Genomic DNA, 51,553 nt, shown 5'->3' with positions numbered 1-51,553 from the left:
TTTGAATTTCCAAATTCTAGTCGGCAATTTGAAGATAACATCCCCCCCATGATTTTTCATGTCAGTATAATATGTAACGCGTAAGTCGATTTTCACTTATTGTTTTCCTCAGATATGTTTTCAAACACTAAGTGTCGAAAATGATCTTACACTAGTTGCAGTAGTAACTGGTAAATAAGCTAACATAATTAAAAGTGTATATTGAAGAATATAATATGTTTTGAATTGTTTTTATAGCAAGTTTGAACATTTTTTATGGGTTTGGTTTTTATTTGTTCTTTCCATAATGAAAATCTCCCCATTCCCCAAAGTAGAATAGTCATCACTCATCAGCTACATAGTTTTCAAAAGTGCTTTGAAACATTCATCACTATGATCTTTATCTTTTATTCGTTGACTTCTAAAACTGCACACTTGCGATAAAATACAGGACAAAACCGCATACAAATTTAAAATTGTTGTATCCAAAAACAGCATACTTATGATTTTGACTCCAAAAAGGTCTTTTCAATAGTACTTTATAATGTATAATATGTACAATATTATACAAACAAGATTTAAACAAGTGCTCCTAAAAATAAATATAATTTAATTAAAAATCAAAAATATTACTATTATGTATTTACTAATTTTGTTTTTTGTTTTAAAACGTGTAAGCATGATTATTGTATAGTATCTTATTATCTTATCCGTTATTTAGCACACAAAATAGGGTGTGATCTTAACCCACTATAACTTATAAGTTTAGTTATACCCTTATACCACGACCGATACGTTGTGCGGTTTTTGTCTATCGACCTTTTTAAATTATGTAGTCGAAATCAAAAGTGTGTGGTTTTTGTATGCAACCCTTTTATTAAACAAAGTAAATTACTCAAAATTGATTTGTGCGCTATTTGTCTGTCATTCAATTGTTGATTAAAACTATCCAAAAAAGGAATAAATAAAGGGTCTCTATAGTATGATTTAGCCTAGTCTGTTATCGCATTTGTTCTATGCTCTTGTTTGTTGGCTAACTATAGGGATTTTTATATTGATATCAAATTTTTCAGATTTTTTTAATAACTCATTATATAGGTATATTTTTAGATCGTTTTTCTGATAACCTTTAGTAAATTTTGTTACAATTAGCCAAGGTGGGTGGTGTTTTAACACCCAAAACATCCCCCCATGGCTACGCCAATGAATAAAACGTTTATTTAATGAAATTATTTAATTATGTAAAAATATTATACATTACGGGATCATAACATTTTCATTCGAAAAGTTTTTATTAACGAATTGATTTTGTGTCTGAAGCAAATTTAAAAACTATTTTATTGATATATATATTTTATAAAGTGTAGAAACTTGTCGATCAATCTTATTTAAATAAGAGCGAGCATTTTTATGGTTGGAATGGCATACAAGTTGTTCAACAGCTGGATATCTAAAAGTTCTTTTTAAAAAAAAAAAATTATAATTTAGGTACATGCTATTAATATAATTTAAATGTATTCTATTTATTAATTATTAACGATTTTTAAACTTTTTTTATAGGTAATAAAGATTTTGCTAAATGCGTAACACAATATCCATTATCGAGTGCATCTATATTATACTTACACAATGACGAAGAATTCTCTAAACCTGTTACCACAAAGACATTTTTTTAAACTTTACTTTGATTACCTTGGCATTTTCATTCTAATAATAGCGTAGTATACTGATATACATATCATTATAAACGTCTCTATACTATACTGTTAAACCGAGACAAACCACATACCTTATTGTGAGTCAGGGTGATCCAACCTTTGTAGTTGGCGGGCCAATTTACACTTTCACTTTTGTTAAGTACACAAAAAACACCGGTGGAAGCCAAAAGAAAAAAATTATATTATTATTTATATTTTATTCTATTACTTACATATTATATTAAAATGCACAAATTATTAAATTATAGATTAATATTAACAAATAATTATGACGGATATGTTACTTATATTTAGAATTTAGATACCTAATTAATGTGATAATCGGCATTGATTTTTAGAAACCAAGTTTTCTTTGAACATCCTGATGCACAATTTTAAAGAAGAGTTGTGAATACGGTTTCTTGATTTTGACTTTATTAATAGATTCTATTATCTGATTAGTGTTTCTAATCAAGCGCCAAAAACTTAATTCATTTTGATAATTAATTTAAGTGACATTTTGTCGATATTTGTATCGTATTAATACGATAATGTTACCGTATTTATACGGTTGGTAGCGTGGTATGATGGTTTTTTGTCGAGTGGCATCTTGTCGAATTATGATTATGGTGTTATTTTGTCGAGTGGCTCTTTGACGATTCATTAGTGTACGATTTTCATTCGCAAATTTACGGTTGGTAGTGTGGTACGATGGTTTTTGTCGGGTGGCATTTTGTCGGATTTTGGTGATGGTGTTTTGTCGAATGGTTTTTTGTCGTTATCACGTGGCCTTATGTCGGGTGGCTTTTTGGCGTGCTTCCATTATAACTTAACTATCTAAATAAACAGATAAACAAAATTGACGTCCTACGACAACTTGCACCGTCCTACCCACAAGTCACAACCGATAGTGAATAATGAATATCACAGTAAACTGTTGTAGATTTATCTACGACCGTGGACCGTGGTGAATATGTACTATTATCTATGATATTAACCGTGCTTTCCACAATTATTCTACCCAACTACGTTGTAGCACGCATTATTTAGCCATGGTAGCACGATTAAAGATATAATGGTCGCCCAACGAGCATGGAATAGTCACAGATATATACAATAACTATTCTGTGGGAATAGTTGTCTTTAATACATAGATATATAAATTATATATCTATGCTTTAATATTACTCTCATGATAAGAACAATTCTGCAGCGCTCTTGACAGCAGTGGAATATTTATGTACTATTATACTATATTGATATAATAATATTATCTCATATTAGTATTATAGAGAGCGCACTAAGTTAGTTCAACAGCTGATTCTGAAAGTAATTTCAATTGCCATGAGATATTGCTTGTGACCACGATTAAAGATAGTACTATCTATAGCCGTGCTTGTGACATAGTCCGTCGGGTAACTATTATATTATCTTTAATCGTGGTTGTAGTCGTTGTCCTACTGATTAGAGGCGGCCCGTCGTCGCAGTGCCGGTGGACATGCGCGCACGGGATTCCCCCCGATCACCTCACCGTGGTTGGCGACGCTGTGAGCCGTCACGATCTATTCGAGTGGAGACCCGCTAAAAACGGATGAGAATTGAATTTTCCGGTTCACATCACGCGCGCGGTCCGCCGACACGTCCGAGTTCATCACCGTTCCCCGGCCGCCGACTCTGAAGTCTGCACGGTCTCGCTGGCCTCAGTCTCGCGCCGCACGCGTTTTCCAGTCGTCGCACGTTTCCTCTCACGTTGATTATGATATTTTTCCAGTGCACTGACAATTGGTTCGTCAGCTTCCTATGCTTGTGCGGTTGTCTGCAGTGACAATATTCGTCAATTATAATATAATTAATATACATCTCCACTATCATCGTTCTAACTTTACACGGGCACAGCCAACTGGCCTGCGACGCTCGCAACTAACGAATTAAGCGGTTGATATTATATATTTTTCCACGGAGCTTATGTCCTTGTTGCAGCTAACAAACCGTGGATTATATATACCTACACCAGGTGAGTTTTAAATTCCAATTGTCTCAATTAAAACTATTAATGAAGAGTAGTACCTACCTAGTAAATTATTAATACAGTACTTTTGTACTTACTGAACAAAATTTATGATTTGACTATCAAAAGATTCATGTAGAAAAATAAGAACTTACATATACTTACATCTATTAATAAAAATGGTCAACCTTTATAAAAAAAATTATGTGGATCTGGTTTTTTGTTTGTACAACGGTACATCTGCATTGTTAAGAAATTTTAAATTGTTCCAAAAAATAAAGTAACGTAGGTATTTAAAATTGTTTTTTAAAATTAAATTGTACGTAATATATATACGTTACTAATTATACGTAATATAATTATAAACAAACTATATGTGTGCAATGACTTAAATAGATACACTCTGCAGTCTGCATATATATATCACCTATTTTCAATTTAAGCTATTGAATACGTACCGATGTCAGATATTACGCAAATAACATTTTGTCAAAAACTATATTATTTATTTTATTTTTTTTTACAAAGAACGAAAGATGTCTGTTTAAAAAATTAAAATCGTCGGTTGTCGAGTGTCGAGTGAACACTACCATTTGGCTAAGCCAATATAGCTTATAAGTTATAAATGTATTATATTATTGACTATTGTATAATGCATAGTAATATAGTATATATTATTTTTAATTTATAATTATGTAGCCTATAATATAATATATTATACTCGTATATTCTATATTGTATAAATGGGTATTTCAGCACAGTAGTGGATCCAGAAGATCCCCAGGGGGGGAGGCGATCGCCTCATCGCTTTCCTTTGTATCCGCCATTGTTTTAGCAGGGTTTTATACATATTTTATATAGGTATACAATTATTGTCCTGACAAGAATACGTATAGTTATTATTATGAAATGTATATTGTTAAATATACAATTTAAATTTCTAGAAAAATTATAATTTTTTGGTTCGACGATGCCATTTGTAGTATTAAAAAACATTATTGTATTGGCAACTATATATAATTATGATTATTATAATATGTGTATTGTTATTCAACCATAAATATTGTTGAATTGACAATTTGTCTCATTGGTATTACACATTTAGTAGACTGTTATCTTCAACAATAAGGTTTATCAATTTCACTATAAAACTTTGTTGGCTCTATATTGACAATATTACTATCAAATGTACGTACATTATTATTAATATGATTCCAGTTTTTCTTCCAGTACATTGTACACCCAATACCCGGGGCTCATAGCTACATCGTTTATCTTGTCAAGTTCACAAGTTGAGCTCGGCCCAACTCAGGGAATTTCTCGGTGGTTCATGGTTAGTGAATAATACTATGGTTACAACGATTAATCAGAACGAGAGTACAATTTAAAGCTAAAAGGTACACGACACGATAAACGACGTATAGATGTGAACCCAGCTTTACATTGAAATTTGAAATCGTTGGGTAGATGACGGATGTGTATTATGATTATTTAATATTTATAGTATATTTTGAATAAATTCAGTAGCTTAACTATAAGAGGGATCAGAGGTTCGCACCCGGACCCCTTCGCATAGAGACCAGAAGTAGTATAATTTATTTTTCATTTATTATAAATGATAAAATGTTTTAAGTTTTGAGTCTTATATTTATTTGAATTGTTATTTATTATAACTATAACTATTTAGGTACTGATTTTTTGTATGTACCTACGTAATATTAAGTACCTATTACATTAATAATAATAATATGTACATTTAATAAAACATGCAATTATATTTTTTTTAAATGTATAAAATAATTTTACTAAGGTGAATGCACCCATTCAGATCTTCTTATATACCTGGCCCCGTTAAATATTTCGCTATCAAGCCCAAATTTTGAAGTTACGCCACCATTATTTATTAATAGTACCATTATTTACTATTTATTAATAGTACCTATTATTGTTTGTAAATGTTTATTTATTTTGGATTTATAATATTATATACATTTATAGGTATACTTACTATCTTGTCAATATTCAAAACTAACAATACAATTTTGCTTTTTAGAGTAATTTAAGGGTAGTTTTTTAGTTACAGTCAAAACTATACATTACACTATGTATTTAAAAAAACTATTGGTTATATCCTAATTTATAAGTTATAACACTATAGAAGTATCATTCGGTAATAATATAAAAAATGCATGGTCTTATATTTAACCATGTAGGTATTATTATTATTCTTTAAAAAAAATGAAAATACCTTGGACGATTTAAATGTTTAAACTTATTATATTTATAATAATACATATCTACTATATTTGTTGTTATTTACTAGATTTTTCAACCTGAACAACTAACCTTAACCTAAAAAAAACACAAAGTAAAAATCTTATAATAAAATGTTTTTTGGTAAAATTATAATTTATCTAAGATTATTTTTTAAACATAGATATTAACATGTTATCATTTCAATCATTTAATTAATTACTACAAAACAATATTAGTTTAAAAGTAACCATTAAGGCGATCAGTGCCAATTTAATTGTGGTCGAAATGTACATATAACAGTTTTCTACTTTTTAGTATATTAATTTTAAAAAAGTCTTTAAATGTATTATAGTGCATGAGGATTTTTAATAACTATTTGTTATTAACAGTTATTCCAGATAAAACTAAAAACTAAAATTCAGAGTTCTATGTGACTGTATAAAACAATATATATACTTTATAAATTAAAATAAATATTACGAGTAAGAATCGTTAGTTGTTATATTTAATGTAAATAATTTTCCTTATATAGCTAAAAATTTCACCGGACCTCAATATACGATATACCCAAATAATAACTATATTTACCATAGTATGATGTTATTTATTTATAAAAAAGAACGTATAAATCCATTTTTTATATTACAATTAATAGGTATAGTTTACCCACTATAATTAATAATATACCTATCAGTTATCAAAATTCGAATATCTCAAATAATAAAAAAATAAATATTCGAATAATCGAATAACACATTTACATTTTAATTTTTAAATATATTAAAAATAAGACACAACTCACTGCACAAGTACCTATATAAAATAAATGTATCTAGTTTAATATAGTTACTATTTAATGTTCTGGAAATAAAATTTTAAATTTGACATGCCCTGTAAACTATAATATATATTATATTATACGGCTATACGCATAAGTTATGATAATAGTGTCCATACATTGAACCAGGATGAGGATATATAAACATGAGCCGGTGTGACCCACAGACCGTGAATGGTCAGCGTTTCCACTTGGTTGAGTTCATCTGCCCAGTATATATTATACCCACAGTATAGGCTCTGAAAAACGTTAATGATTTTCCACTTAAAGCACCCACGTATATGTTCAAGAAAGAAAACTAAACCGGGTTACTGTTACGTCGGAACAACGAACGCCAATTTAGGCACCTGCATATTTTCAATAAACTTTTATTATTTTACCTGTGCCACGGTCAGATGGAGTGTAATTAATATATTGCGGTATGTTTCCGAAACAGCTATTTCTAAGAAAAAATATATACTGAACGCGTTCAGTAAATATTTTTTCTTAATCACAAGAGGTAATTAAAAATAGATTCCGTTAGATCAATTCGTCACATCCATAAAATTGGATAGGTGACATCGCGTATAATATTATAACATATTTCATTTTTAAACAATGACTAGCGTATTATACAATACTTAAAAATAATAAATTATTTTTAAAACACTTTTTTTACATACGTTTTACAGTTAAAATATTAAAATGTCTATATACAAATATAATGTTATCACGATTAATTTTGGATTCTGATTTGACATTCCACTGTTACGTCTAATGTTTCTACGTTCTACCTATAGACAATTCAAATTTCAAAATATTTATGCTTTTTTTTATTACCTATATAAAAACTTTTTACAATCTATACAAGAAGCATAATAAGTACCTAAATTTAAATAGATAAAATAGGTACATAAATACACTTTTTTATCAATTATATGGGCTTAAGTCATGGATTAAATATACTAGGATATTGCATTAATACCCCCACTATATCATTTTATCACATTAAGGAATTAAAATGGCAGCGTTAGGGGACAACCTATATACTGGCTACACTATGATATATACTAAGAAATGGACTGTACCCTTACGCTGTCATTTTATTTTTGTTTGATATCAATATTCGCTATTTGTGCACAATAATCTTGTATATTAAGCCATGGACTTAAGTGAGGAAACCGTTTATTTACCGCAGGACCTCCTATTATTTAGTTAAGTTGTGTTTTTTTCATTTACATTTACATTTTTTTACATTATTATTCAAAAGCGGCTCATGGTCAATTTCTTTAAAGTCACTGCTGGATTTTTAGGGATGTTGATTGATAACATATGATAGATCAGGGGATTTTGGTTAGAGTGATGGGTTGAAAATAAATTTTGTGTAATCTGAGTTGCTGATTCATAACCTGTAGGTATTTGTATCTACTGTACTAATACACTATAATTACAGGTTATACCTATACGGCTATTTAATACCACGTGAATCCAGTTATTTATCAAAATACATATAGGTGTCATATGATTGGCTTGACCCCAAATTTGAATCCCGCGTAATACCAAAAAGTGGTTGCTTTATATATTAAAATATCGTATTTTAAATTCACTAAATGGGACAAGTCAAGTGGATGGTCTAGTAGGTGGAGGAAATGTAACGACGTATGTTAGATATTTTTTTTTGTTTTTTGAGTGTGTGCTCCTAAGCAAGCCTTTGTATAGGTAGATTCCTAAGAGTATTTATAGTTTTATATTGATATGATATATACTTTATGTTTATATATAGGTAATAAACGCTAAGCTATTTACACTTTGATTTTTGAACCTATATTTACACCACTATTTGAGTTAAAAAAATACTAATTCGGTACAATAAAAGATTATACAATATAAATATATTATATTATATAACATAAACTGTCTTTATAGAAAAATATACACTGAACCACCCTCGCTTCATTGCTCAGAATCATTTTTCGTATAGGTATAATGATAAATGAATTATCATTGAATTCTGTAGTTGAACACATCCATTACCTACAGTGACATACCAGTTACGAGTGATACCTATAGGTAGGTACTCTCGAAATCTATTACATACAGCAAAGGATTTTCTTTGGTTTTAATGTTTTATTTCACCATTGGTGTAAGACAAACTCAGCCATTAAATAAAAATATTTATTTATTTTTACAAACAATCAACGGGTAAAATCCATATTAAGGTATCTATACATTTGACCTTAAAAATAAATTCAAAACAACCGTATTTAATATAGTTTTCTTTACCTATAGGTATATTACCAATAGGTGCATTCAAATTACAATAAATATATTCTATAAGATACAAGATAAAAAATAATATTACATTCTTGTTATTAATTATCTAATATCTATGTACCTATAACAACTTATAAGCTATAACCTTCAAATATGATTTTTTGAAAAATTTAAATAATAATATCGATTTCAAAAGAAAATTATAAAAATCATAAAATATATGATGTAGGTTGCTAATTCACTTACTTTGATTATCTTTGATTTTTATATAATACGTGTGAAGTATGAATAATTTTATAGATTCAAATTATTTTAATTGTTAGGTACTTACCTATATAATATATGATAAAACGGTAAATACATCTACAACTTATTATTTTGCGATCTCATAATATATATACACCTAGGTTGAGCGTCATGCGATTTGGAAAATTACGTTTTTACCCACATAATAAAAGTAATGTGTTTGGCAAGTATGATACAATATAAAAGATACAATTTTATATTTGTTAAGATTAAGATAAAAGTAATATATAAAACCTATAGGAAATTTTATATCAAGCTAAATATGGCACATAATTTCAATTTTTAATTACACGCACTTACATTTAACTAACAAATTATTTTAATTTTAATAATATTTTAACTTGATTTTTATTCATACTCGTGGAATTTATGAACAACCCAAGTCTGTAAAAATGAATTGATAAAATACAACATCCCAAGATATTAAAGAAGATCGTCCAAACGCAAAACGCCCATATAGGTTGTTACAAATGTCGACATAAGATCTTATTGTAAATAGTGATAACATATTTACATCAAGAGATATTTATTCCATATATTTATCGATTCAATTTTATAAAAAAACATTTTAATTAAATATTTACATCAATAAGTTAGGTAATGCAATATGCCAATATGTATAATAATAATTAGTATACCTACTATAATTATTAATTATAGTATAGTTATAATAGTTTTTAAAATATACAACCACAATGACACAAAATACACCATGCATATTTTGATATAATAAAATCTATATTAATTATAGTTTATACATATTATATCCATTTATACATTCAATAAAATACACTACACACCAAATTTTACTGCTGTAAGACAGTAAGTAACTATTTAAAAATAAAAGCTGCAATGACTGTGTGTCGAAATCGATTTACTCGAATTTCGTATGGACTAAATCATTTTAAGATTGGCGTATTCATATTTTAATTTCTTTATTCTTACCATTATATTATTGTTACTTTTATTGAAAAGAAAATAAATCTATTCGTGATTACAAAAAATAAAAAATTGAAGAAACGTACTCTGGTGGTGTTAATCCGTTACACACGTTTTCGTTAAACATTCCTAACTATTTGTAGTCAGCGCTGAACAATTAACATTTTTCTTTCGGAAATAATATTCTGCCTGTTCTGCTAAATAAGGAAACGTTTTTCGCCATGTGACCAAAAGATTTGCAACATATATTTATTAACTGCCTATTATTAGTTTTTTTTTATATACCTATATCTATAAATTATTTACCCAATGGTATTGTGATAGGTATTTATATGTGGCTTATACGGACCACAATAATTTTCCGGCTCAAAGAAACTTTTTTTTTTCATTTTGGTTTTACACCTACGTGATTAATAAATATTATTATACATTCGTACCTATGTCTTTTACTTTCACGATAATCGATCATTTACACATCTTATTATTCCAATTGAGCAATATAAAGTGGGATGATTAACTTGCAATATTTGTTATATGCCTCGTATAGTTCTGGGAGAAAAAAATGAATCGTTCAATCGTCTATTGATAAAACTGTTGATGTAGGTATGTATCGTTTACGTGCGCTCTGCTTTCCAAAAATCAGCCGGCTGTAAACGTTGGTAAAAGAAGTAGAGAAGAACATTGTGATTAATTATAAACCGTATCCTTTTCCGGACGCGAGTCTACTATTATAGCACTTCATTTATAAGTTCAAATTTTCTTCTTGGTTATTTATGACTCCCTTCAATTTTTGTTATTTTAATTTTATAATTAACGTTGTAGGTTTAATTTTAATAGTTTTATTAATTTGAAATTACTGATTTTTGACGATCCTAAAGTGAACTCCGAAAACGGGCCTTTGCGATTTCTGATTTATAATATTATGTAGTCGTGTAGAAAGGACATAGGTAACTCTATAAAGGTGGTTACTATACAATTAATTATTATTGCATATTTCGTATTTCACGTTTTTGTCATAAATTCGTGTGTAAGAGATGTTCACGAGTTCTTTCTTTCGTGAAAACAGTTTCATGATGTTTCGCGTCCGTAGCGATTGACTTACGAAATCAAAGTGCACGAAAAGAGTAGAAATAATAATTGCGTTCAAATTCGTGCGATTTCGGGATATTTAATTTACTTGTGCGTTCAATTGTATATTTCCCTTATTAGAAACATCAACTCCAAAAAAATATGTTTAAATACGTATATTTTTGGATAAACTAAAATAATAATATGTAGTATAAAATTATACCAGTATAATAGTATGTGGCGAGGACGCCAGGTAGGTCTATATTGTAGACTGTAGTCTTTTAAGTTTAAGGTGTATTTAAATATTATGGATAGGTACTTCACGTTTAACAACAAAACAAACTTTTGTTTTCATACAGAGTACATTATCAAGCTGAATTTGAATGTGATCATTATACTATAAACGCGCTAGTATTGCATGTAACTGCATGATGAACGCGAACTAGATCATAAGCGCAGTTGATGATCATGAAGGCAGTTCATTCCAAAATTTGCCCCTGAATGCGATATAGCGTGTGTCTGCATATACGATTTTCGTAAAATAACTAGGCATTATCATTGATTATATTATATTTATAATCAACGGTATTACCTATACTACGTATTACTTTTGACTTTGAAACTTTCATAACAATATAACAATATATAAATCTGACGTGAAGAGAACCTATTAAAATACGTATTAAAGAGTATTAATTGCTGACAGCGAAATGATGTAGGTACACGTTCTTTTGAAACTCATCAAGTCAACTCATTTATTGCAGTCCATAATATAATATATTTATGTGTGTGTGTATAATATATTATGTACTATTTAAAGTGTTTAAAATTTAAAATTTGAGCGCGTAAAATAATGACGTGTATAATAATAGCCGTACCAAGACGAACACGAATAGCGTGATCCACGACAGCGTCGATTGCCCTTTATACAATAATATTGTACCCAAGGTGGATATGTAATATAATATATATATTATATATATACACCTTGATTGTACCGTATATTATTATATTAGGCATAGTTAATTTCACGAGATACGTCCTATATATTGGACATCGAATTGAATATGTTATATCAGGCGAATGTACATCACTTAAATATTGTATATTATACATGTATAAATTATGTTGTACTGATTTGGAGACTAGAGAGTATGAAGACACTTGACTTCGACTGGAACACAATCGATTCGTCATCGTACCGGGTTAAGGGAAAGGAGGGAGTTATGGAATGGGTCTTTCCTAGTAAAACGTATGTACATATATAGATTATATATAATATATAAAATATATTAAAACGTGATACTATTGTTATCATAATAATATTATACACGTCATATAAATGATATTCCATTTGCTATTTCGCCAATGCTTTTTGTGTTTTACTATAATATTATCTCGCTAGAACGTTGGGTTTTTATGGTTGGTGGCCCAAACGGAACGACGAGTGGCTAGGAGATGATCTTCTATTTTGTTGCCCGCGGTGTGTACAAGGTCGTTCGTGTTTCGGGAAGAAAAAAGAGTGTTACGCTCCGACCACGGATTTTTCGCGTGACGGTCCCGGCGGCTGATCCTCCGTCTGAACAAAAACTCCTGACGAGCGTCGGCGGACCGAGCAGGTGGAGCTGTATAAGATAGACGGAGAGAGGATATCATATAGAGAGTGTTTACTGTTTACGAGCCTCGACCAAGTGTATGTGTGTGAGTGTGTGTTGGGTCCGAACACGACTGGACTACGATGATCGGTATAGGTAAAACGTTATAGGTAGCTCATAAATACATACGACTCCGTGACCTATATACACAACCAGAGCATGGGAAGTATTTGTAAAAGAAATCGTTTTTGGCAGCATGCACGCAAAATGTTATTCCAAGTGTGGTGAGAAGTGAGAATATAGTCTAAGGACCCCCTTAAGACACATTATATAGTACCTAATACTAGATACTACCTTTGATTATAAAATATAAATACATATTATAAATGTAGGTATATTGTATTTGTGTTGAAGTTTGTAACAAAATTGCTAAGCCCCTTTCACATCTGTGCTTTGGATCCGTGCCTGGACTCCTACCTTACGCCAAACGCATTATATATTAGAATTAGGGCTAGAAATTAAATGCTCCGAAGATGTACTAATATATAATAATATGCATGAAACAGTGGCGTAGTCAGGAGGGGCTGAGGGGGCTGCAGCCCCCCCCCCCGAAATGTTAAGAAAATTTAAATATTAATTTAATGGTCTATGATAGTCGCTCAAAAAGTCTTAAACTGTATTTAAAATATTTAAAAATGTACTACCTATACCTAACCGTATGAAATTAGGAATATTGATAATAATCAGGTGGAGGATATTTTAAGAATTATGATTACCTATAATACTGTTTGTCTATGACTGAGTGAGTTATAGGGTTAGGTAAACCCATTAATTGAGATGGACAACCAAAAAAGTGTGTACCTATTGTGATGTACTTATTGGAGTATAGTTGGCAGTTTGTTAAAGTTTGGTAGTGCTTCGATTTATTGAAAATTGTAAGAGTACTGCCCAGTTTTGTTGGACTTTAGTTGGTAAAACTTTCATTTTATGTATTTGGTCAATAACAACATTGACCGGTGAATAACGTTATTTTCTGTTTCACGTCGTTTACCGTAACATATATATTATGTTTTGCGCATATCACTCCATATTTCTATCATTCAACTGTGTGGGTAGTTTATGGTGCCTAGAAAATTGGATCTAATTTACTTTGGGTAGTAAAAAGTAAAATATTAATAAAGAAAAAATCCGGAATAGGGGGAAGCAAAACTTATATAGGTACCTACCTGTGTTTACGTGTGATCCAAATATACAATAATAATAAGTTATTTTAAAAGCTCGTACCCTGTCAGTCATAGTTGTTGTAACCGTGAACAACTTTTAAACCCTTTTTTTGGGGAAAACGGGAATTTTCACGCAAACCTCGTTATTTTAGGTGCACTCCTACCATACACCTACCATACAACAGAGCAACTACTCTGGTTTTCTAATTTTTAAATGTTTGTGTTTTTACGATTAAAATTATAGTACCTAGGTAGGTAGGTACCTAAGATTATTTTATATTATATAACATATATTAGTGTAATTCTTCACTGCTTCATATATAACCAATTTTCAATAGATATATACTATAAAATAATTAATAAATATACTAATTTCAAAGCTATTAGATATTGGTGAATAAACTATAATAATATTAAACATGATATTAATCATCTAATATACATCATACATTCCGAATAACCAAACATTTTATAAAAATTTCATTTGTAAAGTCGTGAAACTGAAATTAATTTAGCTTATCTGTAACAGTAAATTTAATATGAAAAACAATTTACTATCATAATATCATAGTGTGAGACAACTATGACATATGTTTGTTTTCCCTGTGCTCTACTTACATCTCATTATATACATGGGATAGACAAACGTATATATTAAAATAATATACACTTGGATCGCTGTGTACAACATAGTGTACCCACTGCTGTATTATTATTTTTATTGTAAATGATTCGCCAAATTATAGTATTTGACATGCCGCGCAAATCGGTATTTTCACCGATTTTCTTGCCTGGGTAATAACTAACAGTGGGTACTGGGTATAATAATATAATACCATAACCACCGTAAAATGCAAACGTTTAAATAAGGTGCGCACGTTTCAGCGGGCTTTCGCGAGATATATGGATAAACATGGGTATATAATATGTATAGTATCTTCGACTATTTCCACGACGAATCGTTAATATTATTATTAAATATTATGCCGTCGGACAATGTACGCATTATATTTGTGTACGGGAATAATAGCAACGGCAACGGTATACCTACCATTGATTACCAATGATTATTATTTATTATACACGCGCACTTCGATTGCATTGTCCATCTTCGAAAGACCGGCTCTGCTCACAGTATTATATATTATCTAGAATATTCATAAACCTCACCTCTGATCGCCTACACTATAATATAAATATAATATAACCTAATTTCGGACGAGTTTTGAATGCGTACAGTCATTATAATGGTAATAAATAATAACTAATAACTAATAATATGTATAATATGGTCGGAAGTAAACGGATGGGCAACATTTTATATTCATTAATAAAAAGAAATAACAAAAACAAAAGAATACCGTTTATAATAATAATAATTTCATGTGCTCCTTAAAAAATTCCAAATGGCCCATAAGAGTATAAGACCACAATGTCGACACGAACAGCTAGGTATATATTATATTTACAGTATTATATACAGGTGTAACATATTATAGGTAAGTATCGATAGGTAAAGCCAATAATTATATTATAATAAATATTTGATTCTGCAATTTGATATCCCAACGACCCATCACATCCATCATGTATGAATTTGGTATTTTAATATTAAATATTTCTACATAATATTTACAATTTTGTTGCACAAGCCGAAGCAAATTATTATCAAAAATACTTCGCAGTTTGCACGTCTTAAACAGATAGCATAGATATATTAATTATTGTTTCCGCTGCTACAACCTATACATCTAGTATTGTCACATTATTTTTGTCGTTACATTTTTGTATTATTTAAATATTATATTATAATAATATTGAAGTATATTATAACTAAACTACCTATAGTAGGTTGTCAATAGATACCGACAAATCAATAAAGTGTCTTAAGGCTTAAATATTGTATTTGTATATATTAAAATTACTTCCAAAAATGTTTTGAAGTAGATATATATATATATAGTCGTATAATTTAGGTACTTTCAATTAGAATTGTGTCATATTATAAATACTGCAGTATGTCAAGCGTACTAACGAAATGGCAAAACGCTTTACGTAAAATTTTATGAGGTCATAAATCATAATACATACATGACAATATACTCCATAGATCTATCACCCATATACAGCTAAAAAATATACATAAATATAGGTAAGATCCCAATCAGAAGAAAAAATGTGAAGAATCGACCGCTACGGGATGTCGGGAGAGGCATAGGATTATAAGTAAATTCTGTATATTATCAAATATATATTTAGGTATTCAATTTTAAAACGTACCAAGTCTGATATTTGATAAATTATATGGAATGTACCTAGGTCAATTTGTCGCTTATGTGAAAAAAACTTCCAGATGGGTCTCGTCGTGTTCCATATATAAGATCAATTTATTTGGCAACTTTTTTAGTCATTAAATTATACAGTTTGCACACCGAATTTTTGCACGATATAACTTTGCAGCATTCATTGCTACTAGTTGAGTGTTATACCTTATTCGGAAATTGTGGCGCACGTTTTAAGGTTCACCATATTATTACAACTATAACGTAGGTCCTCGGCACTTGAGTTTAGGTTTTCTGAATCCGAACGGCTGCAGTACCTACAGCAACGTCCGTGTTTGCGTTGATCGCAATGGAAATAATATATCTTACGTCACATTCTGAAAATGTAGAACTGACATTTACTATTGCGTTTACTATGGAAAAGTCATGTTGCTGAGGTTTGGAAGGATTTATTTGAAAACGAAAAACTCGCGGAGCTATAGCTCATAACTTGTAAATTAATTGGTAATTTTCTCTTTAAATTGTGGTAAAACAGTAGAACGTCCCAAAATGTATGAATGAATTGTACGAATAACCCGTTTTAGATATCATATATCACAAAACCAATAATATAGTATTTAAATAAATCGAAAACTATATAATATAATATAATATAATATATTATTATATTCTCATATATACTTACATAGATATATAGATAGGTGCCTACTAGATATTATAATAAAATATACTTTCTCGTGTGTACACACTTAACCACATAATATATAATTGATAAAATGCCACAATATTACGTATTATATACCACTTACAAAATTATTGTCCTAACTTTATTTTCACTTTTATATTGATCTTAATAGATATGTAATGTATAACACTATAACCATTGAATTACTTGATTCATTTTTAATATCAAAATGAAAATAGGTTCAGAGAAACGCATAAATATGTAAATTTATTATTATATTATATCTTACTCTAGGTACATAAATAATAGACACATATATTTGATAGTTTCATTAAACCACTAAAACTAATAACAAAAAGGTGGGTAAGTGGATGTCGCTCTGCTGTACAGTAGGCTACAAGTGGGTCATTGTAATGGATGGTGTTAAATTTGAATTCAATCATATAATTTTGTATAAGAAAAACGATTCTGAGCGAAAACAGTCAGTCAGCCTTTGGTATTACTAAGTATATTTGATGATATTATTGTGAATAAAGTAATTTATATATTAAATTATTCAAGTACGTGGAACCTTGTTTTGAATTTTCAATCCTTAGCTACAAAAGTTGAACATTTCATCAATTTTTAGCTACAAAATAATTATTAAATTTTAAATTTGATAAATTTTGTCAAAATTTGAACTTTAAATGCTTATAAAAAAAAAATTGTGTCTACGTATTTTTAATATTTTTCAACTGCTGTTGTAACAATATATCAGGAGCCTTTCATTACATTTTCACGCTGTTTTACCCAACAAATAAAATTTGATTGATATTTATAGAAAAAATACTAAAAAAATTGAAAACTGAATATATCTGTAAACAGTTCAAAACAAGTCAAAATATTTTCAAAATTGTATGGTGTATATAAAATAAAAATATTAACATTCTGTAAAATTTTCTTGTATTTACAGTTATTCGTTTTTAAATAACAACAAAATAAGGAAATCGCTACATGAGAAATCGAGTGAATATCCAATATTGTAAATGTAAATACTTGTAAATACATGTAAATACTCAAAATAATTTTCTAATTTTCATGATTTATCCGTATTTTGTCAAGATTTGAACTTTGTAGGCTTATAAATAAAAACTGTGACTAAGGATTTTAATATTTTTCAAATGTCATTGTAACAATATACTAGCAGGAGCCTTGTATTAAATTTTCAAACCTTTTTACCCACAAATAAAGTTTTATTGACATTCATAAAAAAAGACTACCTAATAAAATTGGAAACAGAAAATGTTCCTAAACAGTTTAAAACAAATCAAAATATTTTGAAAATTTTATCGTGTACCTATAGAAAATGCAAATATAAACGACTAGTGAAAATTTCATGTATATGCGTTCATTTATTTTAGAGTTACGCCAAAAACCAATTTTGCATAAAAATTCCCGTTTTTCCTTAATTTCCCGGCGCTTTTGAATACTATTGGGAATTTTAAAATTTGACCTCCCGAATGCACCAACTATATTCACTTTCCCATCGAACAAGATACTGTTGAAGAAAATCGAAGCAGTTTTACTGCCCCAAACCGTAAAGACAGACACAAAAATAAAAAAAATAAAAAAACACACGCATCATTGTAAAATCAGTACATTCATTGTTCCACTCAGAATCCAAAATAATAATACCTATGTTAAAACTATAATAGCTGGTATAACTTATTTTTCATTAGGTTTCAAAACCATATTTTTTTATTTCAGTTTATTATTAACGTTTATTGTATTAAATTATAGGTGACATTATTATATAGTTTTGTTTTGTCCGAATATGTTAATGCCATCTACTACGTTATAAATTATAATAATATTGTATTATATAGTAGCCTATAGGCATAAATTCTGCGGGATTAGATACATATTTTATTATTAAGTCCTACAAATCGATGGCAATAACACGAACATATTTTACTCATCGATTATGTCAGCGAATTTATTCGAGAGAAACGCGGCCACCACGACAACTACGAAAATAACTATATTGCTAATCGTCCCGCACGCGTTTCTCAACCGATCGCGGTTCGTCTGTGATGTGCTGCAATATTGTTATGATAATAATATTATTAACATGTTGCATGTCGTTGTATATTATTGTTATGGGATTCGCGCGGTCGATCCGAGAGATCCGCACGATCTGATCCGCGTGATACGATGGGTCTGCACGCGGTGTGCCGGATGGCCGCGGGTCGATGAGCCGGAGAAACCATATTATGTTGTATACATTATATTATTTTGTATATCATGTGTTGTGTATACGGACCGGTGTCGATCTACAGGCATGAATCCTTCACCTGCAGTCGTGCACAACTATTATCTATTATAGATATTCATAAGATTAGGTACTGTACAATATTACGTTTAAATGTATTATGTCGTATAAGTTTATACCAATATTTATATTCAAGTCTATTTTTCCAATTTTCTGGAGAAATGAAGAATTAATTTCATAAATTGTATAACCTTTTAATGTTAACATTTTCTTATCTTTTTATTTTGTTTAAAAGCTAGTATACTGTTCTAAGTACTTTATTCAGTTGTAATATTGAACTGAAAAAAATGGGTTCTGTAACCTATAAACCCTTAAAATATTGATAACCGTAACCTAACCTAACTGGAACCAAATTTAAATATTCTCATATGAACAGAACTTATATTTTTAAACGAAAAATATCTGGTTTTATACTACATATGATTATTAAGTTATTTTTACCTTCGTGATATTTTTTTCCGCGGAACCTATATGGGTGTTTTGATAAACTTATTTTTTTGTTTAGAGTAGTTTATTTCTCGGGAAATCTATTAATTTAAATGACTATTTATATTATTTACATTTTATATATTATGATATAAATTATTATTTTATTTATGTATACTGTATAAGTACACAATTAAGAGAATGTCAGCGCACTATTCGTTTTCTCTCTCTGGCCCACACGCAACATAGAAAAAACGCATTTACGCAAAATCATTTTTTCTATGCGTTTAAGTAAACTTAGAGTAAAGTCACCTATTACAAAAAAGATAGAGAATACTTTCAAATACTTTTGATGGAATGTGACATATCGATTTGTCTAAATATTGTCTCAAATAAATTTAAACATCATTTAAATTTACATCATTTTTTTATTTATTTTGAAAGTGGAATACAAAGTAAAATAATAATAAAATATAAAATCGATAAGTCATTCCCTAAAAAATATTATTCTCTATCTTTTTTGTAATAGGTGCCTTTACTCTAAGATTACTTAAACGCATAGAAAAAATGATTTTGCGTAAACGCGTTTTGTCTATGTTGCGCGTGGGCCAGAGAGAGAAAACGAATAGTGCGTTATTGACATCCTCTTAAACAGAATATACCGAAGTATACATTTAAAAATTAAAAGTTTAGAACCATATTTAAATACTAATTTTAACCGGAACTCTAACTTTAACCCTTGATTTATATTTGTTTAAACTGGAACCGGCACAAGAACATTTTAACGGAATAATTGAACCAAAACCGAGAATGAAAAAAACAAAAGTTACCATGGTAACACTGCAGTCTCTGTTGTTTGTCTTGACTGTCTTTATTATTATTAAGTAAACTTGGATTGTTAAGTATTTTTCTAGATAGTATACTAGGTACAGCTATAATGTCAAAAAAAAATCAGGATGGCTGATTGATAATATATTTTTTTAAAGATAATAAACAATAATAATCATGCGACACGTACTTACGCTTGCTGCAGGCCAATTATTATTACGACTGTCTTCCAATCTCTGTATCTATATAACATTCGGAAGTGATACATACGATTAGATGATACATATTATGCATTATATAATATGTATTATTGCTCTATAATATTTATTATTATTATATAATAAAATTATAAATTATATTTTTTGCGTAGATAAGACTTATCAAATTTTTTTTGGAGCCTGTGTATCTCGGGAATAGTATAGGAAGATTGAAGAATTTGTTTAAACGGTTGCTTATACTGTGTGTTTGTATATGAATTACTTTATGATTTTTCCTCGTTCTATTCTCAGAAACTATAAAAAAAATCGGAAAAGTACCTCTGCTTTGTAGTACCTATCTGACTATCTGACTACCTATATACGACTGGTGTCCGGTTTCCAATCCATCGTCTAAAATTCGTGTGTGCTTTGAAATTGATATCCGAATATCCACCAAAGTCACCGCTATTTAATATGTTTAGGTACACCGTCAATTCCCTTCATCGTCGTATCGCAAAGCAACTATATTATAATAAAAATAACATAATAATGTATCCGCTTAATGCACATGCCGTGTTGCGGCGATTAGGTTCACTGGACAAACTAAACGCCAAAGCCAGTGTTTCGTAACCGTCGGAACGTCGCGCGTCGTCGTGCAGATATCAACTATATTATTATTGTCATATATTTTTTTTTATGTTTGCGTCTCGAGCAAAATAAAATAATGTAAATACCACGAGATGATTGTGTGGTAATTATGTAATGTACAATTATTATATATTATATATTATTGACTGCAGTCTGCTGCAGCAGTGGGTCCCCAACATCAGTGAGTAGTGGATACAAGGCGGGGAGGGGCGAAGTGGCGTTCGCCCGGCCCTTGTGCTGTTTTTTTTGCGTCATTTTTTATTATAATATTTGGCTAAAAAAAAGTGATTTAATTTTGAAAATTCCTCTTTGTAAATTTCACCCTTGGGTAACTTCTGGATCCGCTACTGGCATAAGTACCAGTAGAAAGCAGTAGGACTTATCGAAAAATATTTCGGGTGGTCTCCGTAGTTATAGTTCAAAATCAAAACTCGTGCCGGAAATCGGAACGGGTTATACGATTTATATGTGTACAGAGAGTAAACAAGAAGAAACTTCGTGACATAGTACATATTATATGTAAAATCTATAGGTACCTATATAAACTAGTCTGGATTGGACTAAACATTCGACCAAAAGCACGTTTACGATAGCCTAAAGATTACTTGCCTATAAATTTTGTTTTAAGCTATCTGAGTCCGAGTCTCAGTCTTTGTTTTTATTTTCACCTCGACGCGTCACCGAATGATCTGCATATCTAATGACTAATGATGGAGTAAATAAAAAAGTGTTGTGATAAACATTCAAATTTAGTACTATATACAATGTACTATATATGATGATTTTCTAACGTATTACATCTCATACTTACACAATTATGACTTGAAATTATGGAAAAAAAATATGTTCCAAAATGGTAATAATTTTTTAAATTATCAATGTATTATTTCATTAAAAAATCATCCTGTATTCTTACTTTACGAAGTTCTATTATACGTCTGTTTTTATTTTATAAATGTTATAATGTTGTATTTGTATATTATATATATATATAAATAATATGGTGTTAGATACGCTTTATGATCAGTGATTCGCGGAACGATGACTTATTATATTATAAGAACAATAAGATTTGTACGTATTATAATTCATTACTAATAAGTAATACAATTTAAATACTAATAATTCAATGATCCGTGAATTATGATATTATCGTATTCTATGGTGAATGTATTGGAACGATGGAAGTTTTTAAATTATAATAAGTTGAGAAATACAAATCATTCTTACATAAAAACATTTTTTACTGGTATATGTTAACTTAATGATACACATATATTATAATATTTTTAAATTTTTTTTATTGAATAGTTTGTTGCTCTTAATTTTAATTTGTTAGTGAAATATGTTCTGTAAATTATAAAAACAAGAAACCAATAGTTATCATAGAAACATAGAATATTATACAATAAGACGTATTTTGTTGCTTTGCAATTATACTATATAATATATGATACATATTATACTATCGTAAACACGATAAACGATTTTCGAAAGTGATGATGCAGAGCAAGGTAAACTGTGTGCTAAATCACAAGATATTTTGCTCTCCTACGTCGTCGCGGTATTGCAGTCGTGTCGCCAACCGGTCATCAGACTCGATGAACCAAAACTTTGTTTTTCATGCGTTGAATGGTGCGCTGTACCGAAATTGGAAACCCGTTATTCTCGGTGCTAACAAATTATCAAGTCTGTATATCAGAGAAATGAAAAAATAATTTTAAAAAAACATTTTTTTCTCACTATACACTGCTGCGAGTATTATAAATATAGTATAATATACTCGCATGTATACTACACACATGTATACGCACTATACTGATGTATACATATATTATATACTTATAAATACTTTCGCCGGACAAACTACGCGTTTCGAACACGACACCGCGCGATGAGTATTTTTGCTTGTTTTTTTTTCTTCGCTTCGCCTTCATAAAACGTCCGCGTCCTATGGATAGCACAATAACGTGCGCCTGAAATCGGGGTTAAGTTTGGACGAGTGACGGCCCTCACAACCGCCAACAATATAATAATAATCATAATAACCCCGGCTGCGAAGCGTGTGCGAGAATCGCGTGGCGTGACCGGCCGTCTACGAGTGTTTCTATATAGGTAAATAAAATAAATAAATATATATATATTATAATATAAAGGAACGGAAGAAAAAAATTATAATATAATAAAATTACATAAAAGAGACGGCGTGTTCCGCTTTGGCGTAGGAGGAAGAGCGACGGACACGGACTGCAGCGGCAATGCTACCACCGACAGCAACAGCAATGGCGACAGCAACAGCAACAACAATAATAATTATCGAAAGCCCCGATGCGTGCTCGCACGTTATATTATGACACACTGACTGTTGCGGCGTGTATATACCTGCAGCCCACCTATATAATACGGTCGACGGACGAGCGTGACTTAGGACCGACGAGCATCGAGCGTTCCGTGTTATTTGGTGGATATCGCACTCGCACAATATCGTAACCTTATAAATTCTGAACGAATCCGATGGATATAATATACACTACATTATATGTGTATATAGTTTTGACGTAACAATATGATCACATCATGTCTGCCCGATTTTGGTCATACATCGATTTTCTCACGGTATTTTAATTGCCTAAATAGGTCGATCCCGTGGCGATTGGTCTTTCTTTCTGCCTTGTGGACCCTCTCATCCAGAGTAGTCATCCTATACTCCTTAGCCCTAGCCACCCAGGGTTGTACGTATTGTATTTCTATATCGATTCGTTTGACCGATAATATAAATAATTCCGAGACGTACAGTCGCCTCGTGCATGCATGAAAAACATAATTCCTATTATTGTATGATAAACGATGATAGTTATAATTCTATGCGGTGTGATGTTATAATATCGTGGTGCTGCTGAAACTGAAGAGTCGACATCTCCGAAAAGAAAGCGAGAGACAAGATAGAGTTTGAGAAAGACTAGATAGTCGTGTAACACTTTGAAAGCCCCGGCGGTGGTTTAGTTACTTATTGATTTCTTTATTTTTGGACATTAAATCTGTATGAGTGTATAATACTTAATATCTGAAAATATGTAATAGTTACGCGATATATGATAATAATATTATTATATAATATATATGCGAGCTGGTCCATGAAAAAAAATCAAATAAATCGATATCAGAACGATCACAATTCCAAATACATTCTCAATATAACCCACTCACCTCCTCGCGGTAGGTACTTACCTCATATACATGCCTGTACAGACGTTCAGTGTATTATACTTTTATAGTTATATGTATAATATAGTATACTATATATTGCTCAAACGATTACACGGCCGCGGAGTATTGTTCGATTAATTGGATAAGCCAATAAGTGAAAAGCGATATAGTCATGAGACAATAATACTGTAAATAATAACAGGCTCCTGACGTAGGCTATATAGTATATATATAGTAGATATATTGTGTTAAAATCTATTGTACCTAATAGATTGCACGTGAACGTCGTAAACGACAACACTATGCACCCAATGTAGGTACATCATAATGAATGTATGGAACTCCGCGTACAAAATAATATATAGGTACGCATACTCAATGCGCAAGAGTTAAAAAAATAAACCACCACGATGTCCTTATACCTCGTTAATTATACGAAAATTTTTACCTATGGTTATAACAATTATAATAATGATGCTATATTGCGGAATATAATAATATAATATACACTATTGTTGGTAATAGATTGAAAAACGATTTATTTTCATACAAAATTATCTCAATTGTTACATTTGATGATAAATGTATAAATCGAAATTGAAATTAAAGATTGTTTAAAACATTGAAGTCGGTGACATTCAATAGAAAAGTGAAAAAAAAATGAAAAGCTAGTTCTGATTTTTTGAAGTAGATATATTTATAGCGTTTTATTTCGTGATTATAATTTATATTATTCAACTACAGTCTTCACTTTGATGACTGTTACAAATTACAATTTAATATAGTACCTATATATACCTCCTATATATCATACAGCCTTATTATAGCATATTCAATTATTTATTCTATCTACGTCGAAAATTGTCTTTGACACTAAATGTTACTTTTCTATGGTTTGGTTGGATTTTGGATCTCTTATTAATTATTATTGATTAGTCTTACCATAATATGCCCTTAGTAAAAATAGTTCTTATTTCTTATCAATGATTACGATACCGTCAAAAAAAAAAATAGGATCAAAAAGTTTGACTCAATAGATCTATGTAAGTTGTGGTAGTAGCCAATAGGTAGGTAATCTACGTAAAATATAATACATATGATAAATCACCAAGCATATTCACCCCCAAATATAGAAATACTTAGATTTTTTTATACCATTTAAATAGTGTACTGTGACGATACAAACTTATTTTTTTCAAATGAAAATCTTCTTTTTTTATTCTAAAGCAAATTATATTTTTGAAAATTTTAATACTGTATTAAATAAAAATGATAACGAGTAGTCTCTGAGTTATTAAAATACATTTTCTAAGGATAATAGTTCTTAAAAATAGTTTTGAAAAAATATAAAATAGACATAGTATAGATCTAGTACTTATTACCTCAAACAGTTCTTAGTAATTATAAAATGTAAATAGATAAATATTAATGACTATAACTTGATTATCTTCTGAACTTATCATCATAGATCTAAATAGAAACTGAAAAAAAAAGTTGGGTAAATTATATTTGCTCAGCACCTCAGTTGTAGGAATGTCAATCGTAGTTATATAATAAACGTCAATACTATATATATATATCATTATATGCTATTTTTTGAATGATGTTGATAAGCCATTGATTATAATATAACGAAGTGAGGTTTCGTTTTATTATTAGACAATGTCGCTAATATAAAGCTTTTATGTAGGTTATATTAGTATAATCATCAATCTTACGGTTTGACATTAGATTAATTATAATTGTTCTTTTTAGAACATGAACGTTCGTAATTTTTATCATTTATATAATACCTACAAAAGTTAACGATATTATTTTGGCAATATTAAAATTAACTTAACCAATATATTAATTTGTACATAAATGCCTTCTAGAAAGTAGAATGGATTGCATTTAAGTTAAAATTTTAAATTATACTTACTCAAAACAGTATAGGTAACTAGAGTTAATTAAATTATTAAAAATAAATTATTTTATTCATGTGCAATATATCTTTGTATATATAATTAATATTATGTCCAATTAATTATGTCTTAAAAATATAGTTAACGGTACTTAAATGATATATTTGTTAAATTTATTAAATTGGATAAAACTGTTCTTTTTTTTATTTTTTACTTAACACGCTTTCATATTAAAGAGTAATACATATAGGTCAAATTATTTATCATAATATTTTTAGTTTGAATCATTATATTAAACCTTACCTAAGAGATAAAATGTATATCATCGATTTGTCATGGCGGCATATTATTTTCTTATTTCGTAAATCTTATAAGAAGATATTGTTGTTATTATATCCTTGCATCGTGTTCGTGATGCACGGCGCTTAGATTCATATATAGTTGAATAGTTCATAGTTAGCGGATTGCCTTAGTTTTCTATAATATTACGAAACAATACAACCCCACCCCCAATAAGGTATCTCTTACGTTTGTGAAAAAAATAATAACGGAACAAGATAAATATCGATTATAAACGTTCATGTGACTTACGCAAGATCAATTGAATGTATAGGTTTATGAAAAAAATGACCGGATGAAAGTAGGCACACACACATAATATAATATATTATGATGTTGACTTATACGAAAATAATTGAATCGAAAATTGTAAAATTATATTATTTTATTATTTACGATTTACGATTTTTTAACGATTGTGAATCACACATTAGGCCATAGCGTATCAACTATCAATGTATTGGTTAAGTAAGGTTATAATGTATTTAATAATATTAATGTAGGTACATCCTATATTATGACATACCAAAAAAAAGTATTCCGATGATGTGGGTATAGCCACTATAGTGGATGATTATAAAACAGGAGTTTTAATTCTTCAATTACGAAAATCAAGACTAATTTATTATAAGAGTACATCAAATCGTTTAAATAAGCTACTTCTATATATTCAATATTAATTACTAGATAAACCACGAAATCTTACGTAGTTACAGAATTACAGATTACACATAGAAAATATTTTTAATTTTCTCAGTGATGTGAGTCTTAGTCTTAGTGATACTTAGAAACTTTTTTTTTTATGAAAATGAGTTTCGAGTTTTTATATCATATAATATGCAATAATTGTATTATGTAATAGAATCAAACTAGTTGCTCATAGTTCTCGTTCTTTCTACATAAATAAATTATTTCCAGAATAGGCAAATAAAAACAAGTAATTACTCGTGTGTATTTTGTATTTTTGTATAATTATAAAATAATCATTGGAGTATTTTAGACTTAACTAATAACGCAATAGAACCACTAAGTTCTATATAAAAGTGTTATCGAACAAAATAATTTATTCAAACGTGTTAATAAAAATGTCGATTATTATTTCTAAATAATAATAATACGATGAGATGTCAAGTTTTATTTTAAAATAAATTGAGCTTACTGTAAGTTCTTACTCTGGTCTCTGAATATATATACACATTTATTATAACAGATACAATTAATTTTCTTTCTCAGTTTTATTATATATTTGCTTTTAGTTCATCATCATTATATTATAATACGTAAATTCTCTTCAACCATGACAATAATTTCAAATTAATGTAATGTATATGCTACAGAAAGTAACTGGAACAAAATAAATTAATATGTCATACTTTCCATTAAATTTAGATAATAATGTATACAATCGGATTACTATTATATTATTTATATATATTGATATTATTGATGCATACCTGTCAGCTATAATAAAAATAATAAATAACTTGAAAATTAGGTTCTTACTTAATTAAAATCATATTATATAATAATTAGTAGGTATTTTGACACCTATGTTTAACCTTTAAATAGTTTTAACCAACCATTTTCTATCATGCTTTACGAGCATATGAAGGATTTCAGATATACTAGTCTTAGGTTTGTTTATGAAATACTATAAAAATATATTTATTTGTATTAAGTCATATATTAAGCATGTGAGATGTGAGTAATAAAAAAAATGTTTAAAACTTACCTACCATATTGTATATAATAATAAATAATAATTTATTAATTTATCATAATTGTTCAGTAATAAATTTAAAGTATTACAAATTTTGACATACAGTTTAGTCTTTACTCTCCAGTCAACACTTTCTCCGTATACGACGGTCATTCAGTCTTTCCTATGTAAAACACAATCCTCAGAATTGTAGACTGTCAAGAATATCGTTTATCATAACATTGTTAACAACACTCTGTTTTCCAAGACAAAGTCATTTGTCGTTTATTTTTTTGTTTTTATGTAATCGTTATTTTGTACGTGTTTTATTTTTAATTGTAAGCCCACTCTTTTAAAAATTAATATGAAACTCAAATGATTCACTTCAGTAAAGCTCTTCAGTGACAAAGCAGGATTGTGTATCAGCCGGTCAAAATAGAACGTATCAACATCTGCTACTCCATTAATTATCAATAGATAAATATGCGAATAGAAAATAAAATTATAATCATTTTGCCGTCTCACTAATTGGACAAAAATTTGGACTTTTGTCCGTGACTTGTTTCATTCGTTGATCAACGAAACTTGAAAGCAGATGTTCCGTGGAATCGTCAAATCCCACGTACTATGTAGAGATTTCGTTTATCCTCGTGGCTGCTGTATACAGTACCTATACAAAATGTATACATTATTATATATTAATTTTTTTCAACGTCACCGTGATTCATCACCATTCATGTTGTGAATCATTCAACCGTTGCAGGCATCTCGTTGTTAACCTATATTTTTAGTACATTATCATTCATTTACACCGTCTAGAGTCCATCACATTCTCGTCCATATTATTTGTTTACCGATTTACTAGGCCTTATTATTTCGGCGGCCCCGATTCCTCTGTCGTATATGCGTGAACTGTTTATGATAAAATAACGACTATATAATACATGGATATTCGGTGACAATAATGCACGTAAATACCATTTCTCTTCAATATAATAGACAACCATACAAGTTTGAAATCGATAAAATAATGAACCGTGGAAATCAATTCTATAGAAATATTCGTTTACGTCTAAACGCCGTCATATAAATGTGGCTCCCGTGGCTTGCGGGAAGTCTGTGTAAGATACAAAAATAACGATATTGTATATTTGTATCTCCTTTAATATCTATATTACATTTAGTCAATTTCAATATTTACGCGTTTTTTCAGATATGAAAACCAACAAGGTTTAATCATAATAACATGCCGAGTTGAAAAACGGCAAATAATGTCATCGACCGAGGACGAAATATGGTTGTCTATCGGAATGGTTGGAAAATATATTGGTTGTCAGTAGTGATATTAGTGCAGTTTTCTTCTGCCAACAAGCCTCCGCAATTTGTCACTGACTGGCAAACCGAAATTATTGTTCGGCTGAAAGAAGGCCCTGAGACTCCTATTGGTTAGTACAATTTACTATGAGCTTATAAACGAGTGAGAAAATAATATATCCGTAACTTTGAATTTTGTTTTTAGGAAGTCTCATTTATCGGGTTCGTGGTATTGATCCTGATGCCGACAAATTAATTTTTGGTGTCCGAGAGCCAGGTGATAAAGTTATTAGAGTTGAAAATTTTGGCAGAAGTGAAGCTAATATTTATCTGAAAATTGAACTAGATCGTGAGGTAATTTAGAGTTGTACATATAATGTTAAAATATCTGTTTAGTTTAACTATAATATTCATACTTCGAGATTATTTTATAGACCAAAGACGAATATTCACTAGTGTTGACATTGACCGATGGTCACTTGGGAGATGGAAATTTCATTACTCAGAGTTTTTTATTAATTGTGGATGACATAAATGACAATGCACCTATATTCAAGCCATATCAAAACACAATATTTGTACCTGAGGACAGTCCGCCCACGGTGATTGCAACGGTTGAGGCCACCGATGCAGATGAAGGCCCATATGGACAGGTAACATAGCAACAAATTAGGGTTTCACGGTCTGACGATCATCACCCTCGTTCAAGTTCGTTTACACTGTATAAGTGTATATAGTATATACACTATTTAAATTATGTATTATAGTGTTCATTAGACCATTGTACAACATGGTAAACAACATATGACTCAACGAATCCCTATATTTAGGGTGACCAAATAAAATCGATATTGCTTAATATGAACTATTCTTACGCCATTTAACAATATTTAATAACTATTTATAAAATAGTATAATTGAAAATTGAATACAATTATTACTCACGTAGGTGGTTTATCATTTACAAGACTCGGATGCAATAGAAAGTAACTTATTTTCTATATCTACATTAAATGGCCAAGGCGTTATACGCCTTATGGGAAGCTTGGATTATGAAAAAACATCGCTGCATCAATTGAAAATCTTAGCTGTTGATCGTGCAACCGTTGAGAAGGTTTGTGTATTTATGATAGTATTCGGATTTCCCACAACCAAAAATTTAATATTGAAATTTAAAATCACTAACTGTAATTTTATTACAACAATTTGTTTATTTAATCTAACTAATAAATCATTATTTCTGACGAAATAGAGGAAAACCGGTACAGCTGCCATATTTGTGAAAGTACAAGATGTCGAAGATCAACCTCCCGAGTTCGTTGTTGTTACACCGGTAGCAAGAGTAAGCGAAGATGCACCACCAGGGACATCAATAATTCAAGGTTCTTTTTGTCTTTTTTTTAATAACGTTTTAAAATATAATAGTTTAGGAACAATGTTTTATGCATTAATTTAAATAAATGGTTTGATAATTAGTAAAAGCAATTGATGGAGATCGTGGCATAGATAACCGCATAGTGTATTCAATTACACGTGGGGGCAATGGAATGTTACAAGTTGAACCAAATTCTGGTATTGTCTACACAACGAACGTTTTGGATCGGGAGGATCCACTTATTATTAAAACTGGTGCCATTATTATTGAGATTATGGTGCGGTAAAATGGTTATTTACATATGTATAATTGTAAATACATTTTGTTATATTTTCTCTGAAATATTTTAGGCCACTGAAGACTCAAAGAATGTGTTCCCTAATCCTTCAACAAAAACTGAAGTCACCGTAATCGTTACGGACGTCAATGATGAAACGCCGACATTCCGTAGTACTCAATACATTGCCGAAGTTAACGAAAATGCCCAACAAAATACCCCTGTGAATTTTATTGGAGACTCAATACCACAAGTGTATGATTACGATCAAGGTAAAAATGGAACTTTTCGTTTACGAATCCAACAAGGACGAATTGGATACTTCGATATTACACCTTCCGAAGGTATAAACGAAGCGTCGTTTCTGATACGTGTGAATAAGACAGCTGATTTAGACTATGAACTCGTTAAAGGTATGATGAAACTTAATACGCGTTTTAAATCCTTAAAATATACCTAACTTGACTAGGTAGTCTATACTTAGATGATAATTGTTATTGTAATTATTTTTTTTAGTTATTAACTTTACAATCGTCGCCATTGAAACAATAGCTAAAAATCCAAAATATAGTGTTGTGCCCGTTTCCGTTTACATTCGAGATGTTAATGATAACTACCCAGAGTTTTCACGATCTATTTATGAAGTTTTTGTTTCTGAAAATTCTGTATCTGGTAAGACTATTGGAAAAGTTGAAGCCACTGATAAAGATTCTGGTGTATTTGGAACAAGCGGTATACGATATACAAGTATAAGAGGAAGTTGCGCTGATTTGTAAGTAACACTTTTACATCACGAGATAAAAAAAATTGTAAAACATATTTATTTATTATAGTCTTAAATTACATGCGGAATCTGGAGAAATTATAATAAAATCCGACAGACCTGTATTTGATCGAGAACAAATATCTAAACACTTTTTAACAATCGAAGCACGGGATGATTTAGGTTTAGGAAACAGAAATTCTGTTCAGTTAATTATTAACGTGGAAGATGTTAATGACAACTCACCGCGATTTCTTTCTTCAAAGTATGAAACACGACTTAAAGAAAATCATCTGATCTTTGAATCACCAGTCACCGTGGAAGCAAGAGATTTAGATTTAAATGGTATGTTTGTGTAGTACAAATCTAACTGTATTATTTTCATTATTTTAAATGTTTAGGCACTAAAAATTCGGAAATATCATATCGCATATTGCATTCTGACTATCCAGTTGAATGTTTCTCAATTGACTCCGTTACGGGCGTTTTAAAACCAATAAGGCCAGTAGATTTTGAAAAGCTACAAAATCGAAAGAGCACTAACAGTATTAACGGAAATCTGAGACCAATCAACTTGGTGATCCAAGCACAAGATCACGGTTTGCCATCACTTTCCGATGAAACTCATGTAGTTGTATACGTAGAAGATGTTAATGATTTTGGACCAACATTTGAAAGCATAAGTTATGAAACAATTATTTCTGAAGATTTAGTTGGTGGCAGCACTGTATTAGAGGTAAGATTACATAAAAAAAAAATTAAGATAATTTTCGTCAAATATATTTGAATTGGAATAATAATTTTTCTAAAGATATTTTGAATTGTGTGTTTCATTGTTATTCATGTTCCATATAAAATCGTGTAGGTAAATGCTTGGGATGAAGATGGATCTGCCCCAAACAACATTGTAGTGTACAGACTTAGTAGTGGAGCAGAAGATAAATTTGTGATTGATGCATATTCAGGTGTGATAAAAGTTGCCCATGGGGCATCTTTGGACCCAGACAAGACTCAGCCAAAGACATATGCATACTATTTAGAAGTTGTGGCAATTGATGGAGGGATTGGTGATCAACAACTCAGTTCTTTTGTAAACGTAACGATTAAAATTCAAGATGTAAATAATAAACCCCCATTTTTCAAAGAAATGGAACCGGTTCACGTAAAAGAAAACGAATTGGTGGGTAACTTATTAGTTATTAGTTATTACATTAAACTGTTATTAGTAGATTATTTTAAAATCATATTTTATTGTATATTAATTAGGTTGGTAGCATAATTACGAAAGTTGAAGCAGAAGATCCAGATGCAAAACCGGTCTTGAGATATAAAATCGATGTGAACACTTCAGAAGCTAGAAATGAAGATGGAGTTATCATTAGACCGACAGATTATGATTGGCCATCGGCATTCGCTTTAAACCCCGTAGATGGTTATCTAAGAGTGGGTAAGCTATTGGACAGAGAAAAAGTTGAAACTATCCGGCTAGCACTCGTAGTCGAAGACATTGCTGCAGTTAATGGCAAACAAATTGTTCAAAGTAAGTAAAACGTACGATCTAAAAGTAATAAGTCGTAACTTATTTAATGAACTTGATTAAAACTGTAATTTATATTTTTCATTTCAATAGCTATTTTAATTGTCCATGTCGATGACGAAAACGATAATGACCCAGTGTTCCGTCAAAAGTTTTATAAAAGAACTGTGATGGAAAATAGTCAACCTGGTGTACCTATTATCACCGTGATGGCGGACGATGCCGATAAAAACAGAACAATCCATTATTCAATAGAAGGTTTATTTAATTAAGTTTTTTAATTAAAATATAATAACGGTACATTTTAACACTGATTAATGTTTCAGATTCGTCAATGGATGCTACAGATTTAATTAGACTAGATCCCGAGTCTGGTGAAATTGTCGTGGCTGGTCGTATCGATCACGAGCAAGTACATTGGATAAATGTTAGTGTTCGAGCATCAGACAATGGAGTTCCAGCTCGGTTTTCATTTGCAGATGTTATTTTACGTGTAATCGATGAAAACGATAATAATCCATATTTCATTGAAGATACACCCACCAACATAACAATTCCAGAAAACACGCCAATTGGTATATATGATTAATTTTTATATAGCTAATAATTAAAACATATTATGACGTTTATACATTTTCATAGGATCATCAGTAGCTATAATTACAGCAATGGACGCAGATTCAGGCGATTTTGGTAAAATTACATACTTGTTGGATCGTCTATCATCACAGGTAAGTCAAAGTTAAGATTTTTAATTAAGAATAATATTCAAACATACTAGCAACAATTATTTTTAGGGTAAATTTACAATTGATACAAATAACGGAGTATTGAAAGTAGCCGATACGTTGGATAGAGAACAGACCAGTACCTATAATTTAATTGTGGAGGCATGGGATAATTATCAGTTCGGATACATTTCCGGCGAAAGTCGGAACGCCTTCAAACAAATTATGTGAGTACCAATCGTGCGTCACATTGCATATTTGTACACAAACAATCGTTTTAATTATTACATTTATTTAAACAGGGTGACGGTTTCCGATATAAATGACAACGCTCCGTTATTCGACCATTTACCTTCCGAATGCGTCGTTGTCACAGAGTTTCATACCGTAGGTGATATGATTTTATTAATAAAAGCTACAGACGCAGACGATCCGACCACAGTTAATGGTCGAATAATGTTTTCTATAGAGGATGGGAATGAAAGAGGTTGGTAACAACTTAAAACTATAACATAATAATATTTATAAACATAACAAGTATCGTATATTTATGTGTTGAGGGAAAATAATTATTGTGATTAATTATTTTTTTTTTTTTAGAGTTATTTGGTTTACATAATGTTGATTATTGGTCTGGACGTTTGTATACAACTTCGTCGTTGAAAAATCTCTATGGAAATTACAGTCTTCTCATTCGAGCACAGGATGGTGGTGATCCTCAAAAGTCAAGTTTAGCCACCGTGAACGTTTGTGTCACAGACGTCAATGACAATGCTCCCCGTTTCGTGTCGCCACCATACAATGTAACCGTTAGGTTGCTTCAAGTAAGAATTGAGAGTATATAACATATTTTATAATGTAAATTGTAAATCAATAAATTATTGAATGTGTATGTCTATAACGAGCGTATTTTTAAATATAGAATATGACAATTGGAAGCCCGGTAATTACAGTGAAAGCTATTGATGACGATGTCGGCCAAAATGCAGAAGTTAGGTATCGTTTTAAACAGGATCTAATGGGTGATTGGAAGACATTTTTGGTGGACGAAATGACCGGATTAATCACATTAAAAAAATCATTAAATAAAGAAATTCAAAAAATCTATCAGGTACCAAGCTGAGTTCTACGTTTATATTTTATAATAATATTAAATATTTTACTTTAATTATTCATTAAATATTTATAGATCCGTATAGAAGCTTATGATCTTGGTATACCAACACCCTTATCGTCCGATTTAGAACTAACAATTCACGTACGGAGTACTAATGACTTTCAACCTAGATTCTTAATTGATGAAATCACCGTCAATTTCACAGGTAATATTTCTTGATAAAAATTAATATTTATGTAAAACAAAAATAACAAATTCCTGATAAATATATTATTACATGTTTACATTTTAGAACACCGCGAACCAGGATCTGAATACTGGCAGCTCATTGATACAGTTGATCGAGAGGAGTTAATCGATTTAGAAAAAACACCACCTCCGGTTTGTTACTATGTGATATCTGGAAACGATAAAAACCTATTTATTGTGGAACCTCTTAACCATAGGATTTCTGTAAGAATAAAATATACATATGAAATAATTTAAATAAACCATATTTTATTTATCTAAATATGATCTACAGGTTGCTTATGAACTCGATCGTGAAGTTAAAGAAACCTATGAATTACTTGTGAAAGCTAGTGAAGATTGTTTACACTCTCCACCACCGATTCAGGGTTTTATTCAAGATGATGATAGTTTACTTAAAGTTTTAGTTTTTGTTAACGATATAAATGACAACGCACCGGAATTTGTGAAAAGAGTATTTACAGGTGGCGTGACTACAGAAGCAGATTTTGGTGCAGAGTTTATGCAAATAAAGGTAAGAATAATAGTGTAATATCTGTCTATAGAAAATTACTGTTATTATAATCCAATATTCCAAATTTATACTTTTTAATTTTAGGCAATCGATGCAGATAAAGGAAACAATGCTGAATTGTCATATTACATCGTTCCTGGTTCTTTGGAAGTATCGCTAGCAGAAGGATTGGATAGTATTCAATATCCCCCGTTTTTGGTAGACATAGCTACGGGAGCGATCTATTTGAATTTTGATCCTCAAAAGGGTATGAAAGGTTACTTTGATTTTCAAGTGGTGGTTAATGACACCGGCGGGCTATACGATACGGCACGAGTACTAATTTATTTGTTACGTGAAGACCAAAGAGTCAGGTTTGTCGTTCGACAGAATCCATCTCAGCTACGGGAAAAAGTTGAAATATTTAGAGAGTAAGTTCAAAGTTATTATTAATGTAATGTATTATTTACAATGAACCAATTTTGATCGTATTGTTTAATAATAGAATTTTAGGAAACGTTACTGGAGCTATAGTAAACGTTGACGAGTACAAAGTTCACGAAACCCACGACGGCAGAGTAGACAAAACAAGATCGGACATGTATCTACATTTCGTCGATCATCATGATAATTCCATCATGGAAGTTCCACACGTATTGCGGATTATAGATGAAAACATCGAGCATCTAGATTCATTATTTAAAGTAATTTAATTCTTAATAAATGTATCCGGTTATGATATTATAATATTGAATAACGATTTATCATTAGGAGTTCAACGTACTCGATACACAGGCAGCTGAGCCGGAACCATTGCGTCGAGCTTCAATGAAAGACGACAATGTGATTTGGATGTGGTTGGTCGGTACCACTTTTTTCTTGGGGTTACTATTAATAGTCGTCGTATCCATTTGTCTGTCGCAACGTTCAAACTATCGTAGACAACTCAAAGCGGCCACTATACACGCATTTGGTAAGCTTTAGAACCTTAAATTTTAATATATATTAGAAATAATATCCAAATATGTGTTCACTATTTTGTCGATGTTGTATAGATCCTAGAACTTCCGATCATGTTAATTCCGCTGCAATCGGTGGTCGCGTACCGAATACGAATATGCACAGTGTGGCGGGATCAAATCCCATGTGGATGCAGGCGTATGAAAACGAATGGTACAAAGACAGAGAGACTTTAAGGTAATTTTACATATCAATTCGAGCATATTTTGATCGCCAAACCACAGTGTTTGTCGTATCAACTTAAAAGTTACAATTACAGTGATATATTTTTGCTTTAGTCCTAAAATTTAAAAATAATCTTTCTTGTGTAGGTTTATATTAATTAACCAATGGTATAAATGGTTCGTGTAGTTTGGTGTTTAAGTGTGATAAACTATCTGATCGAATTGATTTATTTGGTTTTTTTATTTTTATTTAATTATCCTTTATTATTAAAACAAAACGCGCAGTTGCACAGATGCGTTTATAGATCAGTAACCTCAGGTATTTATTTAACTATTTAAATTTTTAACTTATTTTGTTAAAGTCAAACATCGGAGCGCGACTCTTTGGACGACAACACTACTACTAGCACGACGTCGCCTCAGCCAATAGAGCGATCAACGACTACATTATTTATCAAAAGGTTGGTACAACGACTGGACAAACATATGTTATTATACTCAAATAGGTTTTGAATTGGTTTTCGATTGCAGTAACGAGTGTAACATACACACGGACAGTACTGATGACTACTATGAGCGGACAAGAATCACGGTAAAGAACTTGGAAACTACAGAGTTATGACATTAGATTTAACAGGTATGATGAGGTAACTGCAGTTGATGACCACCAACATTCCACCACGCTCAAGACACGGTGACCCGGCCGGAGAATATACCTACAGGCTACAACGATATACATTTTTTTTTTAATTTTATACAACAAACCTAATATATAAAATATATGTTTAGTGCTATAAGGCTGACTCCAAATCTTTATGTATTCTATAGAGTGGGACAGTGAGTGAACTGCAATATTGTTGAACGATAACTATATATTATAGTCTCAAGAGAATGTTGGATCGTCAAAATATTATGTTATCTTAAGTAAACTAATGATTTAGGTTTTACGTCTATGATACTGTTAGGCAATTTGTTTTGAGACAAATCCCATTACAGTACCTATTTTTGAATTGCCAACTATATTTACTTATTGTTATTGTTATTAAGGGTATAGCAACCGGTTTGTTCTTAAGGAGTTTAGTATAGTCAATATGCAGAACATGTGCGAGGGTTGTTGATTGTGTATGTTAAAATTATCATTAGTGTGCGTATTAGAACGCATAACTTACACATGCACACTGCATGTGACTGTTGCGTGAGAGAATGTTATTTTTCCGCTGAACGAATAAATATATAGTATATATACAAAAAGTAGGTAATATATAGTATATACCTACTTTTTGTCTATCATACAATTTGATCTTTTTATCACAATACTTCTAAAAACAAATTTAAACTCGTCAATTCATCATTAATTTTAACGACTTTTCCGCTATTTGTAACTATTTATTTTAATTTCACACATACATTTCTATCAGTTTTGGTATCTGAAAATCTCAAATTGATATGTAGGAGACGTTGTAAATGTTAAAATTCGAAAATGTGGGAAAGCACCTCCAGCATAAATTTCGGTAAACTTCGTGAGAAAATCCGATTTGGAGAAATGTTATCGTTTTATTAGTTCGGATGATTGACGATTGTATGATAAACAAAATATGGGTATGTATCGATACAAAGTAATGTCCGTTTGCGATCCCTTTAAATAATGTTAATCGGGTAGGTATTTTAAATGAATTTCAAGCAGTTTTACACCTTTATGAAATTCACTACACAGACGTTGGTAAAAGCATAGTCAGTTTAAGTAAAAAATGTTTTTCTGTGACAAACTATTTGAAGCCATAAGCACACTACTCTATAATTATTCTATGTATAAGCACGTTTGTCATAAATCGTAGGTACTAATGTCTGTAATGTACTATTAATAGTTAGTATTTATTAGAATACTATTATATTGTACCCAGTTAATTTATATAATATCTAAATAATCACTATGTAGGTACCATGATTGCTTCTACTTGGCCATTTTCATAGGCGGAAATCTGGTATAACTATTGGGTGTGAGAGAGGGTACAGCATAAATTATACCTATATAATACGATTAATAATTTGTTCTCCATTTTCCCTATTTCTCACTTAAAGAATAGTATTAAAATTTCATAATAAATAAAATGTTTATTGTTAAAAAAAATGTAATTCCACCTTTCTGTGAAATATGTAGGTAAGTAGGAAATCAAAATCACGAAAATGTACTATTGTACACTATTTTATACTTGAAAATAATGAAAATTTATAAAATATTGAATTTAAAGCATTTATGTTTACGTACCTATAAACCCAATTCCTACATTGGATAACTAAAACTTAAAAGTTCAAACACTGGCGAGAAATCCTACGTAAATTAATTTATTTTCGAGTGAACTATAGCCAGTGACCGTGATTTACGTTCACAAAAACTGTTCGTAGAAAATATGTAATTTTTTGTTCAGTCAGAATATTTATTTTATAAACAAATCTACCTACTTACCAATATTTTCTACGGACAAGATTCGTAAATCTGAAATGTTCAAATTATTTGCCAATCGTTTTTATGAGGGTAGGACGACCTAGTTTTTAGGAGGCTAAGCCATCGATTTCCGCCATCGGTTTCGGTTTAGGTTTTTTTGTCAAAATCATAGCAGATTTTCCATGAGTTAGTCACAATTCACCAATCGGGTCGAGTAATAACGCCTGGTGCCTGTCGTCTGCCTATTAGCATTGATTATACATAGTATAATCAATGCTATTAGATACTGCGCGTTTATAAGCAAGACCTATCTAGGATCTAATATTTATTTATGATAAACCTTAACTTTAATTATATGTTTTTAGTGTTTATATTGTATGTCTGTATAATATAGTATAAGTATATCCACTATACCTACATATTTTACTATCAACAATATTTTTTATATAATATTGGTAACCTACATATATTAATTATTATTTATTATTATTATGATTATTATTTAATTGTTGTACCTTTTTATAGAACTTATAATCTTATTTATGAGTGATTGTACCGCATTTATGTATAATGTATATACTTTACGAATCAAAATTGAAATGCCCTACAATATTATTATTTTGTGTTATATATTTCGTATTAAACAATGAAATGTGTATTTATTTTTTATGATTGAAAAAATGTTATAAACCGATTGTTATGACTTATGGATGATTGAATGTGTAGGTGCCTTTTTATTATCATATTAATATATCAAACGTGTTAATTTTTATTGAATTCAATCAAATTATTGAAACGCAATCATTCGAATCTTATAACCTATACATAATTGATAATTCATGTATCGGATATTCGGATGTACCTATGATATTATGATGTATTATAGATGTAGATGGTATTGGCGTACTGCAGTGGTCCATGGTTAGTACGAGGAATAGCTATATATGTGACTTCGAGGACATTGCGCTCTGGTATGGCGTGAGGTCATATGCTAATCATGTAATTGCATCTGTGCAGGCTGAATGAGCCACAAATTGCATTTATTTCCTATGTGAATAGTATATTATTATAATGTGTTGTTTTTGCTTATATTGAATTTTCTGTGCACAGTGGTCAAATTATTAAAAAAAATGTAGGTATAATATATTAACAGTAATGATATTATACTGAATTAATTATTTATTTACTAATAATACTATTATGTTGGATCGCATGAAAAATTGATTAATGGTTCAATAAAATGTATATGGACCAATCATGGACCTCTAAATCATTTTTAAGGGACCTTTGGCTCACTATTAATTCATTAAATGTCTAGTGAACGTTCATGCAGGCCGGCATTAGACTATTGAAATTGGAAATACCTATAGCCGACGTCACAGTTTCTTAAAAAAGTATCGTCAAAACGAAAAAAAAAACATGGTTGTACGTGATATCTAGTGCTGCCAAATAATTTTTAACTCTAATGCGTGCTTAACGGTGGTCAATATGCGTATATAATATGGTATAATATAATATGGCTATATATTATATTCAGCCATATAGGCATATATTACATACATACTAGCTGATCCCGTGCACTTCGTTACCGGTTAAATATACAAACTGTATATGACTCAAACTTTGTTCAATGCGTTATTTAATATTCGGTGTGTGATGTTCTAGATTTATCTTAACTTTTCTGTTGCCCAGGACAAAAATTCTGATTCACAGCAGTACATATAATCAGGTAGGCAATCAACCTGCGGTAGATCCCCAGACAGCATTTTGTAATGATAATATTATAATAGTATTATAATAACGTTATACTAATATTAATTCGTTATTTTAATGTTATAATAATATTGAATAATATTAAATTCTACCTATGGTGGATTGATATTATAATCAATTAATAAAAAATCCTAACCTAACCTAACCGTACTAAAATCAGATGAATAAACGCAAACGCATACAAAAAAATTCATTCAAATCGGTCTAACCATTTAGGAGGAGTTCAGTCATAACACACGTACAGTAGAATTATTGCGATTAGCAACACATTCTGCGATTCATTTTTATATTATATGAAACCAACAAACATGCCTGATTAACCAATAGCAACCAATATAATATAATGCACTGTTGCGCCACTGTTGTATTTTTGATATACAGATTTGAGATTTCCTACCTTTCTCCTGGCAGTTACGAACATCTTAAAAAAAATTTGAGCCAAATCGGACCAGCCGTTCTCGATTGATGAATTGTTATACATTTTTGTCTCCATTTTTATATATTATATATAGATTTAAAAAAATAATAATAGAAATGATCAACAAATAATAATAATAAATAATCAACAAAACCAATAGCAACCAATATATAAAATACTGTTGCGCCACTGTTGTATTTTTTACATCCAGATTTCCTACCTTTCCGGTGGATTTTCCTGAAATTTAATTTCGTAAAAATACCTTCTCCTGGCAGTTACGAACATCTTAAAAAAAATTTGAGCCAAATCGGACCAGCCGTTCTTGATTGATGAATTGTTATACATTTTTGTCTCCATTTTTATATATATGTATATAGATTATAAAATCAATGTATATACTATAACATATGCATGTAATATACCTATAAAACTCTCGTGTCACAATGTTAGTCTCGATACTCCTCCGAAACGGCTAGACCGATTTATATGAAATTTTTTATGCATATTCAGTAGGTATGAGAATCGGCCAACATCTATTTTTCATACCCCTAAGTGATGAGGGTTGTCCAGAAAAAAAAAATATATTATTATTTACGATAGAAATATTTGTTTATAAATGGTTGCTATTGGTTAAATATATAAAAATTAATAAAATTATTATTAAAAAAATAATAGTGTATTATATATTGGTTGCTATTGGTTAATCAGGCATTTTTGTTGATAAGTATTATTATTTTTATCAATATATATGTTTGAAAATCGGCTATTATCTAAGTTTGTATGCTGTGCTATAAGTAATTTCGGAGTTATGGCCTCTTAAAGAAACGCATGAAAAATCGCTAGTGGACATCGCGCGTGTAAAATCGCAGAAACGCTCGAAACGCAGAATCGCAGAATCGCTCCCTGTGGGGCCGCAGCTTAACGTACATACAGCACGGAGTCCGCGATCTACCGCAGGTAGATTGCCTACCTGATAATGTACTGCTGTGAATCAGAATTTTTATTCCGGGCAACGGAAAAGTTAAGATTAATTTTGAAACCATACACCGAATATTAAATATTTCTAATTTATTTGCAGAACACTTTTCTTCGGCCTACTCATACATTTGTCCATCAACAGATGATTTAAAGGTTACGATCGCCGATTGTATTGATCTATCAAAAATTGACATTACTGTTCAGGAAGTTTTCTTAGCACTGGAAAAATGTAAACTTAATAGCTCACCTGGCCCTGACGGTATTCCGGAAATTGTTTTAAGCCAATGTAGGTATGCATTAACGCTTCCTTTACACTACCTTTTTTCTCTGTCACTGTCTTCAGGCACATTTCCAGACTTATGGAAATCCTCTTATGTCCAGCCAGTTTTTAAAAACGGTGATCGCTCTAATATTATAAACTATCGTCCTATCAGCATTATGTCATCAATTCCTAAACTATTAGAATCTATTTTACTTCCTAAATTAAACTTCTCTTTTTCTAAATATATAATTCCGCAACAATTTGGTTTTCGTCCACATACTTCTACTTCCTCAAATTTAATTGCATATCATAAATATCTAATGGATGTTATTGAAAAAGGTGGTCAGGTCGATGGTATATATACTGACATCAGTAAAGCGTTCAACACTATTAACCACGCTGTGCTGATTCGTAAGTTAGAGTGTTATATCTCCGCCAGCTCAGATAGTCTAAAAACAACCTATCGATTCCGCCACCTGCCAATTTTAATTCTACCTGGCAACTGCTTCTGTCAACCTGTTTCTATTATAATAATAATATATCTAAAAAATAATAAGCTATTCAATTGTTTTCTAAAATATTAATAAACCTGCAACTGTATTTCTTATTTTTTTTTCTGGATAATAATTAAATAATTACATTTTTACTCAAAGTTTATAGTTGTTTTATATTGCCAACGGCCTACCTATTATGAAAATGGTAAATATCATTAGATGTATGCCTGTACCTATTAGTTTTAAGGAAACTAAGGAAACGATTTGTCGGTATATTGGTAGGATTAATATAAGTTCATAATCTTATAGTATATTCACTGAACTATAATCTATAGATAGTGAATTGCGGAATAAAAATCCACGGAAAAAAAACCGTGACCCTAGAAAAAATAATCCCCAGGCTACAATATTACTCACGAGTCACGACCACATGAAATTGATTGACCAAATTTTTAAAAATGAATTAGTGTAATTACCACATAATTAATATTTAATTACAAGTATATACTGATAATATAGGTATACTTTTCAATAAAAAAATGTATATAATATAATAAACAATTTTCAATCATTAACAATAATTTTATTTTATTTATATCACGATTTGAGACAACTGGTTCTTTTATAAGAATAGGTACCTAAACCTAATTCATTAACTATTAATTATTTGTATTTTGTATTATTTGACGTATCGATCATTTGAAATATTTGTATTTTTGATTTTATAAAATCTTTGATCATTTTGAAATATTGTACCTATCTATCTTTAAGTGAAACTTCTAAATAATAATACTTATTAATATTTAGGTACATAATATTATCCCGTGCTGTCGTCCGATTGCGTCATCCGGTTTCCAACTAGGTCCCACTCCACTGGAATCATTTTCACGTGGTTGTCAGTAAGATTGTAGTCAGTAGATTTTTATTCTGATTACCGCAGACAATATAATAATATTATTAGTTATTACCGTAAAAAATGAAACTTGAGTAAATAAATATTTTTTTTTAATGTAATTTAATATTATGGGGGGTGGAGGCTTTACACCCATGGGTTTCTTTTCATGTTATATCAGGGGGGCTACAGCCCCCCAACATTTTAGCCCTAATTGCGCCACTGTCATCCATAGATATATTATACAACAATGCTATCCTCTAAATATGTCCGAGTGGCCACCATAGATATTTAAAATCTTTAAGATACAGTGTGATCACGATTTAAGGTAACACTAAATATGTCAGGTTGATGACCTTGTATTGCGCAATGGCGTTTTCGGGAGGTGATAGGGAGTACTTACACCTACGTGTGTTTGTTTTGACAGAATTTTTAAGTGGGCACCTGTAGGTATCTGCCATTCCCGGGTGGGGGATGACGGCCTCTCTCTCCGGACACCGTGACTGCCAGAAGAAAAATGCCGCCCGAGGCCGAGTTCGAACCGGCGACGGTGCGCGTCGCAACCAACGCCTTAGTCAGCTCGGCCACTCCGTCTCCCATTAAACATTTATTTGGCACTTATTTTATTATTTCCAGTGGTTTTAACTTTTAAATGAAAATTGCATTAAACGCGTATTATATGCATAAATCCAAATTTTGACTTACCCTAACTTGGTTAGTTTTGTAAATAAAAAAAAACTTTTAATACAAAAAATGTTTAAAAAAAAATAATCTATCCGAATATGTAGGAAAAAAAAATAGTGTTTCCATTTAAAAAAATGTAAGTTGTATTGCACAAGCGCATACTAATTGTGTTAAAAATTTGAAATTTATCTGAGAATTTGTATTTAAGACTTAAGTACTCCCTATCACTTCCCGAAAACCCCATTGCAATACAAGGTCATCCACCTGACTTATTTAATGTTACCTTAAATCGTGATCACACTGTATATGGTGGCCACTAATGGTAACACGATGTAGAGAAAATCTCCTCTACATTGTGATTTGTGAATTGTGACTGGTAATATTTTTTTTATCATGATGTTATTCATAATAATGTCATGTTTTTTACTATCTCGTTATTTTGCTATCAAAATAATTTCATTTCAACAACATTACTATCATATTATAGGCAGTTATCGCTTATCAGTTTGTCACAACTCACAACTTACACAGTCTTACTCAGTCTACTCACCAGTCACCATATTTATTCCGGTTAAATTTTCAAAAAATTTGATTTGTTCAAATATTTGACACAATTCCCATTTACAGTGTTTGAGAAACAGATCTTAAAGATTCAACTGTAATCTTAGTTTTGCATTTTAAATACATCTAATATATTTTGCTCAGTTAAATATGTCAAAACTCTCAGTGAAGACCAACGACAATGTCACATTATGTGTTTTGGTATCCGATGAAAATCCAGAACTAAAATTTATACTTCTAGATAACGAACCTTTAATATTGGGTAGAACACAACAGACTGGAATAGTTGATCAAAGAATGTCGAAAAATCAAAGTAAATTAAATAAATACCTGTATATTTCCATATAAATTATGTTTGTATGTGATAAATCTTTTATTATTTCTATGAGAACATGGGTTTATTCATGTTTATCTCATCTGATCTGCTATAAGTAATACAATTATAATGATATACATATACATACGTACATATCTACATAAGTGTCACTGCTCATTAAAATTTTTAAATAAATCCGTTTCTTTTTTGAAAATAGTTTCAATACCAAAAAATTAAATAATACCTATGTATAGGTATATTTTTTTTCCAATGTAATTGATACCTTATACCCGATTAATTGTATTCAGATTAATACTGTTAGAAATTGATTTTAGTACCATACATAGAATATTACAAATATTTATACTAATAACTCATAAATATTTTATTATATCTACTTTATAAATTGTTATTTAATGAATTATTTTATTTTAATAATAAACTGGAGCCCATGTTGAAAACTTAATTAAAAATACTATAGTACCTATACTTAGTTTTATTTTAATTTAATATGTCTTTGAAGTATCTGGTAGGTATCCCTAATTAAATTAAATCAAAGACTTTGGTTGTATATAACTTAAATTCTTGATTTACATATAGATATGCGTTTAATTTTAAAATTTTTTTAGTGAAATTTGTTGCTGACTATTCTACGGCTCGTGTATTGGTTGAACAATTAGGTAGCAACAGGTCAGCTGTTAACAACGAATCTATGATAAAAGGAGAAAAGAGACTCTTAAACCATGGAGACAAAGTGTCATTGTTGTTTAACAGCAATTTTACATATCATTTGGATTTTGTTACACCTCCTACTTATGGTGTAGACTCCAATAAAAGGACAACTAATTGCTTAGAGAAAGAAATTTCACCTAAAAAACCTCGCTCAGATTCTACATCTAAATGGGAAACTAGAGATGGTACGTTGTTGGTGTATAATAGTTCAAATATTGTTCATAAAAATAAGGTAAATGTTAATCAATTAATATTGTTAATTTAATTTGGTCTTTTATTTTAATGTTTGTATTTGGTATTTAAGATAGCAGCATTTGATATGGATGGAACACTTATTGTTACACAGTCTGGTAAAGTTTTCCCTGTTGATGAGAATGACTGGCAAATTTATAGCCCAGAAGTTATTACATCTATTAAGAAATTGTCTGATGACGGTTACAAAATAGTTATATTTACTAATCAAGGAGGTATTGGGGTTAATAAAGTAAATGAAAAAACATTTAAAAAGAAAATTGAAAATATTCTCAAAGTGATTAAAACACCAGTTCAAGTATATATAGCCACTCGAAAAGATATATACAGAAAACCTGCTCCAGGAATGTGGAATATTTTGGTTTCTGATGTAAGTTGCTTTTTATTTTTTTTCTAATCTTGGTACAGCCTCAACTGCTTAAGGTTATTAGCTTAGAAAAATATTAAATATTAATGCTATATATATGAATAAATACATTGGTTTTCGTAGATTGAGTTATACGTATCAATATATTTGAGGAATAAAATAATTATATTGCTGTTGTGTTAAATTAACCCATTATGTCCTAGCGCACCCATATGGTAACGCGAAAAATAATTTCTAAAAATAGCTGTATTAAATTGGTTATTTTTAGTAACTATAGAAAATAAAAACAATAAATATTTTAAAAAAAATTACTTCGGACTTAATGGGTTAAGCTTAATCGTAGTTATTAAACAACTAAAAAATAACATTAATATTTTTTATTTTAGTACAATGGAGGTTTATCAATTGACATGGATAAAAGTTTATTTTGTGGTGATGCAGCAGGCCGGCCTGCTCGTTCCAGTGCTGATGGCAAACAAATTAAAAAAGATCATTCATGTTGCGACCGCTTATTTGCCATGAATATTGGTCTCAAATTTTATACTCCTGAAGAATATTTTTTAAAAGAATCTATTGAAGAATTGTATGCATTACCAGTATTTAATCCAAACGATGTGATGTCTAATATCCTCTACACAGATTTAACATCTAAAGCTTTGTTTTCTCCTAATAAAGAAGTAAGGCTTCTTCAGCACATTCAGTTTTTAATATTTGAATAATAATAAAAATAATTTTTAGATGATCATTATGGTTGGTTGTCCTGGTTCAGGGAAAAGTTATTTTGCATCAAATAAATTATTTTGTCATGACCGAATGAAAATAATTAACAGAGATACACTAGGCTCATGGCAAAAATGTGTTTCTGAGGCTAAAAAATACTTAAGTGGTGTTAGTTGGAGTGTAGTAATTGACAATACAAATCCTGATATAGAATCAAGAAAACGCTTCATTGATATAGCTAAAAGTTTAAAAATCCCATGTCGAGTATTTTTAATGAATGTATCCAAAGACCATGCAAAACATAACAACAAAGTAAGTATAAAAACAAAGTCACTTTTAACATTTAAATAATTAAAATATTATTTAGAATCTGTACACTATACTATGCCATGAAGTTAGTTTAATATTTTCTATTCAATTTGTTAAATAATGTATACGAAATATAATATAAAAGTAATAAAATAATTTTATATTTTCTTAACCTCACCTCAATATTATAAAACTGTATCTACAAATGTATAGGCATGTTTGACATTTGTTAACTCTATATATTATTATTATTATTATTTATAAATTTTTATTTTTGTTTTTTGTTGTTTAAATACTAAAAAAAACAACTATTTTATATAACAACATTATATACAATATGATCTGAAATTTTATTTTGTTTTTTTATACAGTTTCGAGAACTAACTGATAGAAAACACCAAAAAGTATCAGATGCTGCAATTCATTTTTACTTGTAAGTATAGGTAATAGTAGGAACATAATTTATTGTAGGTATAGATGTAGCAGGTGTTCATAAAAAAAATCATTTATTGAAGATCCATTTTTCTCCTAAGCAGTTTATTTTGTTTTAAACAATTGTTATATCTGATGTTTGAAACTTAGTGTAAGAACTGTGGAAGTCACTCTGCCTTATAGTTGTTTTTAGTGTACCTTGTAATTAAATACATAGGTTATTGTAATGGATGTGTTAACTTGAATTCAATAATAAATCATTGTTTACGTAAAATTATTGAGTTCCTCAAAAACTTAAACATCAAAATATTTATTATTTTATTTTATTTGGTTAAACATAATATTTAATATTATACCAAATAGAAAAAATAATTTATTAATATAGTTAGACTTTTTTTATGGTTTTTACTATGTTGTACATTTGTAAGACAGAGAACACACGCTGGTGTAGCGTCCTCTTAAGTGTTAATATTTGATTACAATTGGAATTTGTTTGTTTAAGAAAAATTACATAATATTATATAGTATATAGGGTGTAACAAAAAGACCTGACAGATGAAATAACTTTTGTTATAATCAATATTTAAAATTTTTTTTATATATATAATTTATATTTAGTAGCTGCTTGCGCTACACATATAACATAAAAAAATATATTTAAATATTTTTGGATGAATTCAAAATAGCCAATTTGTTAATTTGATTATTAGAAACATTTTCACACTAAAAACATTTAGCTAAGTCAAGATTTAGCTTTTTTAGATTTTAGATATTTAGCTTTTCAAAATTTTATTTTTTTTGGGAATTTAGCAACATGACTATATTTCTTAAATTATTTACTTATATAATTTTAGTAATTTTTGTCATGCGTTTAAGTACTTACCATATATTTTTTTTTTCAAGCTCTTCCTGTTACATCCTGTATATAAATATTATTAAATATACAAAGACAAATACTATAGTAATTGCTTTTAATTAAAATCATCTGATTGTGAAATATATTTTTATCTTATTTTAATTATGCACATTATAACAATTACACAAGCACATTTGATTCTGAGTTCTGTTTATACTAAATCACATAATGGCTTACTGATTTTCTAAAATCTCCAATTAGGCCTTTTTATTTTAACAAATTTTATATACTCTTAGACTTTTTAAAACATACTTACTTATACACTTTAAATTTGTTATTTTTATAAATAATTTGTAGTGTTGAATTTTTTTTAATATACTTCTATTTTAAAACCTTTAATTTATCAATTTATCAGTAAGAAAATAAAGTGAACTTTAAAATCAGAACATCACAATTCACAGTAGTTTAATAAATTCATCATTATTTGAAATAAATTTGTTTACTTACTTATTTTTCAGTTCAAAATTCCAAGAACCATCCAAAAATGAAGGTATTGACGAAATAGTTAAAATAAATTTTGTTCCTCATTTTAAAGATCCTGAGCATGAGAAACTATATAAAATGTTCTTGCTCTGATATAAGTAATTTTTAATTCTTTTAAAAGTTTACTATATTCAAATTTTAATTGTATAATTTATTGAGAATATTACGTTATTTTAAGTATTAATTTATAGCAAATTATAAATGCATAAATAACTTTTTAAAATGTAATCATATAAACTAAAATGTGTTCTAATTTAAACGGTTTTGTTGTAGTAAACTGTTTCTCTTTGTAAATATATATAGTTAATAAAAATCTAATTTAATATATTGATGAATTTGAATAACTGTTTTAAATTATTTTTAGATTCTGAGTAGAACGATGAATGTATTGATTTTACAATGATGTGTTTTTTTTTTTGTTTTTTTTTAATTTTTATAATTTTTTTTTGTGTCTGTGTACACGATAAGTAGTCGAAATAATGCTTTGATTTTCAACTTCAGTATCTTGTTCGATTGGAAATGAATATCGTTGTGCATTGGGGAGGTCAAAATTTAAAATTCACAGTAATTTTCAAAAGCGCCAAGAAAAACCAAAGAAAAATTAAGGAAAAACGGGAATTTTTACGAAAAATCGATTTTTCACAAAATTGAAATTGGTTTTTGGTGTAACTTTAAAAAAATGACCGTAGATACATGAAATTTGGACTGAATGTTTATATAAGCATTTTCTATACACCATAACATTTTCAAAATATTTTGACTTATTTTGAGCTCTTTACGGACATTGTCAGTTTTC

General features: G+C 29.8%; 2 protein-coding genes across 3 annotated transcripts; both read left to right on the top strand.

Moving 5' to 3' along the window:
* Positions 1-3,282: 3,282 nt before the first annotated feature.
* LOC100159383 (cadherin-23) lies at positions 3,283-40,584 on the top strand. 2 transcript variants are annotated; one of them, XM_001948115.5, is made up of 29 exons: positions 3,283-3,690; positions 29,902-30,133; positions 30,208-30,356; positions 30,437-30,655; positions 30,952-31,116; positions 31,255-31,384; positions 31,479-31,654; positions 31,728-32,067; positions 32,171-32,426; positions 32,488-32,762; positions 32,819-33,153; positions 33,283-33,597; positions 33,684-33,957; positions 34,048-34,212; positions 34,281-34,529; positions 34,597-34,685; positions 34,752-34,909; positions 34,985-35,169; positions 35,283-35,506; positions 35,605-35,793; positions 35,872-36,004; positions 36,092-36,252; positions 36,323-36,562; positions 36,647-36,972; positions 37,047-37,245; positions 37,313-37,514; positions 37,597-37,738; positions 38,088-38,186; positions 38,257-40,584. In XM_001948115.5, exons 2-29 carry the CDS (start codon positions 29,983-29,985, stop codon positions 38,345-38,347), a joined length of 5,637 nt encoding a protein of 1,878 aa, XP_001948150.2. In that variant the 5' UTR covers positions 3,283-3,690; positions 29,902-29,982; the 3' UTR covers positions 38,348-40,584. The 2 variants fall into 2 exon arrangements, with proteins under 2 accessions (XP_001948150.2, XP_016663672.1); XM_016808183.2 differs by having other exon boundaries at positions 38,232-40,584.
* A 5,595-nt stretch (positions 40,585-46,179) lies between these two features.
* Positions 46,180-51,092, top strand: LOC100161428 (uncharacterized protein F21D5.5). Its single transcript, XM_001948065.5, has 7 exons — positions 46,180-46,543; positions 47,176-47,510; positions 47,583-47,900; positions 48,284-48,574; positions 48,636-48,929; positions 49,298-49,359; positions 50,733-51,092. The coding sequence occupies exons 1-7, from the start codon at positions 46,381-46,383 to the stop codon at positions 50,848-50,850; spliced, it is 1,581 nt and encodes a 526-aa protein (XP_001948100.1). The 5' UTR covers positions 46,180-46,380; the 3' UTR covers positions 50,851-51,092.
* Positions 51,093-51,553: the final 461 nt, after the last annotated feature.

This window comes from Acyrthosiphon pisum, chromosome A2 (assembly GCF_005508785.2).
Source record: "Acyrthosiphon pisum isolate AL4f chromosome A2, pea_aphid_22Mar2018_4r6ur, whole genome shotgun sequence".
Classification (NCBI taxonomy): Eukaryota; Metazoa; Arthropoda; class Insecta; order Hemiptera; family Aphididae; genus Acyrthosiphon; species Acyrthosiphon pisum.
Note: the sequence above shows the minus strand (reverse complement) of the source record. Positions and strands in the feature narration are given on the sequence as shown.

What these genes read in the sequence shown, in the direction of transcription:
- LOC100159383 (XM_001948115.5), top strand. Translation starts at nt 29,983, where the DNA reads ATGGTTGTCTATCGGAATGGTTGGAAAATATATTGGTTGTCAGTAGTG. An exon ending in AGACTATGAACTCGTTAAAG is followed by an intron (nt 32,068 to 32,170) that starts GTATGATGAAAC and finishes TATTTTTTTTAG; the next exon opens with TTATTAACTTTACAATCGTC. An exon ending in AGAGGAAGTTGCGCTGATTT is followed by an intron (nt 32,427 to 32,487) that starts GTAAGTAACACT and finishes TATTTATTATAG; the next exon opens with TCTTAAATTACATGCGGAAT.
- LOC100161428 (XM_001948065.5), top strand. Translation starts at nt 46,381, where the DNA reads ATGTCAAAACTCTCAGTGAAGACCAACGACAATGTCACATTATGTGTT. An exon ending in AAGAATGTCGAAAAATCAAA is followed by an intron (nt 46,544 to 47,175) that starts GTAAATTAAATA and finishes AAATTTTTTTAG; the next exon opens with TGAAATTTGTTGCTGACTAT. An exon ending in ATATTGTTCATAAAAATAAG is followed by an intron (nt 47,511 to 47,582) that starts GTAAATGTTAAT and finishes TTGGTATTTAAG; the next exon opens with ATAGCAGCATTTGATATGGA.